At 42.8% G+C, this 51,723-nt stretch overlaps 1 protein-coding gene across 1 annotated transcript; it reads left to right on the top strand.

Moving 5' to 3' along the window:
* Positions 1 to 3,690: 3,690 nt before the first annotated feature.
* Positions 3,691 to 26,106, top strand: mmp15b (matrix metallopeptidase 15b). The gene is made up of 10 exons (XM_070840231.1): positions 3,691 to 4,204; positions 11,071 to 11,219; positions 11,673 to 11,795; positions 12,050 to 12,357; positions 16,065 to 16,226; positions 16,714 to 16,910; positions 19,627 to 19,765; positions 23,022 to 23,172; positions 23,559 to 23,677; positions 24,340 to 26,106. The coding sequence occupies exons 1-10, from the start codon at positions 4,085 to 4,087 to the stop codon at positions 24,858 to 24,860; spliced, it is 1,989 nt and encodes a 662-aa protein (XP_070696332.1). The 5' UTR covers positions 3,691 to 4,084; the 3' UTR covers positions 24,861 to 26,106.
* Positions 26,107 to 51,723: the final 25,617 nt, after the last annotated feature.

Here is a 51,723-nt window from a genome sequence, read left to right as displayed (position 1 = left end):
AAATGTCCACCATTAGTTTAACACATGCAAGATTTACAGAAGACGCCAGGAAATAAATATGTGAAGGTTGTAAAATAAATTAATGATTTGCCAATTTGAGAAATATTTGATGACATTAATGAAACTCAACTCATTATTATGAAATGTTATATCATCATCCGTGCTCATAATAACCTGATGTTTAAATATAATTTTTTACATTTTTGTCCAAAATCTGTCTTTTTTCATTAAGGACTTTTTTTCGATAACACACATTAACGTCAACTTTCATTTCAGAGTCACTTTTTACGACAATGGTGCTATCATCCATTCACTGTCCTGCCCCTTTAAAGCTAGCAGGATTAAAACTGCTACCAAATCTAGCCAGTTAGCTCCTGTTTGACAGAGCAACAACAATGTTATACAAAGTTATTCCGGACCAACCAACTAGAGGCTGCTGCTGTAAATAAGCACAGTGCACAGACACAGGAAGTAAGCTCCAGCAGCCTCTACTGCCCTTAGCTTCACAGAGCTCTTCATGGCTGTCAGGCCCACCGACCCGAAGAAGAAATGACGATGATGATGATGATGCTGTTTGCTGTTCAGAGCTGGTCTTGTCACCATAAGCACCTGAATTCAAGCCACCTGGCTGATTCTAACATGGACCCATGTGTGTTTATGGAGCCACCTGTAGCTTGTGAGGCTGCTCATGCATTCCATGGCTCCGTGTGTGTGTGTGTGTTAGTTACACATTATGTTTTATCCATCAGTAAGTTTATTGTCTGGGCATGCAGGTGGCCATTCTGCCAGATGGCCAGCAAGGCACTGAGACAACAAACCAGACTGGACCAGCATAGAATAGAATAAAACAAAATAGAATAAAATAGACAGGACAGACGACATTTTTCAGCTTGAATATCACTAATTGTTTTCTCACATACTATTTTAAACACTTAAACAGGCCCTTATGTTCAAGACCCTCACTAACTTAACACGAAATGACTGTAAATTAGATTTTCCACATTCTGTTACATTCATATCTATAAAAATTAGAGAAATAAAAAATCCCACATTAAAAGTTTGACTGCTCACCACTGAGCACGTGTCTGTGAGGACTTTCCTCGCAGTGCCAGCCGAGGTGGGATGGGTTGAACAATATTTCCAGGTCACACAGAAAAAGAAATATGATTTAGAAAAACAAATCAAAACAAAGATGCTACTGATTCTTATTGAGTTTTTTTGTGACAAAGTTTCCTTGTTAGTGGATCAATGTTGTTAGTGCTTATTGACTAAAGAAAACAGTGAAACACAGTTTAAAGCTCTTTCGGGGATGCGGTCTGCTAGTGGGGGGGGGTTCACTGTGTTGGGCCGACTGATGCCAAGACCGCTGAGATCACTGGTGTGCAGGGCTTGACTGATGTTGGCCTCTGGGGTTTGATCCTACCTGTGACAAACCATCTGCTCACCTGGATTATAAAAGAGACCAGCGAAGCACAACGACTCACATGCAGCAGGTGTTCATCCTCATTATGACTAACTGGAAAACCCTGTAATAAAAAAACACTCTTTGCACACAAGTGTAATATTTTAACCATCAGCAAAAGCGGCTACACGTCATACAGTAGGGACGGGGCTTTCCAACATGTCCAAGTGTTCAGCAAAGCCTTCGGCGAAATGTTTGCTGATCTTCCGCTTTTTGCCTCCATCCTTGGTGGGACTGCTTGAAAATGTCAAGCCTTGGTTTTGTTTTTATTTGCGCAAGCCTGCATCTGAGACACACCGGAGACACATTACAATTTATTACATGTACCAAAGCTGAAATATTGAGGGGAAACACTTTGGGGAGGCTCAACCAGCATTGTTTGTGTTCAGTAGACCAGCGCACCTCTTCTCCTGTAACGACCTCAGGCCACAAAGATCAGTGAGCAGTTTGGACATGCTGTAAATGTATTAAAGGTGAATTGCGAAATGTACCCCCTGGCCCTGATGGTTTAAGACAGCACAGAACCATGCATCATGTGTTGGGGTTGAACATATCCTATCTCACCTCCTTTAACCTCTTTTTATGGCTCCTCACTGAATGAGAAATGCCAAAGTATGAATTGCAGACACGGATAGTGATTCGTATCTGTTATCTCTGCAAGTAGCTACTTCCTTTTGACTGAGATTGGACCCACTGATAGGGATCTAATTATATAGACACGTCTCTCCTCAGTCTCCTTCACACAAAGAGGGAGCAAATGACACTGACTGCCTGAGGAACCAGGATCTCACTCTGCTGCCCAATTATCCCATCTGCAGTGATGACAGGCGCTTCCTTCTCACCTGGACACGTTTACAAGTTCATTTCTTCAAATTTCTCAAGAAAACAGGGCCACATTAATTTGACAAAAGCAACTGATTTATATTTAAATGTGCAGTTAATGGCGGAGTCGTGTGTTATTACAAACAAACAAAGAAGGGAACAGGAATAGAATAGTGTAAAAGTGTAACCACTATGTGCACCTGTGTGTGTGTGTGTGTGTGTGTGTGTGTGTGTGTGTGTGTGTGTGTGTGTGCCTGAACAAAATTTACAGTAACCACATTACCATATTGGTTAATGAACTGCGAGTTTATGGTCACCTTATCTCACATAGTGGTGGTTTTGAGTCTCATATCTTATCAGCACTTTCCTGGTATACTCAGATTGTGTGTGTGTGTGTGTGTGTGTGTGTGTGTGTGTGTGTGTGTGTGTGTGTGTGTGAGATGCAGCTGCACCACACCAAGGTATAAAACAGAGGGGGGAGGGTCATGTTTGCTGGCGTCCGCCTCGGGCTCCCTCCCTGCTCCCTCCCCACTTCCACCTCCATCCGTCCTGTTGATAAGAGTGAATTGTGGCGGTCAGCGCTATCAAGTCAGATACAGGAAGACAAGACGACACCGGAAGTAGATTATCTTCAAAATAAAAAGGCAAAATCACATAGAAACTAGGGGAAACAGTTGCTTATATATATTCATTGATCTTTAAGACTTATTATTTGCTGTTACATTATCACTGGGTGCTTATGTCCAATGTTATCACATTTAGCAATTTAGCTAATATATCAGTTCCATGATTTCCCATGAACATGCACAAGTTAAATCTATTTTATGTTAATAGGACATTATATGAGAAGAAAAAATATTATAAGATTCTGATGGGATTAGCTCAGCGTCAATACAATGAGATACTACTCACCTTTTATTTTGAAAGCCCCGGCAGGATCCCCTCCTGCTCGTGCTGTCTCACTTGACACCCTCATCTCCACGTTAGGTACCGACGCACCGCGGCCGGCCGACCACTGTCCGTCCTGCTCCGGTGGGGGAGACAACACAGAGCCTCTGACTCAGGACAAGACAGCTCAGCCCCGGAACACCTCCTCTGGGAAAAGGGAAAAACTGGACAAAGAGGGCAAAGACACCGTCAAGTAGTATTTTAGCAGCAGAGGTCGCGGTCCGAAGCCTCCAGCCGCCACAGCACCTGAAGCTGCAGCCGGAGGAGTGAAGTGCGGTGAACTTATCATGTGCTGTTGTTTTATAGTTTGCAACTTTCTCAGGGCAAACTGAAGCCGCACTTGGTTGGGCATTATCACGGGTGGGTGTTGTTCCCCCCCCCCCCTCGCTGGACTTGAACATGGTGGCAGTAAATGATTTACTGAGGCACAGATCCACTGCGCTGGTCGTAGCCTAGGCTGCACGCGCTGCGGCTCCTCTCCAAAGTGCGCTTTCAAGGTTACTAATTAGGCAGCGACTTGTGCTGTGAATTAAATGCCGATAACAGGGCGCAGGACGTGAAGCAAAAAAAAAAAAAAAAAAAGGTGTGACGGTGTAGAAAACTTCGGGCAGAGAGCTGAATGCGCTCACGGGCTCACATGTGAGGGAGGACCGCTCACCCGCATTTATGGAGGGTCACTTCGGGGCTGTTTTCCTGCTGCGGACGGCTCTCTCCAGGGGACACTTTGTGACAGTTTTCATTTGAGCTTTTACCGCAGAAAGAAGCAGCACTGCGCGCACAAGTCGTCCCATCGCTCCGCGCAGACTGAACCACGCAGAGCGCCGACTGACAGGACGCCCCTCCGCCCGGACCATGGCCTCCTCCTCGCGGACCCGCCGCCTCTGGTTGCTCTGGAGACGGACCTTGCTCGCGCTGTCCGTGTGTGCGCTCGGGGCGCGCGGAGCGGAGGATGACGCCGCCTTCACCTCGGAGGTAAAAACACGGAAAGATGCAGATGAGTGGTGAAAACATTAGAGGCTAGAGAAGATCTGAAGTGTTTCAGCACCGCACCCCTAGAAAATGACCCACAGACGTGATGCTCTCTGTGTTATACTGCAACGGCTCCTTACGCATGGTTCATTATAGTTTTTACATGAATGAGCAGCTTGATGGTATTTATGGTAGAACTGATACAGGACTGTCCAATGCACAACATCTGGTCTATGTTACTGATATTAATGACATTATTCTTACAACACAATTTTGTTTTGCCAAAAATAAATCCTCATCTTAGTTTGCAGGAGCACTTTGTGAAATCCTCCCATCAGGACCACTCTGCTGATGATTTCACATAAATATTTATGCATAGTACTGCGTTACTTTTAGTTTTTCTGGACGCCCCTGTCACATCATTCTCCAAAACCTTTAATGATCTCTGGCCCCCCTATTTGTGCTAATCACTGTGAATGTAGGAATCCTGTCGTTAAAACATAATGTGAACGGGCAAACATACAGAGAAAAGCCAAGCTTTATAAGCTGCTCATGCTCGCTGGCATTAGTGAACTATGTGGGATAAACTTGTCTTATTTCTGTAATTATCACAGCGCAGAGCAGAACTAACACAGCCCAGGTGTTTTTTCCAACAAGATATCTAGTTGGGTCTCTCCTCTTGGACAGTTAATCTTCTGTAGTTCTCATTAAGTCTCTTCCTCTCGCCTCTTCATCACTGACGACTATGTTACACTCTATTCCTATTTGTTTAGGTGTATGAATAGACAAAGTGTCAAGTCGGAACTCGAACCAGCTCAGCACAGCATTTTTATTACACCGGCAGTCCAGTTTGTTTTGTGAGACAGTCTAAGAGAGAAGAGCTGCCTTGCACCTAAAAGAAGGTGATTAGTGGTGGAGTGAGTGTGTGTGATGATTGACGGAGAGAGAGAGAGAGAGAGACTGACAGACAGAGGGATTGCCTGGTCATTAGAGGTGAGCTTGCGTTTCCAAACTCAGTGACCAGGGGGTCTGGTTGCCAGTCAGGTTACAACATATTCTGTGTGTGTGTGTGTGTGTGTGTGTGTGCGGGTGTGTGGCAATAGGGAGGGTTTACACAATGTGTGGACTGATGAGAGATCCCTAAGCATCTCTTGCTAAATGTGTGTTTGTGTGTGCCAGCTGAAATAGTAAAAATTGCATCACACATGTTGTCTATGTAGCATTTTTGATTATCTTTACAGGCATAGATCTCTGAAAGTTGCTCTCCTTAAAACCTGTAAAGTCCGTGTGTCAGAGCGCTGTTAAAAGTTGAATTATGAAACAGTGTAGGAGTGTCAGGATTTCCTTTACTTTGGGGTCAAACGCTTTTCAGCTCATTTTCATAACATCCATATGAGGATATGCTAAATGTCCATATGGTCGGGATGCTTGTGCCACGCCATGTCTTGAGCAGCTGTGACCAAAGCCTTGCGCGCATTTGATGAGTCGTTTTCCAAATGTTGGGAAGAGCACAGCACAGAAAATGTGATAAGAACCTGACGCCTGTAGCTTTCCGCCTGATGAAAGGGTTTGCATCGATAGCTAAGCTTAAAATCACCAATGCTCCGCCAAATACGGCCTAATGTTGAGGCGTGTATCTATTAGACTTAAGTAAGACTGCAAGTGCTACTCGAGGACTTAAAGTCTTGCTGTTTGTTTGTTTGTGGGCCTGCTAATCTCCATGACCTGCCCATTAATCTGAGGGGAGACCCTGCTTTTATGAAGCCACTGATCGCCATGATGGCAGTTTTCATTCACAACAACAATAGTGAGAGCAGAAGATAGGCTGGAACTTCAGTGTTAAAGCATGCAGCACATAGTGATCTTACTAAAATGAAGAACAGGTAAACACAACACAACATAATGGATATAATCTGCATCTAAAATCACACAACACGTAAAAAATGATACCTTGTTGGGTTTATTTCAAAGTCTGCTGTCTGTCTGCAAAACAGCCCCAGACTGTGGGATTGTGTGTCAACTACATTACACACCTACTGTACTCTAGACTTCATAATGAAACACATTGTCTCGAGTTCAATCTGATCCTCGCTCTTCAGATGTAGCTCAGGCCATGTGTTTAACAGTTGGCGTGAGACCTCAACTCCTACTCTGTCTGGACAGAAAGGATGAAGTGGGAGGAAGGAAGAATGAAAGAAAAGAGAGGGATTAGGAGTGCGAGAAGAATCTGAGAAATCTGGATTGAAAAAGGGAGATGTCGCGGCAACGGCTAAGACCAATCTGTTGTGTGGTTATCTTTGAGAGAGGCAAAGAGAGAAAAGGATGGAGAGAGAAAGTTGACGGTAGCGGTCAGTCTCAGCTGTGCAGCATGTGATGGCTGAATGTGACAGCTGTTCTCTAACTGGGACACACACATACACACACACTGCGCACAGGCACGCTGGCCCTGGGACTCCCAGGCATCTTAGGAAATACAAAGGACCCTCTTGTCTGAGGAGACAGAGCTGTGAGAGAAACCTTGTGAAAAGGAGAGAAAGAGGATGAGGGAGCGCAGAAATAAACATTAACATGATAAGACATAACGGAGAATGCAAAAAGTGTGCGACAGCAATTTGCGGCTAAAGCAAAGGGTAATCAGTGACTTATTGCTGCACATAATTAGGCAACTTCCTCAGTCCGTATTCTCCTTGTATATCGTGTAATCTGCAGCGTGCCGTCTCTTCACATTCCAGCCGCTTCCCCCCTGCTCCCTTGTGATTGGCTGTCGCCGCGTCCACAAAGGCTTACATTGCTATCGTGCTGGGATGAGGCAGGGCGTGTCATGAGTTGGGAAGTCTCTCTGAGCGTGTGCTGAGGGTGATTTTGCTCGTATTAACATATGTTTTTGGGTATTTCCTGCCTTTTTGCAAAATTGGATGTTAACGTATCCCTGCATGCATCTGTCCACATGTGGGGATTATTGTCATGCATGTAGAAAAAGAGGCAAACCTGTTTGCCTCGCTTCATGAAAGTCTTCAAACACAACAGTTCCCTTCCTCCTGTCTGTCTGTGTCTCTCCGTCTCACTCCTCCATTTACTTATTCATCCTCTTGGTAGGACTTTGGGGGCTAAGAGATGGCAGGAGACCAAGCCTCGGAATAAAAGCTCTGTTAGTATCTTGGCTGACATTGTGGTGGACACACACACACACACACACACACCCGCGCACACACTCCTGGCAGGTTTTACAACTCCTTGTTTATTGCTGGGTCTTGGTTTTGGCAGGTAGACTCAAGGACTCTTTGAAAGACCATTTAATAGACGAGGCCCAGCGTTCGTGCGCGCACACATGAGCACTCCCCTATCCCTCCAGTTGTCTAAGACCTGTTTTGTATTCAGCCCAGCTGATGAGAGAAGGTGAGCGGCCAGACTGAAGCACTTTGCTGTTTTAGATGTCGGGGGTGAGGGGTGGCAGGGGTTCATATGCCTCCATACATCTTCCCGATAGCGCCGCAGCTCTGCCCTTGTACCCAGCTACAGCCTGTTGTAAATACATGCTGGGAGGGCACGGAGAAACGGTGTGCCGAGACATCAGATATCTGGATATACACAAAGACACACATCGCAAACATCAACGGACATGAAGACGTTTCACTTTTTCCTCAAGAGCTGTAACTGCAGTGATGACCACCATGTGGAGATGCTGATCACACAAGAGCAGGGAGGAAGTGGCTGGAGCGTGAAAAGGATTACATTGGACAATAGCTCAGGTTTTTCTTGAAATTTCTTCTCATTGGAATTCCGATGGGAATTGAAACTTCCCTCCACCGTCTCTCCCACAAGTGTCTGTTGTGGTTGGATGACCGCTGGCGGCCGCATTACAGCAAGTGCTTTGTTTTAATCTTCAGGCAGCCTGAAATATGAACAGCATTAGCTAACATGAAGCGACAATCAATACTGCTCATTGCTAATCAGCTCTTGAAAGATTTTCTGTCTTTTGTGGACATGTTTTTGTCATTTAGGAGATTCATTTAATTTCTTCAACCCATCTAGTGGAATCTAAAGTGGCAGATTTGACATTTTGGCATTTTGCTTAAAACAAACAAACATAAAAAACCCTCTTTTGTTGGACAGCTGAATGCACATCCAGCTGTTGGGATGCAATCAAACTCTTCGGTAAGGTTCTCCTGAATGTTTGATACAGAGCTACTGACCTTTTACTCAAAGCCTCCCCCAATATGTCAATGTTGCCATGCAAGAGCGGAAAACTTGACAGGTATAGCAACAGTAACCCAGAGGAGGGGGGGCGGGCTTACCGATTGTGTTAATTGTGTTAAATTGTTGGTGGTGTCCTCCAAGTTATTGCTTAACATAAACATGTAAGCTGATGTTATTTGAGTTGAAAGGAGTGTTTTGTGCCACCTGTTTCCCTTGCCTGCGTGTGTGTGTGTGTGTGTTTGAGAGAGAGAGAGTATCTAGATAGTGTCTCAGGAAGTGCATGTTTGTGTTTGAGGGTGTGTGTGTGTGTGTGTGTGTGTGTGTGTGTGTGTGTGCGTGTTTGAAGCGTTCTTATCTTAAAGCAGAGGTGGGTCAGGGTCACGTCCAGTTCAGTCCACTCTGCATCTCTTCCTGCTCCTGCACACTCACAAACACTCCCAGAGCAGATGCAGCCTGCACATCCACTGCCAGAAAGAGACAGATGAGAGGAAATAATAAGTAAGAATAAGCAGAAAAAAATCATTCTTTTTACAACTCTACACAAAGAATAAATAAAGAAAACACTTCATTGTTCCCTGGGGTTTGATGTCCATAGTTATCGAGCCCGATTTATTTAGGAAGCCGCTGATCTTTATAGTTGACACCACCTTCAAGAGCATGGATCTGTAGTCTGTAGCTGGGTGCAGGGGGAGAGACTCCTCACCACAGTCCTCAGGGAACTGGAAACACTCAGTCTCCTCAGACCAAACCCCTACAGTCATTGTGGCCATCAGATGCTTCACAACAGGCTTGTAATTGGGCGGCAGGTAAACAACTGTAAGTTGCGGTCGGATTCATCTAATGGTGGTTTTGAAGTCTCCAGTTCCCCAGGCTGAGTGCTCCGAAGCCCGAAAGCTCAGACACTTTGGGTTTTTTCATTGCACTGCACCTTTGAGTCACTTGTGTTTCCACTAAGAGATGTTCTGCATTGACTTAATTGCATTTTGAAAATATATTGTTATGAATATGTTTTCAAACTTAAAGAGGAAGTAAGACCAGTTAGCCTGAAGGGCAATACACTGACTGTATCTTAGAGTTAACCAGCCAGTTTAGTTATACAGAGCCTCTGCTTTCACATTACTTTTTGATATTATTTAATGTTAGTGCATTAGTTTACTGAACGATTTACTGTTGTGCAGGATTTCCCGCAGTTGTTCTACTGCTGTCAGAGGAGTTTAATACACTTTTATGATATAAAACCTTAACCTTCAAAGGAAGACCAGCTACTTCAACAGGGGCCATATATTTAATGGATGGCAGTAGTCATCTACTACCATACTTGATCACAGAGGATGAGACGCCATCAGAATCTGTCAGACTCAGCTCAGCAGCTGACAGTGATTGATCGATCAAGCACTATATGTTCACTTCACAATAATTAATCACAGCAGCACTGTACTGGCCGGTCTAATGGTGGAGGAAGGACACATGCTGACAAAATACAGCTTGTCTCCAGCTGGGAACGTGGAAGGAAAAGTACTCAGGTTACGCTGAGGTTTGATATCACCAGCTGAACTGGTATTTTTAATGTCAGTGGCTCTGTGTTGTTAATAATATCTATTTATCTCATCAGTGGGTGATTTCAAAGAGGAGCTCAGGCCCCCACCTCTTCCCTTTGGGGTCCATAGTACATCAGTCACGTTGTAGACAGTGCGGGACACTAGAGTTAACAGAGTAAATTAAGGAAGGCCTGGGAGACTGTTTTTAATTTGTTTTCATTGGACTGTAGGGACATTTTGACACACATGCAGCAAATAAACCCTTTTCTCTCTGTCGGGGGTTACCATGTCCACTAACCAAGTGGGCAGCAAATGTGTGTGATCAGAGCTCTTATTATACACAGCATTTCATGTTTACAAGGTGTGTGTGCTGTGTGTGTTAAAGAGAAAGACTGGTGAGTTTGTTTTTGTGGGTTTGAAGGAGTAGACAAATAAATACAGATTATGAAGTAGTATTTTGCATTGTGAAAGATGGGCGTAATCCTGAGACACACACACACACACACACACACACACACACACACACACACACACACACACACACACACACAGCTACATACACAGTCAGACACACGCCCTCTTACATTCCCTGCACCACCATGGGGAGTGAGTCCATGTGTAGGCGAATCCAGTATCTCAGACTACCCAAGATGCAAGTGCTTGCGTGTGTGCGTGCGCGCGTGTGATATTAGGTTTCTACATAACAGGTGGGACAGACTTTGCGTCATCTGTGATTGGGTTAAGTATCACGTTTTCTCCCTCAAGCCTGTCATTAACCCCCACCCCCCAGCCCTGCCAGTTACACACTCCTAGAATACAGCCAGATACAGAAAGCTTCCCAGTGCTCTCACTCCGGCTTGAAACTGATGTCCTCCCTGCTTTCTCCCTTTCAAATACAACACATTAAACACAACCCAATGCAAAATAGAATAATTCAAATGCAATACTGCAGTATTATAATGTTACTTTTCACTTTCTTGTCTCTGGGTTAATCTTTATTTTGTCATTGCTGTCAATGTCAGTCATGTAAAACCAATGGGCTCTCATTCAAATGTGGTGTCACATTATCTGAATAGATGATACTTCTTTATGTGTAACAGTTTCCTTTTTGTTTTTCTTCCGGTGGGTGTCCAGTCCTGGCTGAGGATGTACGGCTACCTGCCCCAGGCCAGCAGACAGATGTCGACCATGCGATCAGCTCAGATCCTGTCCAGTGCCATCAGCGACATGCAGCGGTTCTACGGTCTGGAGGTCACTGGACAGTTGGACCCTCAAACCATCAGGTCAGCAGGGCTTAACTACCATGTTTTTGTACATTTAGACTTATACACTCATGTATAAATGTGGACCGGCCTCAAAACACACGGTCCTGCAGCCCATTTTGTTTCCCAAGCTTTAGTTAAATTGTTACTTTTCATTTTTGTATTAAACAGCCGAAATGTTTTTAATAGAATTTTTGACCCAGAATGTGAAAATTTCGATTTTTAAACTAAGATGAGCAAGGTGTATGATCTCTTCAGTTGCTTGAGGTAGCCTGGCTGCACTAAGCTGCTCACAGGTACACTTTAAATTAAACAACAGAAGAGCACAGAAGCACACAGACATCAAGATGAAAAAGGAGGGGTTTTAATGTCATTCTCCCCTTCATCTCTTCTCTTGAGTGCTTTCCTTGCTCTCAACACACACACACACACACAGATCTCTTGCCTGTTCCTGACATCTTTCAACTCCTTCAGTGCTATGAACAGACCACGCTGCGGTGTGCCTGACAAGTTTGGAGGCCAGATCAAAACCAACGTAAGGCGGAAGCGCTATGCCCTCACCGGACATAAATGGAACAAGAGCCACCTCACGTACAGGTAAAGAAAAAGACGTTCTGTTTGTAAAATAAATCTGACCTGACCCAAATACACAGGGCATGCACAAAGTCTTACTTTGTGGTAGTTGTGGCTACTATAAAACGTTATGTGATCAAGTTGGAATTTCAGCTAAATCATGTTTTTCATTTCTTTTGTTGCTTATGAATCCACATGGGGATATGTTTCACTGGAAACTCATATGGGAAACAATCCTTTGTAAGATTTTTTCCCTCTTCCCCTCTTTGTTTGCACAGTATCCAGAACTACACTCCCAAGATTGGAGAGTATAATTCATATGAAGCCATCCGGCGGGCATTTAAAGTCTGGGAAGAGGTGACCCCATTGACCTTTGACGAAATCCCTTACCAGGAGATCAAATATGGACGCCGCAAAGAGCCCGACATCATGATCTTCTTTGCTTCTGGCTTTCATGGAGACAGCTCTCCTTTTGATGGGGAGGGAGGCTTCCTAGCTCATGCCTACTTCCCTGGACCTGGAATGGGTGGGGACACACACTTTGACTCAGATGAACCGTGGACCATAGGAAACCAGAACGTGCAAGGTAAATGGTTACTGTCAGTGCAATTTGGAATGTCTGTGTATTATGGATTTTAGGGACAGTCTTAATTTCCCTTCATGACAACCAAATGCTACAGAAAAAATACTTAGAAAGCCTAAATAACAACTGGGATATAAAAGAATGTTTCAGGCATCCTAATCTACAGCAGACACATTTTCCAGGAGAAGCTTTTAGGACTTTAAAAAGAGTCTTATGTGGCTTCAGGTGGGTGGATGCTTTGCTGCGCAACTTGCGTTGGTGTATAGGGTGTCTGTGTTTATGTGTGAGCAGTCACACAGACAGCTTGCCATGTTCTGAAGCTTTTTTGAGGGCTTGGACAATGAAAGGTAGCTTAAATTCCAGGTAGAAATGAAGGATGGGGGGGGGGTTTAGGTCTCTGATTATTTCTGTGAGTGCTCAGCTGATAAACAGTCTGCAGCACTATAGTCATGTCATGTTGTATAGGTTGTAAAGCCTCTTTATATAATAGATTGCAAACAGCTGTCTCCATCGCTTTCTTCCACACTTAAGCAGACTTGGCATGTCTCAGCTAGTTACATCATCTCCCAATTACCAGGATATGCTACATCATTTATCTCTATAAAACTTCAAAGCTAACACTTGGTGGCACCATCTTTGCCCCCACTGTGTGTCCTTGTACTGTACTACTCAAATTTACCCCCAATTATGTTGGTAAGAACCTGAACTGATATACACTAATCCATGAACTCTGTGATCCATGCACCATGGTATGTACAAGCTGCACTGGCCACACACACTTAGACGCAAGATATTTGTACTTCTGTGCTTTTGAGGACTTTTTGCTGAGACCATTGCCTAAACCTAACCTTCTCCCTCAATCCTTCATATTTACCCTTTAGACCTTCCTTAAGATGAACCCTAACTTGATTACAACTCTTAACACCAGTGTTTAGCACTAAACTAATCATATCCAGAATTGAGGATTCTGAACATATCTTCATTTTTAAGAATATTTAAGAAGTCTTTAGAGCACCTCTTCCTGCTGTGCACCCATTAACCCTGCTGACTGAAAGGGACTTTTTGCTACAATGGGCTTTCCTGCCCTGTTATCTACATACACACAGCAGCCACAGACAGCTAAACTTTGTGTGTGTGTGCGTGTGCATGTATGACCCTGTCCTTGTGTGTCTCTATCTGTGTGATCAGCTGTGTGTGGGATGTGTCGCAGGACAGATCACAGAGACGGTGGAATGCCTCAGTAAGTGGGAATGTGTTCCACTCGGGGAGATTTGTAGACTGGTCCCTTTGTTGCACCATGCCACTTACACAGCTTAAAAACAGAGTACAAACAAATTACAATCTTGTCTGACTTTAGTTAGACACTTGGCCAATTAGTTTAACTTTTCACAGATCCAGTCTTCATTTAACTCTGGTATTTTTACTTCTACTTGTGCTATTGCTGACACATAATCCAAATCCTTCATGCATACTGAGCCATTAATTGGCTATCGGAAACAATTTTGCTCATTTCAGTCAATTGCTCAAGTCAGTTATCAATAAAAAAAAAGCCCAAGCATGCTATGGGCTTAGCTTTTCAAATACAGTGAGATTTTCTGCTTTTCACCATTTTATGTCATTGTTAATGAAACATCTCAAGGTTAAATGAAAAAACAAACTATTAGGCTCCAGAAAAAAGCCTTTTTAAAAACTCTTCTGACTTTTTATAGACATTTTAAGGACTAATTGATGAATTGGAAAAATAGCAAATTCATTGACCAACAATGACAACAAGCGTTAGTCGCTGCCTTAATAGCATGGTTGAATAGTGTCTTTTTTTTATTAATATTACAGCAGCATTCCTCCAGAGCTACCACTGTTTATATTCTGGTGCAAACAAAACTAAAGGAGACTGTACCTTAATCTCACATGAAGCAGTGGAATTGTATACAGTAAGAAGTGTGACTTGTAGAGTCATGCTCAAGCTTCACATAGCATCTGATTTGCTGAAGTCCCTGAGCATGAAACAGAATCAGTTCTGATCTCATTTTGGATGGGGTTACACAAAAACAGACTTTATCTTAGGGATAAATGTTACACGTAAACAATCGATGATTCATTTCACCCATCCGTTGCAGGTATGGTGTTTTTTTTGTTTTTCGCTTCCCTTGACCTCAGTTTCATTTGTCAGTGAACAACAACTCTATTGGGCGAAAAACATTTTTGGTGTAAACCTTGTGACGCACAATGTGATTAATCAGCCTTTCTGGCTCTGATGCTCCAACAAAAAAAAGCTTTTACACTTTATCCAAATAACTTGCTGACACTCAAACACACCTTACACAGATGAAAAGCTGAAGGCTGGCAGCAATAAAAGGTCAGAAGCTTTTGTGATTCTTTGTGGTCAGATGAGGCTAATGTGAGTAAGTCACTGGCAACAGGCAGAGCAAACTTGGAGAGAGCATTTTGGTTGTCAGGGTGCTGCTTTAGTGTGGGCTTTCTTCACTGGGACTCCCCTTTGCTGCTGATGGATGAGGTGTGAGACATGGTAAACAAGCGAACAAAGCTTCAGAGAGCTGAAATAAGACTTGAATGACAAAATGGGTGAAAGTCTATAAGCGTACACAGTAGTCAAAACTAGCAATAGATGCACCGGCCAAGACTTTTGAAGTTTACTCCTGCTTTTCTCTGTTGAACTGAATAGTTGTCACAGTTACCTCACAAAGGCCTCTTTGTGCCTCTGCTCTCAGAGCTCGCTCTCTCTTTTCTTCCTCAGCTATCTGTAGCACTCTAGTCTTACCCTCTACTGTGTTCTCTCCTCAAGTGTTAGCTGCAGCTTAGAACGCCATGAGGACATTCATGTGACTCTGAAACTATAGATAGTGGGAGAGATGAGCTGTGTGTATCCTTTTGTGTGTCTATGTGTGTGTGTGTGTGTTTGGCAAAGAGGAAATGAGGAGATGCCCAAGGACAGGCATTCAGAGCATCTCCCTTTCCCTTGTATGCAAAGCAGTGACATCACCGATTCCAAATCCCCCAACAGAATGATGTCACTGGCACAAATCTGTCCAATCAGCACAGGCCATCAAGCCAGACAAAATGGCTAGCCAGTTCAGAGTTCACAGAGAGCATGGCCGGACAACAAAGAGCTATTGACTGAGGGGAAGTACCCACATGTGTTTTGGCTTCACTTCAGAGATGAACTTATAGGATAATTCTAATTCCAAACCAGGTTTTCGCTTTTCTTCAAAAAATCTAAATGTAAGAAGTCTTTTGTGTAGAGAGGAAGTTGATGCAGTGGTCAGTGTGTCACTGCTGTCTTGTGGCCTCGTCAGTATGTAATTGTTTCGGTGGCAGCGGACAATAGCACCCCCTGATTGGTTAGAAATGTTAGTAATGTATGCTGATTCGTATCAGCAGTCATTAGCGTGCCTGCGTGTGATTTATCAGTCAAATCTGTGAAGAGTTTTATTGACATTATAACTGGGAGAGAACAACGAACAGCCATTCTTATACGTTGACTGCATGGATCATTAGGACTTTCTGCTGTGACTTGCAGCTTTTGCAGTTCTTGTGTGTGTCACGCATGTATAAATGCAGAGGGACACATGATTTCTCTCTATATCCTTGTGCACAAGCTCAAACAATTCCTTTCTTGAGATGAAGTGTGAAAAATGGGATATTTTCTTCTTCTTCCTCTAACCTTTCTCTGCTTCGTCACATCCGCTCAGGTAACGACCTCTTCCTGGTGGCAGTCCATGAGCTGGGCCATGCTCTAGGTTTAGAACACTCCAACAACCCGCTAGCCATCATGGCTCCCTTTTACCAATGGATGGAGACTGACAACTTCCAGCTGCCTGATGACGACCGGCGTGGCATGCAACAGATCTATGGTATGATGTTTTTTTTTTTTCCTTCTTAGATGATTCCTCCTGTCCAGTGTGTTTAATCCTTACAATGTGTTAAATCACGAGGATGTGAAATGGTAATTTGCACATTCTGTAACTATTCTATATTTGTGAACAACAAAATGACCAGAATCCTGTCTCCTAAGAGAGACACACATATGTGTCAAGCTACAGCTGGGAGGTGGTTAGCTTATCTTAGCAGAAAGTTTGGAAACAGGGAAAACAGTCATACTACCCTTTCAAGCTCTCTTATTAAGTATTATTAATTATTATATAAATATTATTATTATTATTAAATATTGGTTATTTATTTTGTACAAAAATATAAGTGTAAAAGTGACACAAAAGTTGCCAGATAACCAGAGCAGATGTCTTTTTTTCTGATGTTTTGTCCTCAGAATGAGCAGTTTTGGTCTTGTCATTGTGTATAATGTGGTGAAGTTGGTTTAATCCAGCCTGTTTGTTTCTAAAGGTCAACCAGACAGCGGCCCCACCCATGCCCTCCCCACGGTGACGCCCCGTCGCCCGGAGCCCAGGCCACCTCAAACACCTCCTCGGCATCCTGACCGCCCTAGGACCACTGAAAGACCAGATCACTACGGACCCAACATCTGCGAAGGGAACTTTGACACAGTCGCTGTGCTGCGAGGAGAGATGTTTGTTTTCAAGGTAAATGGCTTTCAGATCAGGAGAGAGGGTCATTTTTAACTTCAGCCACAGCCTGCTAGCTTGACTGAAATTATGAGCATAACACTTTAGAGGAGCTATGTTTACCTGCACAGTGGTTTATTAAACGACCTTGCATTGGAAATTCAGGCGGCTTCCTGCAGAGGAGCTTTCCTGACAAGTTAACTGTGTCAATAAATTAGTTATTCTTTTCTGTAGGGTGAGTTTAAAACAAACGGCGTGTGCTCAGCCAACAAGAAGTCTGTTTTCAATCAGGTCTTCGTGGACTGTAAACCAACAGGGCCAGTGTTTTTTATGAGACTGAACACTGTTAATAGGTGAGGTGTGGTCAGGTGTTTTCCTCTGAACGTTCATAAGGGCTGAGGCAGCACTAAGCTATTAGCTGGGATTTTACCTCTAAGAGGTTTGTCATAGAAACTGTCTGTCAGCGGGGTTTCAGTATCTATTTGATATTTAAGGTCTTCTGATATTAAGCAACTCAGCTCTGAGGTTATTTGTTGTTTTCATTTGTTGCTATAATGCTTTCTTGTCATTGTCAGCGATACAAGAAATATACGTGGTTACTCTTAAAGTTGAACTATTTCAGACTCCACCTCTCCGCGTGTATTTTCTTCTCTCCAGGTTTTTTTTTTGTCAGTGGCATGTATAAGATAAGTAATGACGTGTTTCAGTGGGAGAGGTCAGAGGAGGTGTCCAGTGTTGGCAGCGCGGAACACTGAAGAGGCTTGAAGATACTAGACAGAGCTGGATGGAGAACACCCAGGCTTCGGTGTGATTGATACAACAGCAGACGGGATTCAAACAGCTGAAATATATATCCGACACTATCCACCACATCTTTAACCGGATGCCAGTAAACCCCCTGCTTATGTCGGGGTGAAATATAAAACGACTTATGACAACTGTTGTAACACGTTACTTTTTCATTGGTGTTATTATTGTTGAAGAGTAGAATGTGACAGTGCCCAACCCCCCAGACACACACACAGGAGGATCAGCCTCTGAATACCTCTAACCGTAGTGTTTCTGACACTGACCACTAGTTGCCTGGACATGTGCTGCACGTGGCCAAACAGTTCTATCCGTGCTCTTGGGTTTCATCCACAGTCATGAAGCTAGTCTGGATAGCATCAATCAGTGTCCAAAAGGAACTTGCCTACCAGTGGTTCTTAAACTAATACAAATGACATGATCGGAGTGAATGCAGGCCGAAAGAAAGCTAGATACTTTTAGTAATCAGTTCAGTCTCGTGAGTATGATTCTATTATTGTGTTCTGTGGGAGAATTTTTTATCAGAAACAACTATCTACTCGTAAAATAGTCAATCTAATAGTAAGATTCAGTAGCTTTGTTGGTTATGTATCAATTCGTGTACAGTCTTGTTCACATGTAGCATGGGATTCATTTCGGACTGCGTTGTTCATATCTAAATTGTCCTCTACGGTTCAGAAATTGTAGTTATTAATGGTAGACGCTGCTCCTCTCTGCTGTTACTCTGCAGAGGCAAAATTGCTTAGTTTATGTGTTGTATGAGTGGGAGTGATCTGTAGCACATCAGCACCGCTCCCCCTTCTCCAAAGAGTCCTGTCCATTAACCGAAGAAAGGGGCTGTCATTCTGGAGTGAAATTTCTCCTTTCTTTTATTCACTTGGCGTATTTCTTCACAGCAGAGGGCTGGACACACTGACAGCCAGCAGAGCTGCTTTCAATATTGAAGCTACCACACTGAGATCTGATCTGTTCCACCGAGGTCGAATATGGTCAGTTCAGTTTTGATCCGGTTGAGTTGCGAGGAGCCGTCAGACCACACGGATCGAGGAGCACGCAGTCTGTTCGCTTCGGCCCTGTTCTGTTTCTCTCAGCCCGTGCCAGCCCATCTCCATTCTGTTCCATTCCGTACCGAACCGCGCCGTCCTGTCTGCCAGTGTGTCCTGCGTGAAGGACAAAACTAGACGTGCTTGCCAGAAAGAAGCAGCACTGAGCATTTTACCGTTACATTATCCAGGACAAGCCGGCCTACTGACTCACCACTTATGAATGAGTCTGAGGGCTTCTGGTGTAAATCTGCCTGCTGGCTTGTGTGCACAGCATATACAGTAGATATGAATGTCCATGTGTCTTTCTGTGATGTTCTGTGGATTCAAATATGCTACTAGTTGCTTTTTCTTGTGCTACGGACTTGACAGTGAAATCAAAAAGTACTTCATACAAGGTATGTTGTAGCAGGCTGTGATCAACAGAGAGTGCAATAATGGGACGTGATAGAGTCACCAGAGTGGAGACTGACTATTATTAGCCTGCTGGCGTTCTGCTATTGTTGGTCTATTATACGTTCCGGTCTAGTTATCCTGCAGGGCTTGGTTTGCTTGGCATAATGACCATCAAGCATTATGACAGTGCTATCTCACCTCAATAGGACAAATACTTCGAGTTAGCCGACTCATAAAAAGTGAATACCTTCGTTACAGTCGCATCTGCATCGTTCTCATCCTGCACGCGCACTTGATGTTTTGAGAGGGCCGAGGGATATACTTCGAATGAGATGTGAAGCCATATGTTTTGAAGTTATTTGGGAATGGGTCTTCTTTGGATTTATTTGTAGGTCTCAGCCAGGGATTTAGAAAGACAAAGAAAGAGAGAGGCTTTTGTTTAATTGATAACAAATGATCAAACACACTTATGAATTTCTTACTCACAGGGTCGTTGGTTTTGGCGGGTGCGTAAGAACAGGGTTCTGGATAACTACCCCATGCCCATCAGTCACTTCTGGAGGGGTCTGCCTGGAGATATAGATGCAGCTTATGAGCGACACGACGGCCGGTTCGTCTTCTTTAAAGGTAAGCAGATCACACACACACACACTGATGCATGCTCCTCAACATACAACTCCCAGATTACTTCCTCACTAAGACCAAAAGTGCTCAACAGCCATAAACTACATTTGCATGTTCTTGAAGATAATATGGCAAATTTGCAACATGAGAAAAACTAAAATATGTCTCACAACTCTTCTCCAGTAACCCAGGCTTTATTCACTAAATATTTTTTGCTATTAATCTCATGAAGGCAGGACAGAACAAAGCTGAACAAAGAGTGGTGTACTGCAGAAGAGTCATGCAGTGTCTTTTCATTTTGATTTATTTGCACTGAAGCTGTGTGCACAATCTCAAAGTTAGAAATGGATGATTTTGCACCCTAAAACAACCCCTGCATTGCCCCAAAGTTGTGAGATTTATGCTTGGGGCACACGTTTCTATTGTACTTGGTGTTAATATTGGCTCCACATTGGCTATTGTGACAGCAAAGTGAAACAATGGCAGGTGACTTGCAAAGAAGTCCATCATCTGAATCAGCTACCTTGTATCTTGCAGCCAAAAGGGGAAACTTAAATGGCCTGATTCCTGAATCAAAACTGCATTTCTTATGCAACAGTACACATTATAAATACTATTATACTAAATATAATTTCTCCACTCCTTCAGGGAATGCACATACTATCTATGTTTCTGGTTATTGTTGAACAAAAACAGGCCTGGCCCTGTTCTAAATAATCTGCTTCTGGTATTATTAGCTGTCACTTAGAGCATGACAGACTTCCAGCAGCAACAACAGCCGCTGAGAATATGCCCACTTTTGAAATTAGGGTACTTGCTGCCTTCAAGCATGCAGAAAAGTAAGATACAAACTTTGTGTCACCGCACTGCTGTGCTTAAGTAGCTACAATAACAAACAACACTGCTTGGATTCAATTTCCAGTGAAGCAGAACTGTTTATTCTGCCATGCAAATGCAATGCTAAGTCACAGTTGGATTTTCTGGTTGCTGTAATACACAAAATCCAGGTTTTATGTCTTACATGCGTAGCAGCTCATGTGATCTATAAGGTAAAAGCAGGGTTTTTATTCTAAATGGTAAATGGTCTGTATTTGTATAGAGTCTTTCTAGTCATTTCGACCACTCAGTGCTTTTACATCACATCCTCATCCACACATCATTCATTCAGGAGGAAGTTGAAGGAGACTATTCCTTCACACACTGAAGCTGTGCTTCAGGAACACAGGGGTCTTGCCCAAGGACACTTAACACGTTGACTCATAGCCAGGGATCGAACCACCAACCTTCCGATTGAGGGACGACCCACTCTACCTCTGAGCCACAGCCGCCCATTATGAGCGCATGGTTTATGTCCCTTAACATAAGTATACTCTCATGTGTAGAAATCCATCCACCATCTGGTTTCTTTTCATTACAACCTAAATACAGTAATAAAGTTTCAGGGAAATTCCAAACCATCATGTCTTTATGCTTTGATATTTTAATGGTAAAACATATCATGGAACTTTCTTCATCCTCTGCAGATAATGTTGAAGATATACATACCCCCAGCTCAATGCATAATGTATTCTACATGAGGAGTATAAATCTTTTTTAGCACAGGTCATTAGTTATACTGTGAGTCACTGAGAGCAGCCTGTCTTTTATAACGGTGGATAAAGTTGTTGAATGAAAAAGAAGGAACTGAGTCTTTAATGCAGCTTGACTCTGGGAGCTACAGGCTTTGGGGCAGCTGTTGATGATGAGGAGGATGATGTCATCGGCCAGCCTCTCAGTGTGACACTTGGCTGCACGCCATCAGCAAAGAAAGAACAAGGGAAAGGAGGAGGAAGGAAAGGAAAAAGGAAGGAAGTAAGGTCTGGCAGAGCTGAGGGCACAAAAAAGGGACGGACAAACGCAGCAGTGGGATGTCTGATAGACCAATCAGACCAGTCAGCGTGAAGACAGCAGTCCTCTCGTGGACTTGTGAAACATCATCAGTCATGACCAAAGTTTTGTGCAGTGTTCTTATTCTTGGGGGTGCTTTGGGGGGGGGGGTGACCTGTGTGATTTTGAGGAAGACAAGTGTCCCTGTGTACATTTAGCATCAAATCTTTGGTGATCGCAGGGGACAGTGAAACCTACAACTATCACAGCATCATGTATCCCATTGGAGAAGATATCATTGTCACTTCCCACTCCCTGCTGTGCTGCGCTTGGGAGTGACCAAGGCCAAAGTTGAAAAAGATGGATGGCTGGATGGTTTGGAAATAATGGACATAAAATATCTGGAACTTTTACATTGTGAAAGATGTAATCCAGACTTGAAATGCATAAGGACACGAGAGACTTTAACAAACTCTCAGTACACTAACATTTCTTACACAGCTGTTATATTACCCAGAGGTTTCACAGTTGTTTTATCCCAAACACGCAGTATCAGAAACCACACAGTTTATCCCTGAAAAACAGCAGGAAGGACTCAGATCTTTAGGTCACTGAAGTGCTTTGGCGTAGTTTTCTAAAGTCACGGAACAAGTCATGGGATTTTACATCAGGGCAGTGCACCGCAAGAACCCTGGGAAGCATTGCGTCAACCACTTGTTCTCTCCAGATGCTGAGTGTGGATCTTTCATTTTAAATGAGGAGCAAGGGGCTAGTGGAGGGTGGATGTATGGGTGGGTGGGTGTGGGTAAAAGAAGGAGGGGAAAGCGGATAGAAGCCAAGAGGAGAGATGTAATGGTGCCAGGAGGAATGGAGTCCCCCAGTCTGACACAGAGAAAACAATAAAACTTTTCCTTCAGCGGGAAATCTGCTTTAGCCTGACATGAGACGAGCCACTCCTCATTAAGTTAAACCCAAACTCCTTAGTCAGTGTACTCGCTTGTACTGTTTTTTGATTGCTTGCCAACAAATCATTATTGCATTCACATCATTTACAAGTGTGTTCAAATGCTGGTTTGATTTCTCTCCATGTTCTGTTATATCTCATTCAATTTCAATTATTTAGCATATTCTTTGCCAGCAAATTCAATATGTGTGCCTGAGCAGGATGTGTAGACGTGTGTAACCAAGTTTACATGGCATAGGCTATACAGTGTGATTGTGTTTGTGTTGTTAACACTCTCCAGAGTCCATAAGGGATATACAGATCATTAAGATCTCCTCTCCTCTCCTCTCCTCTCCTCTCCTCTCCTCTCCTCTCCTCTCCTCTCCTCTCCTCTCCTCTCCTCTCCTCTCCTCTCCTCTCCTCTCCTCTCCTCTCATCTCCTCTCCTCAGGAAACAGATTCTGGGTTTTCAGGGAGGCTAACCTGGAACACGGCTACCCGCTGGAGCTGATTGATTACGGTCAAGAAATTCCCTACGACCGAATAGACACAGCCATCTGGTGGGAGCCATCGGGCTACACTTACCTCTTTCAAGGAGACTGGTAACGTAGCCTACAATATGTATTTGCACAGCTTTTTTTTTAAACAAAAATGCAAAGTTTGTGAACCATATAGACACACTGAGCACAATCTACACTGCTGTAGTACAGAAATAAGACAAGTGTACATGAGGCTAATATATTAATGAAAACACTAATTACAGTAAAGGTCTATGAATCCAGTAAACGCTCACTAAGCACAGTAAGACTGACTGACTTGTTTCTGGTCCACTAGTTTACATTTACATTGACCCTGAATGTTCCATTGAAACAGTACTGTTTTATAAACACCATATAGGCCCACCATGCACTGTGCTAAGACGTCTGTTCTTTTCTTGTTTAGACAGATGATAAACAGTAAGAACTGTCTTCTCCGTTACTGCCTGCAGGTACTGGCGCTTCAACGAGCAGTCACGCTCGGCTGACAGAGGATACCCGAAACCAATCAGTGTCTGGGGAACGTCAGTGCCCTCCACTCCCAAGGGGGCCTTCCTCAGCGATGATGGGGGTGAGCTGAGACAAGATGAGTGGTGTCTGTCTGTGTGTGTGTGTGTGTGTGTGTGTGTGTGTGTGTGTGTGTGAAAACTGACAAGGAGGGGCTGGGGAAGACTGAGACATGCCTGAAACAAAGAATCAGGGTGTGGTCATGCGAGAAGAGAGAGGGGATGTGTGTGTGAGAAAGTGAATTGGAGCCGACATGTAAAGAAGCTTTTTGCTTTGCTGCTTTGTTTCAACAAATGATTGCAGTTAAATGAACAATTTTGGAGTTACTTAAAGGAATAGTTTGATATTTTACACTTAAATACATGCATTTGCTCTCTTGCTTTGAGTTGGATGGGGAAATTGATGTCATTCTGATATCTGTTCAGTAAATACAAAGCTATAGTCAGCAGCTTAGCTTAGCATAAAGAGTGAAAACATGGGGAAAGTGTTAGCTTGGCTCTGTCCAAATTGTAGTTAACAGTTGTTTAATCAGTGCAAAAAATGAAACTAATGGAAAAATAACCAGGCCGTAGCTTTTTATTGAACAGACAGATAGTGACTGTGTTCTCATCTAACTCTTGGCAAGAGGGCAAAGAAGCGTATTTCCCAAAGTGTGGAACTATTCCTTTAAGCTGTCATCAATTTGTTATGATGGCTGACATCTTCTGCTCTCCTTGCCTTCTCCAGCGTACACCTTCTTCTACAAAGGTTCCAAATACTGGAAGTTTGACAACCACCGCATGAAGAGCGAACCAGGCTACCCCAAGTCCATTCTGAGAGACTTCATGGGCTGCAGCGTGGACCTGGACCCAGACAGAGACCGGAACACAGACACGGACTCAGGACGGAAACACCCAGATGTAAACCGTCCACCGTTCAACCCGGACGTCGGACGCGATGGCGACAAGGAGAAAGACCGGGACGGAACGGATCGTGGCGGCGACGACAAAGACGCGGACAAAGGGTCAGACGGTGACAAAGACGAAGACTACCGCGAGGGTCGCGAGGAGGACACCAACGAGGTGGATGTGGTGCTGAAGGTGGACGACAGCGAGGAGCGAACCATGAACATCCTGATGGTAACCATACCACTGGTCCTGGTGCTGTGCATCCTGGGACTGATCTACGCCATCATCAACACACTGCAGAGCAAAGGGGCGCCGCGGCTGCTGGTGCACTGCAAGCGCTCGCTGCAGGACTGGGTCTGACCCTTGACATTTGGGGGACGCTGAACTTTGAACTTAAATTGGACCTTAGACACCACCATCCTCTAATCCAACCCTTGTCTCCAGTCTCTGTGCTCAGTGGCTCCTGCAAATCTTAGAACATATGGTAGTAGATCCAATACTGTACTGATACACACACACACACACACAATCAAGAAGCAAGCAGAAATTATGTCTTACATATACATAACCCCCCCAACACACACACACACACACACACCATCCTAACCTCCTCTTGTCTCCCATGGTGCTCTACAACGCGTCAACCGTAGTCTATTTATAAGAGAGAAGTTTGCACATTGTTTTTTTTCTTGTTTTTGTTTTGGTTCATTCTGTGTGACTTAGTTGTTATTATTGTTATTTCTAAACCAGGAAGTTTATTCTCCATTCTCCCTCCCGTCTCCGCCGGCCCTCTTGGTAGGGGCTTTTTCCTCACCGATAACTTGACATCTGCTCATGCTATCGCATTTGCCACAAAAGCAAGAAACGCAAAGGGTTTGAAAAGAAGGAGCGGATTGTTAGAGGGACCGCTACGCTTCAAGTGGGATTCAGTAGTGTTCCTTCCTCTCCTCAGCGTCACACACATTTCACTGTAGTTGACATTAAAAAGTATTTGGAGGTCTGCGTTGAGCCCGGATATTTTGCTCCCCTTGACTCCCTCTGATGGGGCTTAGGCTGTGGTTGTAACTCTGAAGGCCGGATCAGAGTTCAGTCTGTTAGTTATACAGGCACTGCTTTGGTTTTAAAGGATAATTCCTAGTTTATTACAACTCAAGTCTAATTTCTTATTAGTAATAATAACAGTGCTCTCATCAAGTTAATTGCTGAGGTCTGGTAATGCGGTGACATTGCTAAAAATAAGCCCGCAGCTTTCATGTGAACTGAGGGATCACTTACATGTCGTGGGGTGCTCACTTTCGTCTTACCTCCTGATTAGGTAATCTGTCTAATTTGAGGGTCTGTTTAGAGGAATTGTTTCACATTTTGAGGATCAAACTTTAAGACAACTGGCTGCTGGCTCCAGCTTCATATGTAGTGTAAAGACTTGAGGATCGTATTGATCTTCTAATCTAATCTAACGGTCAGCAAAAAAAGCTCAAAATTTTGAATTATTCCTTTAAAACGTGGGTGATTGTCCTGTCTGGCTGAGCTAAAGCCATTTTGTTGTGTTCCCTTATATCAGCCATAACTTAATGAGTTCAATGTTATCGAAACAGAAGGAAAAGATGGCTTTAAAAATAAGACCCAAGTTGTAATAAATAGTAATTCTCCTTATTCATTTCCAATTAAATTCAGACTACTACTGCCTTGTTTTCCTTCTTTATCTCGTGCTCACATAGTTGGACCATAGGTCTACCTTCTGTCTTTTCCTTATTTGGGAACCATTTAAAGACCTCTTTGGCTGAAAGGGTAAACAGACTTTAAAGGGGATTTCTTTCCTTAACTTTCATTTATGTGGCTAATTCTCAGAGAGCCTCCTTCCTGTCAACACTGAGACCTTTCTTTGTGCTGCAGAGGAGACAGACTAATGGTTAATTTAAAAAGTCAGCTCACTGTGAAATAACACAAGAGAGGGAGCATTCATTGCATCTGTGTGTGTGTGTGTGTGTGTTTGTGTGTGTGTGAGATACAAAGCAAGGGAGAAACAAAGCAAAGCTACAGCCTTTAACTTCAGGACAGGATGGAACGCCACAAATGCAACACAGCAGTCGCAGGGTGTAGCTAATGTACTGTGCAGTTTATAATGGACTTTTTATAGCTTGTGTTTTTTCAAAGGACGATCTCTGAAAGTTCATTGATGACCTGTGGTCTATCTGTTGTAAATATAGCGTAGCTGGGCGCACCAGGGTGGGCTCGGGCCATGCAGGCTCATGTGAACACAGGCTAATCCTCTTTATTAAAAAACAGCAGGTGCGTGCAAATGCTGTTAACCCCTGCAACCCCAAAACTAAACCTTGAACTCCCAGAACCAAAAACACTCCCCGTTCCCTTTTCATCTCGCTAGAACAGAGATGGGACGAAGGGGAGTGTGGGTGCAGAAAAATGTCCATCTTAACCACTCAAGTATTAAAGGACCATAAAGGACATTTTAACTCCGTTATTACAAATGATCGCCAACCATTTCCAAACGCATGCCATACAGGTTTAGATTTTTGTATGTATCCTCCCTGCTATTCCTGGAAGCCATTGGTTTCTGTCTGTTATTGTACTGATAATAGATTGGATTGTATTGAGTGTGAAAATCTTGATGCTCACTTAGATAGATGATACAAATCAAGCAAGTTCAGGACTCTGCTTAGTGACTTTTGTACTGTACAGAAATGAATGAAAACCAATGGCTGCCATGGAAACATGTCTTAGAAAATTAGAAAAATTGTACCATAGTAAAATGGTTGGTGTAACGTGGTTACCATATTGTAAAATAGTAGTGAAACCACTGTTGTCCTTTAAAATAATTTTTTAAAGATGAGAAACAATATTCAAAGATTTTTTGGGGGGTCAGGTGAATTTACTCATACTTGTGAAATAAGGGTTAGATATTCAAAAGAGTATAGCAGCACTGGAAAATGTGAAATGATCTCATAATTGCTAGTTTTTAATGAAAGTAAGTTTTGGAGTGTACAAACCAGGTTAAACATTAGAGAAAGTGTCGGAGTGGAGTGCAACTTTGAATATGAACCGGTGGAAGTCTTATCTGAGCTAGCATTAAGAAGTAAGCTGCCAATCTGACTAGTGGGGGCTCAGCTCGCCCGGCTCAGGTTACACAGATGTGCAGGGGAGGGTGAGGAGAGACTGAATTTCCTGCAGCTGAGACAAGGAAAGGGGGAAGGGAAGGGAAGGGGGGAGGGAGGCTGACCTCGTCTCCCTGAGCTTGCAAACTTTGGATCTCAGGACGAAGGAGGGGTGGGAAGAGAGGGAGAGGGAGGACTTTGATGGCTTTATCCCACTGGTAACAGCTCATGTGACCCAAATTCTCCTGCTAGCTCAACAATAGTGCTTGCCAAAGAAGAAACTTACAGTAGGTTTTTTCACAAATGCTCGCTGTGATTGCTTCGCGTGTAGCTGTGCACGTGCCCCCTGACATGTTTTGAAGCGTGCGTATTGATTCCGGTAGTGCCTCACAAGCAGCAGCAGCAGCAGCTTCAGCTCATCCGCCTTTGTGCCAGACAGACAGTGGAGATACACAACACTGCTGCTCAGTTAGGCCTCCAGCTAGGTGAAGACAGGTTGGGGTGAGACACCTATGCGGACAGAGGTAAAGTCAACAGGACACTTGTACTTAAAGGAAGAGAAGGAAGAGCATAATCAGCCGTCACCAGAAGTCTGGAGATTGATCTGTGGCCAGTCGATTGCAGTTGCCAGGAAACTGTGTCCTGTGTCCATTGCTCACCTCATCACCAGGGTCAGGGGGGTTGGTGGATGCAGCTAATCAGCGTTAAAAGCACCCCAACCCCCTCTCTCCTCTCTCCTTTCTCCTCCCCTGTCCTGCTCTTCCATTGGTCCTGCACTCACATCAATGCCTGCTTAGACAGCGTAGCGTCTGGACAGGCTCTGAAAATGCAGACTCATTGCACTAGACACAATGTTGTGTGTGTGGAGTTCTGACTTATCAGCCCTCTTATTCTCCTCTATTGCCTGCGCACAGCGGGCCCACAGGGAGTTAACCACTTCAAAGCTCAAGTAACCACTTGAAAGTTGGAAAAAAGTTCAGTGTACCTGAGTTTGCTTTGCTTGAGATCACAGTTTCAGCGATTCAGCAGTTTGGGAGATTCTCTGTAAGGTGACACGACGGGGGACTGAATTCAGTACAGTTCATTGTGTCAGGACTCTGAACAGAAGAGGAACAGTGAAAGTTTAGGAAAGAAATCTGTCGAGGCTGATTGATGTACGTTTTCCCATGTTTGTGTCTGTGTGTGTGGAGGTGTTCAGTTAATCAGCTCCACTCTCCATAAGCGAGGCCTGTTTTCTGACTGTAAATCTCTCACACTCTCTCTCTCCCCTCCCCTCCCCTCCGCATACTCAGCCCAGCCCTCCAAGCCTGAGGGGATCATAATAACAACAATGGCCTTCTCTCTCTCACTCACTCTCTTTCTCCTCCCCCTATTTTCTCTCTCCATAATACACACACACACACACAAACACATTATTGTCTTCTCCAGCCTCACCTTCCTCCCTTTCCCTCCACCTCCCTCCCCCCCCCGTAGGAAACTAGTCCAGGCCAAGGTCCAGCCTCGCACAGCAGAGCCTGTTTTTAGATGCACCTCCTTGTTCAGCAACATTTAACACCGTGGAAGGATCCACTTAGAAGCACTGTACCTGTCAGGTTTAGCGTTTGGTGAACGCAGACTTGGCAACAGGATGTCACATTCATCCTTTACGTTAACGCCTTGCTCGTGTTTTGAAGTACAGGGCCTTGATGCAAAGTCTAGGTAAGTTTAGGACATCGCTGAGCTTGTCTGAGCTTTCATCTCTCTCAGGATGTGTTTCTTTAAACACTGCATGTTAAGCATTCAGCCCTGCTGTTCTGGCTCTGAACGTGGGCTTAACATTATTATTTTTCTCTTTTATTTTAATGAACGTCTCAGTTGAAATCTCCACAGTCATTCAGAAAGCAGGTATTCTTTGAGCAGTGTCTGTGCTTTCCACTTTTTGTTTCAGCTTCCTGCAGTGACTGTGTATCCCTGCGCCTCCTAATAACCACTAGCTTCAAAAAGCCATTGCATCAACCCTGTGCAAAGTCCGAACTCTGCAGGGGAAAAGCAGATCAATAAATAACGAACTGAAAACATCAAAAGGCAAAAAGCAAAAAAAAAGAATGTGTCCAACGTGACATACAGTAAGACTGTTCTGTTCCAGTTTCTCTCAAGCAGCTTTGCGGCCGAAGATGGCTCGAGAGCAGAAGACTGGATCGTCTGGATGCTCTTCTCTTTTCCCAGAGTGCATCTCACCTTGTCCACCCTGAAGCCACTCATTTTAAATCACCACTCGACTAACTTAACTTCTCACCGCGGGGGATGAGACAGACAAGACGGCTGTCAAATGGACTTCAGCATCTGATGAGTGCAGCTCTCATTGTGCTTCAGTCAGGCACTTAAGAAAACTGTTTTCATCCATTAACTGCAGCCACAGTAGAGAGTAGATTGTTTTGGATTCAGTCAATTCTGCACTGACCATCAATAGTGGAACTTGGCATCTCACACTAGATCCTCTTGAACTTCTCTCTTCATTACTACTTGAGTAATGGTTCAGTTCGTTTCTAATAAAATCTCACCGTCATCCCTGGCTGGGATGAGATGTAGAAATAAAAAAACCTTTGTCTTATTTTCATTTTATTTTGTGCATTTTCTTTCTCTCCAATCTTGATTATGACATTTTTTTTTGTTAATAACATTCCAATTAGGTTTTTTTTGTTTTGATTGGTTGTTAGTGTTTTGCCTTTTTTCCTGTAGAAAATGTAAGATTTTATACATATGTGTTATTGTGTGTTCACCTCTAGTTGAGTGTGTTAACAAGCCATGCTGGACATGTACACATTAAAAGTTGCTCTGAAAATATTTAAAGGTGTGCTTTTTATGTAATGGCCTGTGCGGTACGATGCTTTCTGAACTATCTGTGGAGAACAGAGAATTTTGCACACTCACATACAGTACACACACCCTGTACTCTCTTCCTGTGGTGAGGTCAGTGTCCATAGGGCCTTGCTTCCTGTCTCACACGGGACAGGCAGCAGAGTGGCTTTATGGGCCATGGGAGGATGGGGGGTGGGGGGGTGGGGGGCTGGCTGATTGCCAGGAAGCCACATGAGCAGGGAGGAAGTTAGCGAGCAGCTTGTAGAGCCTATAAGAAAGCGACAAGGCAGTGGTGTCATCACGCTGAGAGGAAATTCATTGTTCACGGTTTTTTGTGATGGATTTTATCCAAACACCAACATTACAGAACAGAGACTGATGGTAGACTTTCATGGCACGTTGTTTCCAAGCCTGAAAATTAAGTGACACCTACTCGCATCCCGTAGCTGCCGTAATTGGCCAAAACTGACACCAAATGATAGTTATTTTGTCATCATCTGAGTCCTTGTGATCAATTATTGGAGGGGGCTGGCTGACGGCTGCAGGCTTTCAAAAGAAAGAAAATGTGTTTATCACAGGGATAAGACAAAGAAAACAAGACATGCCAGAGACACATCTCAAGGGGTGATAGTGTCTGACAGTGAAATATCTCACCAACTATTGGATGGATAGTTGAAATTTTGGACTAATATCAACTGCCCACAGAAGATGGATCCTCACTTAAAGGATAAAGATGATTGATCTAGATTGAGTTCCATTTTACTGACTTGATTTGTTGAGAAAACAACCAGTCAGGCCTTTCATAATGCTGGAGGACTCCACCATGACCTATTTGTAGATGCACTGTCAACCAGTATTTTTTTCAAGTCAGACATACCTCTGTGCACTCTGTCAACAAGCAACTTAAATGGTGCATGTCGTGTGTGTCAGTATGGTGGACTGCTTTGCTGTGTTTACATGCTTTTAATGCTTCCCTGCTGCGTACGTGTGTGTGTGTGAAGTCTGGCCAGGATCATGGCTTGTTAAATCTATCTGCTACACTTATCACCAGGTACACCCTGCAGAGTGGCATAATTACTTGCAGTCATCTCTTTCCTCTGGGTGGACAATTAACTCCCTTCTAGCCCCACAACACACATGTGCACGCACAGGAAGTTAATTACTAGCAGCTACAGCTAACAATGCAGCTGCAAATGTCACAACATGGTGAAGCTGAACCACCTGTTAAAAAATACTTTTACAGTAATGCTGCACACAAACAGTCAGTCACACTGATGAAACTCCTTCGACCTCTATTGTCTGTTTGCCTGCTCAGACGAAACTTTGATTTTGATTGATTATGGCAATTACAGTGAGTTTTCTCTTAAAATCCTCTCCTTGGACCATGGTCTGACTTTTTCTTACAGTTTTGAAAAAGTAAAACGTAAAACATCAAAATTTAATTGCATACAGTATGCATTGTAAAGCAATTAGGAGGGGTGTAAAATAAATGTAGATAGGAGCAAATGCTAATCTAAAGGATTCCAATTTTCTTTTATTTGAGTTTTCTGTAGGTGTAACATCATTTATTTAGATTAGTTGATTAGATTAGATTAAACTTTAACGAGTGCTGGGGGTGGTCTTAGCAGCAGATAATAGGATATGGCAAAGAAAAGTAAGAATAGAGCAGATGAGCATCAATTCAGTGAAACCATTTAAGCACACTACAACATCTAAATAGAAAAAAAACCCTTTTCTCTTCTCCATCGCACCCCTCCTTCCTCTGTTTCACTGTGAGGTAACATCTGGAGCTGTAGCAGAGCTCAGTCCAGTGTGTTTTGGTGCTAGCTTTGGCACACACCACCACAGCAGAGGGTGTGGACATGCTGCTGCAGGGCAGCACTGCTTTACTGCCGTGGTTTCCAGTGTCAGCGTATTTTACAGATGCCTGTAAAATGCTGGTGGGGGCTGATGTGTGGGTCATAGCTACAACATGATAACACTTGTTATTGTGCTTGGGAGAGGCCCACACAGTAACAATTTAATCAAGCAAATAATTTGTTGAGGATAACTCAAAGCAGGATGAGTGAAGTCAGTAGTCAGCGATGTTATGAAACTGTAAGAGCTGACCTAAGATTACTTGTGTGTGTGTGTGTGTGTGAACTAAGGTTACACTAAACACAATCAACCCAAACAAAACCCTACTGGGTGCCAAAGCTACCAGCCTTTCAGGGGGGGCAGAGAGGGAGCCATCTTGAAAGCAAACCAGCTTATATTCCTTGATGCAGTGGAGGGGCCAAGTAATCAACCAAGCTGAGGAAGGCCAGAACAACAGGTGCTGTCATACCACTCCAGGGCAGCCACTCTCTGCCATGGAAAAGTGGGTTCGTGTCAAGCACCTGTTCAATTTTGGTTTTCATTATCTGGAATTTGCCTCAAATCTCAAGGAAACTATTTTTGTCTCCATCTTTGGTGACCACCTGCCAATCAGACAAGATTAAAGTTTCTGTAGGTGCGTCTTGTTCCTCGTCCTATGGGTGCTCGTGTTACTTGACCCACCAGACACCAAGTGCACAGGCAAAATTAATCAATCAAGTGTTCTGGTGCAGTTCCTCTGTCCCCACCACCAGCCCATGAAACCCAGACATAAACCCTCCTTATCTGTCCTGAAGACCTGTTTCCTGCTGTCATATAAATTCATTTGTAGACCTTTAAGGGGCGATAATTTTAACAGTACACTCAACAGTTATAAAGTTGAAAATATGAAATCACTTTCAGATCATGAAGCACATTTCTGCTATGAAGAAGCGTTATAAAAATTTAATTCAAGGGAGAGCCCCCTAGGGGTCAGAAGCCCATTTGCAGTTTTACATCCAGCACCACCGTAATTATGCAAACACCCGAGGTGGATCACTGATGTGTTTGGGGAATCAGGCAGTCCTGGGTTATGACAGAAAAGTTGCATTTGTATGTCCTCCCACAGATGAGCCGGTCTTTTATGTATCCAATTTAGCCAAAGGTAACTTTGAAGTCAAAACTGAGACTTTTGCTCAGCATGTATCCATGTAAAATTAAAGCTCAAATCCCTGCCAGCTTGACCTTGTATAAAGACGTCTAGCCCACTCAGCTGCAGAGGAAGTCCAGCTGGACACCAGCAAGGAGCCACAAACAGCACCTGGGCGCACTCACAGATTCCATCTGGACACACAAGCATGCAAAGAATGCGTGATTTAACATGTACGGAAGCAGGTGCAGAAGTACCTTAGAAACGCACACAGGCAGGTGGGTATCAGGAGAGAGCAGCATGTCGGAAATCATAAAAGAACCTTAGGGCTCATATCTGTTTATTTTGATTATTAAAAAAACACACATGACTATAAAACTCCAATATTCTGAGTGACGATGAATAATATTTGCATCACAAATTGCTTCACAAATTGACTGCTGCATAATTAACTGCTCATTTGCTTCATCTTCTAATACCAGAGGCATTTTATGAGCTGTCAACATGGCACAAAGACGATATTTACCGAATTATGGTGATCAGTGTCATCCTGCAGCAGCAAAAGCAACCGTCCAATGCAGGTGTAGATCTGTAAAATCTGTAAAAACTAAAAACAGAGCATTACAGATACTGTACATATGCTGTGTGGATTATTACATAACTGCATTAAACAGACCGGTTATGCTTTGACGAGACTGTAAGAGGGATCTATTGTCTTTCTCACAGGTCTTTTCAGTTATTATACCCTTGCATTGCATTGCTAGACGAACCAAATATTCTGAGCATCCATCACAGAGCGGGGAACATTTGCAGCCTAAAAAGACGAGACGAGATTCTTCACATTCAGCTCAGCTCACAAAACAGATACAGAGAAACTGCACAACAGTAATAGCCTGACTTACCTGGTCATCATGTTCTCCTGACTTTATATTACTGTCTCTAAACTTTCATTACATCCTACATCAAGTCTTTGCAGGGGTTGATGCGTAGCGCCGTGCACCGATGTGCATTACAGAGCTGAGACTATAAAGAGAGCCCAGATGAGGTGGTGAGATTTAATGCAAACCCGCTGCGGCCGTGTGTTTTATTATGATATGTAGTTTCCCCCATCTGTACAATAAAACCTGTGTCTGTGTGGGTTTGTGTTTACACTCTTCGTGCATGCATTAGGATGTGAATGCAGGTGAAAACCTGTGCAGAGTCTGGTTTCACACGGACGTTAAACCTATTATCATAACAACTGGCAAAGAAAGCTCGTAAAATTATGGGATGTAATAACGTTAATGAGCAAAACATCACAAGGGACACATGGTGTGTGTGTGTGTGTGTGTGTGCCTGTGTGTGTGTATGAGTGTGAGTGCAGTGAGAGAACGCTATCAAGATGTACTGTTTATGTCAGGGACCAGACAATGTGACAGAGGGGTAATAATTTGCAGTGTTGGGCCATCGTTAAATATTACATTTCAGTAATCTGATTACTTAGAAGTGTGAAATTCAGTAATTCCATTAAAAGTACTGATCCCAGTGATGTTGTTAATTCAACAGACTGGGATAGTTTGCATCCTGGTGACACTATTGTCAGTGACCACACAAAATATACAGCGACACAGACAATATTGCTCCTTATATACATTGTCAATATATATGCACAAAGGTTATATACCATTATACATATGCAGGTTATATACAAAAAACAAGATCCACAAAGGTAGTTTTACACATCCTGTTATGTATTTAGACAAAGTGCCTCCAACACTTCAGTGGACTTAGAAAAACAGTACCATGTAATACAGTACGTTGTGTATGTATCCTGCTGCCTCCAGTTCCTATTAAGCCCAGTGCACACATAAGACTACCTGACTGACGCTCTCTATAGAAGAACACACACCACATGAGCACAATATAAACTAAAATAAAGGTACAGGGCCCCTCTACAAAACATGACCACAGGATTAGCTAATAATGCAGAACCCACTTTAGTTAATACAGAACTTGAATGGTGCAAATTCTTTTGGGACCCTTGGGTGTTTAGGGGCTGCGTTGCTCACTGGGCAGTGCAGACCTGGTAATGTGTCACCTCTATTGCCGAGTAATTACTGAATTAATGTAAATACTCTTTCATTGGTTAGTAATAAGGAGTGGGTACTTACTGATAACATTTCCAAACCAGAGGGTCACTCAGAGTGCAGACCTCCGCCAAGACCAAGTGCTTGGTCAATGCTCAATGAGTGGTTCTTCCTTGTTGGCCCATGCTACACCCTTCCACCAAATTTCATGACAAGCGGGTCAGTAGTTTTTCCGTAATCCTGTGGATAGACAAAAAAAAACAAATGACACCAAAACATAACGTCCCTGGTGGAGGTAATAACTCGCCTGAAGCCAGTGAGACTGAAATGGCTGTTTGTACTGTGTGTATGAACATGAGGGGTTATATTCAGCGAATATAAACGGCAGTTGCCTACTTATGGAGCTGCACTCTAATACATAAATAATGGAGGAGCAGCTCAAGAATGTCTTATCTAGCAATCTTTGTGTTTTCCTCTTTTTTTTTTCCTCTCTTTATTAGTGTTTGTTCTTCCATTGTTACTTTCAAATAGAGTTTTTAAGGTCTGTGAATGTATCGTGTGTTTGATGTGAGGGTGTGTGTGTGAGCTTCTGGATACAAGATTAGTCAAACATTCTCTACGTATGATTTCTGGCCTTCTAACAGCTGTTAGAGTTACACACACACACACACACACACACAGACAAACTGTGTGCATACACACACAACTACAGACACGCCTACAGACACACAAACAATGCTTTCATCTGGAGAAACTGCCTCCATCAGGGCAGGGACATCTGGAGCTGGCGGAGTCCGGTGAGAAGCAGCGTTAGTGGGCCACACAGCAGGAGGGGAGCCCCTGGTCCTGGAGAAGCTCTGGAGATGCCGTCATGTTTTCCAGGCAGCTGGAGCAGGAATGGTGAGGCGGGCTTCTAGCAAGCAGAAAACAAACAGATGCCAAATGGAGAATGGAATGAAGGACCCACGAGTGGTCTGTTTGTGAGGAAATAAGAAACTTTTATGCACCAGGTGGATTCCCAAGTCCCACTGCCCTAATTATGCTTCAGGGGAAAAGTCCTCTGTAGACTGGACATTTGCCAAGTATGGATAAAAATAATTAGTATCCAGAACAACAACAAAAAAAAAAGAATGATCACTGGTGACATTCAGGACAAGGACTCTTGACCGAGGCCATTTCAACAGGACAAATAGTTGCAGCTGGTTTAAAAGACACTTTTGTACACAAGATAAGTTCCATTAGGACTTCATTCAAACACTGTTTGTAGTTTGCTTAATAACTTTTAGAAATTTGACAACATTGCATCAATAATACAAAGACATGGAGACACTAAATGCAACAGTCAAACTGTCTCATCTAATGTCATCTAATGTCACATCGTAGATTATATCCAGTGCTGCACGGCACCAGGCAAGATTACTTGAGGGTAGAAAACATGAGGACATGCTGCACTTTCAGCATAAATAGATCCAAGTACCAGCATCCTGTTTATAAGAGGTAAGGGGTTTCAGGGAATATGATTCTATTCTGAGCAATACCGCCTGCCATTACATAGTAATTAATTGGGCCACAATAAGATTTGTTTATGGTGATTAAACCAAGGTATCCCAATGAATCCTAAAAAAACGGCTTCCTCAGTCCCACCACCATGCTGACAGAGATAAGAACTCTATTCAGCTCGGGCCTCTACGTCTCAGCTCCCATTTTCATCTTTTTTTTTCTTTTTGTGTGGCAGAATCACTTCTCGGCTCGCTTCATCTCCCTCTTTCACTCCTGCTCATTCATCGCATTGTCGAGGCGAGTCTGTTCTGTCTACGTTTCAGCTTCTCCGTCAGATCCCGCCTGGGGCCAGAAGGATTCCTGTGATAGCATCCTCAAAGTTAAGATATGCCTGCACACTGACACACATGAAAGGGAGCGGAGGAAAGGCTGCAAGTCAGCGAGAGAGACTGAGCAATCTGACTGAGAGAGACATGAAGTGTCAGGTCCCTGTTGGCAGTTCAGTTTCAATTTGCTTGATTTCAATTGTTACGTTATAAACTGCAAATGGCAACATAATGGAAAATGGTCTCTTTTAGTAATGTTTTTATGGATTGGAGAGGAAAAAGACGTATATAAATGTAGGGCAGTTTTTGGATTTTCATTTCCTGAATTTTAACTGAACAAAAACAGATTGAGATGAGGCTGTTTTAGTTTTTTTTATGTCTGCAGTGTCACTCATTTTTTGGCTATCAGTCTCTTCTCATCCCCTCCGTCCACTGGCCTAACAACTACGGTGCCCGTCTGTCACGTCTGCCTCAGAAGAAAGGATACATGTGCAGAGCGAGAGCAGTCTGGCCTGACTCTCGCCTCTACATGCAATCCAGCCTCCGTGTCATCTCAGCCCAGGGCCATGGCTTCAGTCTTGATACACTCCTGACTGGCTGAGTGGGCTGAGTAGGTGGGTGCTTGTCTATCTGCAGTCTGCCTGTGTGACAGGCTGGCGGGCTTGATAACCAGCTAAGTGTGGGTGTTATAAGGAGTTCAGTTGTTTTTTTTTTTTTTGCTTGCTATCAATTTTAAGCAACCGCAGAGTTTTTACATGCATCCAATCCAGAGTTCAGGCCTTCAACAAGATGGGACTTTTATATCTATTGTGCCTTTGTGCTTTTACAAGTGTGTTGATATATTTGACATTCTAACAGAGAGTGGAGTGGAGTGGAGTGGATTATCCTGCAGGAGCACTTTGAGAAGTCTCTATGGTTTTGATACTTGAGCGAAATCTTCCCAGCATTGGACCCAACATAAATTCAAACTGAACCCGGCTGCCGTGCACTCTGAAGGACGCAACTACAAGCTACCAACAGGAAATCTGAATACAAAGCAACCATCCAAATACTGATAAACAAATAACACTGTAAACAGAGCAGTCGCACAGTCAGGGAAGACTATTTGAAATCATTTGAGCCCATTTGATACCATTTGAAAAGGGGCAGACATGTCAGGCTATTTCACAAGGTTTTTAAGCAACGAATTAAGGAGACACGCCTGGGTTTGCACAATCATTTGATAATGACATTCTCTTCCTGGGACTAGGTTGCAACAACTGAATGAATTCATGTGCAAACAAAAACACAATCAAATGTCCACTCTTTAAATAACTAAAATGTGCACAGCTCAGTTCACAGCAGGCACGCATGACTTTGGATATGTTGAACTGGGCCATTGCTGACTGACTGTCTGACCTGCTGGATGTCTGTCCGGCTGGTTCAATGGCAGCATTGTCCTGGTACTGTGACCTGTCCAAATTACATCCATGAAGTGCAGCTGTAGGGGAATACCATTCCATATGATATGTATGATAAATGCTCAAGCCAGTCCAGCCGGAACATCAACACAAACAAGTCTGTCAAAAAAACTCTGGAAGAGTGTGAAAATGAATGTAAAGTTCAGCTATGAGGAAGACTGAAGCTGCGTGGGCGTGTTTAAAACTTTCATACTGCAGATTTAAATGTTAGATTTCAAAAATGCAGATGAAGATGTAACTGCCTGCTGGATCACAGTTAAAAAAAGAAAACAACATTTAGATATTTCCCCGGCACGGTAAACACTATGAACCATGGAGTACTTTACTTTACGCAGCTTTGTGCTGAGGTCACAAATTGAGTGAACAATTAGCTTAGCTTAGCATTAAGGCTGAAAGCAGGGAGAGACTGTTAGCCTTACTCATGTCTAAGGGTAGGTTCTATGTTAATTGGTAAACTTTAGAGGTGCTGCCAAGTATTTATGCTAAGCTAAACTAATAGTATGCTGGCTTTAGCTTCATATGCTGAACTACTGTTTTAAGTTCCACATTACCAAATATTTTTTCCTCTCCTTTTCATTATCTATTAATTGCTGTTTTTTTTTTTCTCATAATTAGAAATGCATCCGGATAGCCATCTGTAGCAACGTTGATTCAATATGATGACTAGCCTACTTAAAACTAGAGTTATTATCAACCAGAATAACAGTGAAACATACTGAAGTCATAACAGATCGATGAGATCGATATTTAGAGCAGATATTTATCAGAAAGTGCAGAAGAGAACAGATGTAAATGTATGTAACTGTGCTTTTTGTCAGTGGCTTTTTTGACAGTAAAAAGGAGAAGGGGATGTGAGAATAAGACGAGACACCACTGTAAGAACATTTGACAAGTCTGCCTCTCCAGTTCTTCCCAGTTGTCTGGATTGTGTTTGCGTTGTTATTTGTATTGTGTTGTCTTGTTATTTCATCCTGCTCTGGAATGCAGACAGATAGCAAGTTAGCACCCACCTCTGTTTTGACCACTAACTAACATCCCTGGGGTGATACACACACACACACACACACACAGTAGGAAGCTCAGTAGATTTATAGGGCTATTTATCGTGCCAGTCGGCCGTCTGTCTAGTCTTTCGTCTATTCTTGTCATGCAGCTGCGTAGGTGAGGATTAAACCTCTTCCTGGATGATGCACGCCACAAGTACATCACGCTTAATGAGCATAAATGCTATTTAAATGTTACGCGGCTAGTACTGGCCTGAAAAAGGAGTAACTGGAGGTCGTGTTCTACATGGTGCAACCAGTGCACATGCTGAAGCAACTGGAGAGAAATCATGGGAAATTGCCTTTCCTGGGCTCCCTGGGGGCGTAGTGGTCTATAAGAGGCATATTGCACTGTCTGGTTCATGACATTTGTCGTGTGTAATCTTCTCTGCCACTCTCCTAGTTTGTTTCCTCCCTCGGTGTACGATGTAGTGCAGTGAAAAATGATCACCTAAAAATAGTGTGTTTTCAAACTCTGAGGCTTATGCGACAGGTGTGGCAGGTATGGCAATTTGCAATGGAGGCAGCAAGAGGGATGCTGCAATGGAAAATGTCTGCGTGTTTTTTTTCCGAGCAACGTCTTCACACAGTCCTACCCCCACAACGGGCATAACCAGCACGTGAGGTTTGTGGTTTTAAAATTGCTACATGAAAACAACATTAAGAACCAAACGTGAAGCCGAGTTAAGAATGTCAAAAATGAGCCTCAGGATGTAATGAAGCGAGGCCTCAACCACAAGCAGACAAGAGGGTTCAGGGGGTACAGCCAAACAAGGCTAAGTTATAGGCCTCCTGCCTCATCAGGGGAATTACAATGAAGCCAGTATCCCTAAGGAGATGGTATATTGAGCATCACAATGGCTTGTGTTTGTGGGACTGTTTGTGTGACTGTGTTTGTATTGCTTTGAGCTCATGTGATGTTTTCCCCTCCGGCTACAAGTTGCAGTTGTCTGACGGTGACAGATATAGTACTGTATGCACCAGAAACTACTGGTTCAACACGATGTCTCTGACTTCACTGTGAAACAAGAGACTTGAAGTTTTTTGAAAGACAATCTTGCGGGTTTGAAGAATCCTCTATATGAATAATTCTGTCTGATTCTTTTCCTGTGCCTCGGTGTACGGTAACTCGCACTGACAATTACAAGACACAGAATTGCATTTGTGTAACTTTCCCCGGTTTCAATGAGCAGCCACAGAGGCCAGTCTGATGTCATGCTGATTTCATGTGTTTTAAATGCTTTTATTTTACGATTACACTTCAGCTTCATTTGGTCATTTGTCACATTTCAGACACTGGTAAGAAAAAATAATGAGACAGGCTGACAAAGACAATATCCCCAAAAAACGCACTGTTTTTTCTACTTTTTAAGATGCGCTCAGGGATTTGTGCATGGCTTTCTGCTCCTTGAGTGAGGGCTCTCAGGCAGGACAGTATGTGTTCGCTGAACCGAAACGTAACCATCGCTACCATCAACAACATAAAGCATTGGATTAATAAAACTTGTTGGAAGAGTTATTAGTTGCTGTTGTGTCATTCCTCCTGCAATGCATCTTTTACCCTGTAAAAGATGGAGGGGGGGCAAAATCCTCAGTCCTCTCTGTGTGCAATGTTTTTTTTTCTTGCTGCTGATTGAATGATGCTGATGAGATCGTAGTTTGCAGGCCAAAAAAAACAACACAATCAGCTGAAAGGGGCTTAATTGATAGGGATTCTTTGCTGCTCACTGTTCATATTAAAACTGCTAATAAGCAAGAGCCAAGCTGATGTTTTACTCCATTAGCTTTAAGGTCGTTAGCTTCAGGGCCCAATGTTGTGGAGTTTAGTTTTCCCTGGATGGAGTGCAGCTCAGTGCTGTGGAGGTGAGTTTAAATTCCTTTTCTTTTTCACTCATCACTTTCCCTGAGTAAAGACCATCTCCTTCCAGTGTTCAAACACCACAATTTGATTTGAGCAAACAGTGAACTGATTTAGTGGGAAATGAATGCTCTACTGATTTTGAACAATGCTTCCTGATTTAGTCAGACTACATGGGGGTATTTTATAGAAAAAAAAATTCTTTCTGGTGAATCTTCAAGACTCATTATCTTCATGGAAGATTGTTCTGTTTTCAGTTAGGTATTTTTATGGACGTGCTCGTGCCAGTGGCAATATTTCCTTCAAAGCAATGATATTTCATAAAAAGCTTTCGGAATTAGACGGATGGTGATGGGAAAGTCCACATGACTGCTTTAACCAGATGCTCCACAGGCTGCATCAGGAAGAGGAGCCACATAACCGGTGAGGACCATTTGAGCTGAAGTTAGTGGTTACAGACAAGCAGCTGCTGGACACCTCCTTCTGCTGTCCAAAGCCATCTGGCCACCTTTTAAAAACCCTTGTAACTCCATTACACTGGCTGTGTGAATACCACGTCATGACCACACACACACACACACACACACACACACATCTGTCTATCTATGCTATATAATATTAGATTTTTAGATGTACTGTTTTGATAATTTCTTATTTTGCTTTCATCTCAAATAACTCATTGATGCAGTGGTACTAAAGAAGGGGGAGGAGAAGGAGGATTAAATATAAGAATAAATGGTGCTCCATCCCAGGTGTAGACATCATACACATGCCTTTTCACAGTGTGATGGGAAAAAATGCAAACTATTGGTTGTTCAAAGCTGTAGTAAAACATTTTCCGAGACAGCAGTTTCTCCATGTTTGATGTGGACCTATTACTCATGCATACACAGCTGGCTATTAGTAACCTCTCCATTAGAGGACTAATTAGCCCTGCACATGTGATTTAGCACCACTTTAGCACCACTGCTGGTCGACTTTGCCAGTGCACGCTTGTGTGTGAGAGAGGAGGAAAGAAAGAGAGAGAGAGAGAGTCGTGAGGTCAGCCAATCCACTGCCCCTCTCCTCTGGCACAGAGTGTGGTGGGAGGTGAGCCAGGATATCGTCCTTCGTGGTAAACAAACAGATATTTCTACCTTGATCTCAGATTCGCTCTCTCCAGTGAAAACAAACAAAAAGATTTGGGGAGCGTGAGTTGTGAGGAAACTGGCGGATTGATCTTGACCCATCTGTCTCTTTTTGCATCCCAACATCTTCTATCCCAGACTCATATACTGGTCCATTTTCTTCATTTAGTCCCTCCAATATAACATATATGTGGATCTACTGGATGAAAGTATTGTGACGTTGCCAATCAAGGACTTGCAAAGTACCGTAATTTGTTTTAAACAGTGCCATCAATCTTTTTGTAAAAGTAGGCGTCACTTCTGTACAAATGGAGGAAATGTCATTTTGGAAAGAAACTCTTTAATTATTTAGGGACCAATTAGTCAAACCACACAGCCTGGAACAAATGTAGCTTTTTAAAGTGATCTGGGCTGATCCATAGAGTGGTAGAGTGGATGTGAATCTACACATGCATGTTTACTGGACACGCAGAACAGCAAAAAGCTGTTTATATTACAACCAAACCTTATTTATTTTATTTCAAAAAATGTATATATATGGGAAAACTGAACGATCCCGTGTCAGCTGAAAACCAGAGAGCATGAAATTAATTTGCACGTCTGATGAGGATTCTGTCTGTGACGGATGTGTGTGATCTTTGTTATTAAAGGTTAGCCCATTATTTTGAAATGTCAGCATGCAGTATTTGATTGGTTGAGAGGCGAGGAGGTGGAAATCGGTCATAGCAACTCATGAAAGTGCCATCATGAAATGAAAGGGGCATCAAAACATCTAGAATAAGACTGATCAGCTAACATTTAATAACAGTGAGTTAAGTTTTAATACATATTACATAATCTATTGGTCCATATTCCACATGTATAACTGTATCGCTTGCATATGGAGTGATAATTTAGTTCATAATGTGTTGTCCTGTTTATTTATTTATTTGATATGGTCCATTGTCTCATTCTGTTCCATCTCACAGTGCCGTCGCTCCAGAAGACAGAGAGCCAGACAGAGTTCATTATGAAGATCCCAAAGGAACCATTGGTAGCCTCACATCATCCAACCACAGTAATCAGGAAATGAGCCGGTGTTACCAAGGAGACCAGTTGCCAGGGTCACTAAGGGCAAGAGCACAGAGGACGGCTATGATGCACGTGCATACACACACACACACACACACACACATACGTAAACATGGATACGACACAATATTAAGTTAGATAACTAACACTGAAAACTTTAAAGACAGTTGAATCTTTTTTGTGCATAGTTTTCTGTGTTTGTATACTATAATACACATAACAACCCAACTCAAGGGAGAAACTCCTGTATTTGCAATGCTGCGATCCATTGGAGCAACCGCACCAGTCAAAGTACATCCACTAAAGGTACTTCATCAGATTGTTATTCTAAGTATCCAACAACATAGGACATATATCAGAGCTTTCAAAGCCACCAGACTCCACTGACAAAAATACCAATTCTACTTTGCAGAATACAGGAGCTGCTGGTCTACCGCTGACACGATTGGCTAGTTTGGTTGTGTTGTTGTGTGTTGTGTCCGAACTAACCCTTTAAAACACTAAAGTCCCACGATAACACAAGCACTTTTAGTGGACGTACTTTGACGCACACATCACATTACAGCCACTGTTTACAACCTTCTAGTCATATCGAACCCAAAATATGAAAACATTTAACGGCCAATGGTGGATTGATAATAGCTGAAATTATTTTGGATGTTGTTGTTTTTGCGCATTTTTGAATTTCTCAGCATTTCCGAAAATGCAAGTGAAACGTAACTGTCTATCTTAAGTGTCTATCTTGTTTTCGCTGCTCTTTGTTCATACACCCCACCCTCTTTCTTTGATCCCTTATTCATCCATCTATCTCAATCTCTATCTGTAGTGTAGGTTTGTGTTCCTGTAATCACGGCCTCCTACTCTACTCTGCCTCCTACCCCGCTCACACTTCAGACAATAAACACGAGGCTTTTTACATTTCATTTGATTCTTTCATGTCATCCTCTCATCCCCATTTATGTAAATTACAGGGCTGCATCAGATTGAGTCTGCCTACTCTATTTGACTGTGGCGATTCTTGTGTGTTTCAGAGGATTTCCATATCAGTCGGATAATTACGTCTAGCTATTCGGCCTACGCACAGGGACCCTGCGCCATGGGTGGTAGACAGACAGTTCACTGAAAGGTCAACAAGTAAACAGGCGTATCTTGTTTCATACAGTCCTGCTTATGGGCGTGTATCTGTAACTGTACTCTGTGTGTGTGTGGAAGGGGGGGGGGCATGAAAAGTTGAGCTTCATATTAAGCCATATTGAGCCACTTTTAAGATTGATCAATTCCCAGGAGTCAAGTGAAATCATTGTTAGTGACCCTAATACAACTGATATATCCTCTGGGAGGATCAATGCCGTGATTCAGCAGCTATTTATCACTTACTGAGTGGACTGAATGCAAATGAGGGGGAGAAATTCAGTTGCAACTATTTGTGTAGTGGTAAATATAAAGGTGGAAAAACTACATTGGGACCTTCAGTTACTAACCATTGTAAGGCATGCTGTGATGTTTATTACATTTAACGTTTAGCTTTTATAGTAACATGAAATTTTGATACGAATAATTCTCGTTTGCCCACTCTATCAGTGACATACATTGATATGCAATGAGTTACTGATCTAAAATACACCAGAGCAACTGATAAATGCACAAGTGGTCGACCTTTTTTGTCTGTAAGCCTTTATGATTGAACGATACCCAGTCGTGACAACGTGTTTCAGCTTCTACATAGATGAGCTGTGAGCAATTCAACCAAAGACAAACGTTTCCTCCTCTAACTGTTTAGTTGTAATAGGTTTTAGTGTCTTATCAATCAATCTCTGGGCCCTTTGGGGAGTCATTACCCCCAGACTGGAAACCACTGATCAAATAAAATCCAATGCACCAGCCCTGCTATAAATATGTTGACTTGTCGACACTGTTTTAGAGAAGAGTTGATCGTTGGTCGTTTTGTGACAAATATAATATAATATAAGGTAAATATTGATGTACTGTCTAAATTTGATTGAAGTAACATCTCCAGTAACAACAGGCTCAAAAATGAACTTAGTGTAACGATGGAATCAACAACTCCCTACACACGATGTCAACAAAACCATTTCTGTATAATTCACCTGTTCACAGTGTGAACACGTGTCTCCTCCTTTGGAAGAACAGTTAGCACCATCAGTGTCAGGACAGCTTGGATTCATCACAACAAGCAGCATAAGGAAGTGCAATAGGAAGTGCAGTAAGTACTGAGCTCCAGGGATCCCAGGATGTATAAATCACTGGACTCATTGATTTACTTATTGATTACTCTTACTTTGATACTCATCACCTCTGGCAGTTGTTATAATAACCAACCTTGCTTGACTATTTTTATTGCAGCTGTGTATTTATTGCAGTCATTGCTAATGGGTATTATTATTGGCATATTTGGACAGGCTTTTATGGGTATTTTAGTAAGGAATATAGAAGCACAGTCCACTCACCATTGTGACCACTCTTTCTCTTCAGACAGCCACGAGGGCAGAGAGCAAAACCATGATGGATTGGTGGTTGAGAAAGGGGAGAACAGCCTGAAGGACAACAGGAGGTTAAACGGAGGAGAGGAAAGAGGGGAGACGGAAGGAAAAGGAGAGGGGAGGAAGGGGAAACAGTGGCTTATTATCTGACCACCACGGTTCCAGGCCAGTAGCTCTCAAAGTGGTGGTCCTCAAGCAAAATGAGTAATTGCTCCAGTTCAGTATAATGATCCCTATTAGGCAACGTGCTCTGGTGATGACCTTCGTCCCTGTCTTCATTCTGTTTTGTCCTTTATTTTCATCACCTTCTCTGTATTTCAGTTTAAATAACAACCGTGGTCTTTCCGTATGCAGCCCCCCGTATCAGTCACATCCGGATCTGGTCTCTGATGTGTTTCTAAATTAGTCCATGGCATAAAAATATTTGGGGTCAGTACAGGTTCAGAAATAGATGAGATGAATTTAACTGCACTGCATGAAAATACATGGTGTGAAAGAAATCACATCCAGTGTGACCGGAGCAGACTTTACTCGTATTTCTCACCAGTTTGAGAGACTTACTGGACACAAGCTAGTTTGACTGGTTACTCCACCCGTTTTACCCAAGTATTCTCTGTTTGATCACAGGGAGCACTATGCAGCTTGTGAAAACATGAAGCATTTTGTCTTTGGTGACTCTAGAAGAGCTTTGTCGAGTCAAAATGAAATGAAAAAGAAAATAACCCTGACAACATCATCCTGGATTGGGCTTAGGGTTTAAATATTTTAGCTGAGAGCCTCCTTTTGGAGTTGGAAACATGTAGGTCAGGGTCAGAGACAGTCCAAAGGAAAATGCAAGTTGCATAATAGGAAGAAGGATCAAGTGTTGTTGGAGCAAGAATATGTAATTTTTGGTGGAGAGTGTTAAATCCTGTTCATTTTACACACATGAAGACCACAGAATTTATTATTTTTACCCAACTGGGTATAATGAAATGAGCAAGGATGTTTTTTATTATTGATTATAAGTTCGACAGGTTACTTATAGGTGCAAGATTTTTCTATTAGAGAATTTTTTGTCTGCTGCTTTCATTTTAAAAACTAAATTCAACCATTTCCTTCCAAGTCCCCCAACTTTGTAAAACTGCAATGTTAAATTGGTGGAATATCTCTTTAAGGCCACATAATGCTGAGTTGTCCCCTGGCTTATCACATCGTTCCCGTGATAATGATGCATGTGTACAAACAGTAGCAGTAGTCAGCTACTGCTCAAACCGCAGAACTGAGTCAAACCATTAAAAGGCCTTTTCTCAGCACTGTGTAATAAAAACATTTTCTATGATGTTTTAGCAGCAGTCACTTCAGCTAAATGATTTAGCTGGCAGAGATACCCACGGGCATAACTCACCATCAGCCATTCTGATGGAGGGATCACAGGTCATTCTAATTCATCATAGCCAGTTGGAGTGGAGTAAATGATGTGCCAACACACACACACACACACACACACACATGCAAAACACACACATATGTGCACGCACACAAAGTGGCAGCTCTTTAATGTCAGGATTTCTCGCTCAGAAGGGAAACTGAATGGGAAATGCTAACTCGTAATAATGTGTGACCCATGAGTTCACAGTGAGGTAGATGCTGGACCTGCTTTTCATGTTATCAAAGGACTTTTTTTCTTCTTTTCTTATTTGGTTGCTCACTCAACATAGATTTGATTCCTTCCTCCCTTCCTTCCCTTTTCCTTTGTCAAGACACAAATATCCCAGAGAGAAGTCCCTTTCTTATCTGGTTCACTGCTGTTAAGTGAAGGTCTGGGTGGAGAAGTATTATTTCTAAGTTCTTTTCCTTTACGCAACTACACACGGTTCAGTCGGAAGATGGAGAAAAGAGGTGGAAGTGTGGAGGGGTGGAGGCGGAGGGGTGGAGGAAGAGATACAGGTGACATCACCTCCTTCCTCTTGTAACTACGTTTGTGACTACGTGCAGCGACTGGGGAAAGTGGTGGTAGTGTAGCATCTGTGTGTGTGTGTGTGTGTGTGCGCTTCAAATTTGAAAAATGGATATTAATGATTGATTTATTTGATTGATTTATTTTTAAGACTTTTGGACAAAACTGATTACAATCATTGATCCTTTGAAGGAGTGTTCTAATTTAATTGCACAATCTATAAATCATTTAATAAGTCAAACACACATAAATGGGAAGAAAAGCCTTTAAGTGTGAGTTTTGAGCAATTTATGTCATTTGTGTACATGTGTGTGTGTGTGTCAGTGTGTGTTTGTGTATGTGTCTTGAGGATGGGCTGTGGTGAGACAGGATACCACGTAACAATGCGAGTCACCACCCTGCCTGTCATTTCTCACACTTTAATGATGTCAAATACAGTAAAATACTCAAACATTACCACAATGTCCCGTAAATATTTGCTCCCATGAAACCAAGTTTACCAGAAACTGAGGAAGTGGCTTGTGACAAACTTTTTCTTTAGATGGGCCAAAGCCTAGTGTGTCCTCCTTTTGTTAATTTAAATGAACTACAGCCTTTTAAATATAATGCCTGTCTACCAGCACCCCCAAAGCACATATTTCCCCCTATAACCACAATACGTTGTTTTTACACTTTGGTTTTTGAGCAGATTAAAGTTGCAACATGCTAAGAAGCTTATTTGATGCAACATGAATATTTATAACCGTTGGTAGAGCCAAGCCACCTGGCTGTGGCTTCACATTTAGTGTACAGACATGAGAGTATAGCATGCCATCATGGTATCGGTATTCTGAAAATCTCCAAAAAGTGAAATTATCAAAAATTTCAGAAAATGTTCCTCTTCTGCAGAAAACATGCTCACAATACCAGACTACAAAACTCATATAGTCAACTACATTATTAACAATGATTTCAGCTAACGGGTGAATTTGAATACTGCACTAACCACTGTGACACATTCTAGCAACCATCTGTGTACTTTGTGCAGTACTTCATCAAACTGCACACTGGAGATAATGACTTCCACTTTAAATGGTTTGGTGATGGGTGTGCTGGGAGCTCCCACTTAGCAACAAAATTCATTGAAACACTTTAAACTTATTTTTTCTGTTCTGGCATTTTTCCAAAGTTTTCTCCTCTTTCATTAAACTTTTACTGGATTATTGCTGTCTCAGTGTTCTTGCCACTTTTGTTTGCTCAGCCAATCCAGATGGTATAAATGTAGTTCACACCGTTTTGATGTGTGTTTTAGGACATGAGGAAAGGCAGAGAGCGAACTGCTACTTTTATGTGAAGCAGGTATGCATGACCCGTGCCAGACAGCGTAATGAAGACGCATCCATCAGACGGACAGTTGGTCAGTCAAACATCTCAGCTTCAGAGACCCTGCAGAGATAAACTCATCATATTCACTTGCTGGTTCTTGACCTTCAACCCTGCAGGCGGTGGCAGGTAGTTGTAAACAGAGTTGCACTAAATTTTTTTGCCATGTCAGAACTGCATAACTCCAGAAATCAGTGAAGAACATCCACCATCCGTAAATGTCTGCTGAGCAACTTCAATGTGAGGCTGTAGAGCCGTAGATCAAGGCAAACAAGCATCACACAAGTGACCCTTATACAAAAGACAGATGCAAGTCTTGTGTTTATAAAACTGATACAAATCTCTCAGAAGACTTATGTGTCTCTCAAGAGCAGATAACAAACGGCAGGCCGCTCAAACCCCATTAGTCCAGGATGTGACATGACATTGTTGACCTTGAGCCTGCTATTAGTCTATAGTGTGTGGGTGTGTGTGTGTGGCCACTGCATGGTCAAATCCACTGTAGGACTCAGGGACTAGTAACTTGCATCTGTCTGCCACAGACAGGAGCTGGTTAACGTAGCTTAGCTTAGCACGGAGACTGTAAGTAAGGGAAAACAGCTAGCCTGGCTTTGGAACAAAATCCAACCACTATCTTTAACACGAGCCCAGTCAGTGTCCTCTGTGAACGATACACCCTATGCAACTTTTTTCTGTCCTGATCCCACTGTGAAGTCACTTTCAGCTCAACTGACCACGACCACATTATATCTATACTGTATCCCTCCTCCCACATGACCCCAGCTGTGTTTACTGTGTGCTACTGTGTTTGATTCCCAGGACCTAGAGACAGGAGATCCTGGGAGAAACAACACACACACAAACACACACAAACCACAGTATGGATGGATGAATGAATGACTGGAGGCCAGGACAGAGAAGGCCAATCGATCAGTAGAGTAGTAACGATAACACGGTCTTTGTGCTTCCTGGAACTGTGCAATGAATTATGTTGTAACATTAGGAGAAAAGCTCACTTTGCCCTGCGGACATCAGAGAGACAAAAACAAATTTAAAGACAATATCTTAAGTGAAAAATCTGCTTCAGAAAATGTGCAAATGTTAACCTTGTGACCTTGTGACAGATGAATTTTGTTTTATCTTACTCGAGACACTTTGACCGCTTTTTTTTTTTCCCGCATGTGAACCAGAGATTTATCATTGTTTTTCTCCTCATGCAGTCTATCACGTAGGGAACAAACAGCGCAGGTTAGATTAGATTAGTTATTAACAATGATCCTCTGATAGATCAGTGCAGTAGAAACATGACAGGATATTCAATAAGAATTAAAGACACGAGCAGAATAGATGATGAAATGTGTTGCAGCAAAAAACAAAAGGAAAGGAGAACACTTGACAAAGGAATAGTCACCTGAGGGGGGGGTTGGCTTTTTTCCTCTTCTTGGCTTTATTCGACATGTTAAAATTGTTGGACCATTCAAATGACTGATGTTGGACCAAAATAACTTTCCGCCACTAAAGTAAGTCAGAAGAAAATCTCATTAAGTTATAGTAGTGGTATACTGGTATAAAATAGACTGTGTTTTTGAAGGAAGGCATAAAAAAGGATTCTAAAGTTCTCCAGTCACACCAGATGAGCTTTTTTCTATCTTCTCTATGCCAGCTACTCCCCCTGGCATTTTCGCTCAAGCCGCAAAAGGAAATCAAGTTAACAGAGTTTATTCAGAAGACAAATTGGTACCATCACCCCCTGTTTCCCAACTGCAATCCATCAATCTTTTTATGGAGCAGTTTATGATCTGACGAGGAGGGAAGGTAACATAAAAATGGATGAAACAATGCAGCTAACGAGCTACAATAACTTTGCTTTGAGGTCAAGAAGGCTTGCTATTGGTCAAACGTGGGGTTTGTGCGAACTCAACGTGAAAACTGAAGGCTAATTTATCCCTTTGGCTAAACTATTAGTGATATTCACACAGCCACTAGCTTTGTAGATCTACATACACAACCTGCAATAAACCACTGCAGCACATTTAAAT

The sequence above is a fragment of the Pempheris klunzingeri genome, chromosome 1 (assembly GCF_042242105.1).
Source record: "Pempheris klunzingeri isolate RE-2024b chromosome 1, fPemKlu1.hap1, whole genome shotgun sequence".
Lineage (NCBI taxonomy): Eukaryota > Metazoa > Chordata > Actinopteri > Acropomatiformes > Pempheridae > Pempheris > Pempheris klunzingeri.
Note: the sequence above shows the minus strand (reverse complement) of the source record. Positions and strands in the feature narration are given on the sequence as shown.

Coding starts and splice junctions, on each gene's coding strand:
- mmp15b (XM_070840231.1), top strand. CDS start 4,085: ATGGCCTCCTCCTCGCGGACCCGCCGCCTCTGGTTGCTCTGGAGACGG. Junction 4,205..11,070: donor ACGCCGCCTTCACCTCGGAG/GTAAAAACACGG, acceptor GTGGGTGTCCAG/TCCTGGCTGAGGATGTACGG. Junction 16,227..16,713: donor TGGCATGCAACAGATCTATG/GTATGATGTTTT, acceptor TTGTTTCTAAAG/GTCAACCAGACAGCGGCCCC.